This window comes from Phocoena sinus, chromosome 20 (genome assembly GCF_008692025.1).
Source record: "Phocoena sinus isolate mPhoSin1 chromosome 20, mPhoSin1.pri, whole genome shotgun sequence".
In the NCBI taxonomy this organism is placed as follows: Eukaryota; Metazoa; Chordata; class Mammalia; order Artiodactyla; family Phocoenidae; genus Phocoena; species Phocoena sinus.
This window is the reverse complement of record NC_045782.1, coordinates 37,787,318-37,853,556: the sequence shown is the minus strand read 5'-3', so window position 1 is coordinate 37,853,556 and position 66,239 is coordinate 37,787,318. Positions and strand designations below refer to the sequence as shown.

Sequence of the window (66,239 nt, the reverse complement as noted above, 5' to 3'; positions counted from 1 at the left end):
CTAAAAATGCCCTGGACATTATTGGGTCGCTGGGAAGCCTTGGCTAAGTCACTTCGTTTCTTTGAACTTCAGTTTCCTCATCTGTGCACCTACTTCACAGGACTGTCGCAGAGATGAAATGAAACTGTGATGGATGAGAACCAGGCAAATAGGAAGCACGCTGTACTTTTCTAAAAGTTAAGGCAAGAGAAGTTCATAGAGCAGGAGTCCGGGTAATTCCAAACCCAGAGAAAATTAACGGTGCTCTGTGTTTGACTTCGTAATACAATGTATTTTCTCTTTCGGCATTTGATCCTATCTTTCAATTATTTTTTTTTCTTGAATATTAAAATGAGGTTACTTTCCCTGAGTATAGCAAAAAGAAGGAGGCTGTTGGGAGAATCATTCAGGAATTAAACTATGAGCTCTGCAAGATGTGTTTGCTGCACTTCACAAAACCTTGACCTCTAAGAAAAGACAATCCCAACCCTCTGGGCCTTCCCCATCTCCCTTTCCCCCACATGCCTGCACCAGCCCTCAGCCCTGGCATATACCGGGCGTGCTAGAGGCAGCTGAGTGGGGCTCTGCCGTTTTAGCCATTCCCCTGCACAACACACCCAACACCTCTCTCTGCACCCAGCACTGCAGGCCGAGGGGTGAGGAAGACCTGAGAAGCTCCCTGTAGATGGCGGGAGAACCGACCCCTCAGATCCCAGCACTGCAACAACCCGGCCACCCTCCCCCTGGCCACCCTCCCCCTGCTCGACTCCCAGGCCCAGGTGAGGAGGGCTGCGGCTCAGCCTGACAGCCCAGCCTCGCCTGCCTCACCTCACGCTTCTCAGAAGGTCAGGGGTGAAGACGCCTGCCTGGGAAACAGGGAGGGAAAGGGGAGGTTCCTGGGAAAGAGGAGCCTCCTTCCTCAGAGAGAAGGCTGCGCGGGGGCACCTCCCGCTATTCACAGCAGCTCTTGAGGGAGTTCCTTGAGAGGGCAGAGTTCAGCAGGGAGACTGCCGTTTGGTCACACAAAGCCCAGACACACAAACACACAGACCACACAACTCAAGAACACCCTAGTATAGACATCCCTCAGATAACACAGCAGAGCTCTGACAGAGGGGGCCCTCGGGCAACACACAGACAGCCCGACACCCACCCCTTCTCCAGACTCCCTGATCCGTGAAGACCACCCACTACTCCTAGAACATTCTCATTTTGTCTTCTCCACAACCGGGCGATGTAGGGAGCAGCAGCGTCCCCCCAGCGTTCAGGGTAGATGAATATAGTGATTTTGAAGCTGTGGTTGGGGGTTGCACTGCCTGGGGTCCAATCTGGGACCCACCAATTACTTGCTGCTTACTTCACCTCTTGAAGCCCGGGTCTTCAAGCCTGGAAAATGGGCACGCTAGTTAGGACTTCTCTTACAGGGTTGTTCTGAGGATGAAAGCAGGGAACCCAGACAAAACACGCACAGCACCTGGTACACAGTGTATTTCCAGTACGCGTTAGCTTTCACCGTTATTGCACCCAGACGGACAGATGGGGCAAGACACACACTGCACCCCACCCCAGCACCCTTCCCCATACACAGCACAAAGGAAAAGGCAGGACAACCCGGCCCTCGGCATACCCGCATCTGGCCCCGTTCCTTAGCCTCCCCCTCCCTCCAAGTGCCCAGGAATCCCTCAGAACCCTCCCACTTTATGCACCAGACCAGGAAGCCCACCGCCACCCTCCGTGACCCACGCTCTCCAAGTCACAAAGCACAGAGTCCCTAAGTCGGCCCTAACGAGACTTGTTCAAAACAAACGTCTCCCCCTTCCCCCACGCCAGTCTCCGGCGTGAGGCAACTCTGCAGTCGGACTGGCCACCCTCTGCTCCCCGGCTCTGGCTGGACAGGTTGCTTTCCCCACCTCCCCCCTCCACACCCCGATCGTGCCAGAAGCTGGAGTAACTCAACCCAGTCGGTCGAAAGGGGGCGGGGAGGGGGCCGGGCAGAAGGGACCCCCAGGAATCCAGCCCAGTCCAGTCTGGAGGCGGAGGCTGCCAACTGGAAAGGCTTTGAGAGAGGCGCTTGAGGGGGCTCAAGAAAGGGGAAAAACACACACACACACACACACATACACCCTGCAACACACCCTTTGAGGGAAACTTTCTGAACAATTGCAGAGACCTCTTTTGACAAGTTCCGGAGCCGTCGCGGGGTCTGCAAAGCACAAGTCCCTCGAATGAGACGTCTAGAGCCGCTCCGGCGTAATCGCCCCCCTGCCCCACCTCCTCCGGTCCCTCCGAGCCCGAGGGCTGGCGGCTCTGAGCCCCCGGACTGTCCGAAACTTCGGGTCGGGAAGCTCCGATGGCCCCTCTGTTCCCGTCTGACCAGGGATTTAGACGGGGGTCCCAGGCTGCACGGGCCCGTCGCCGCTCCCTGCCCTCCCCACCCCAGACCCACCTTGGGTGCCCGCGGCTCCGGGGGACAGGAGGGCCAGGAGGAGCCCCCAGCGGCACCAGGCCGCCAGCTCCATGGTGCTCACTGCGGCTCCGTCCCCATGGCTCCGGCTAGACCAGGCGGCGGGGGCGCCGGGCGGGCGAGGGGAGGGGGCCGGGCGCTCGCGCCGGAAAGAGCACCCAGTGCAGGGGCGGCCGGCGGCCTCGGGGGGTCTTCTCGGCTCTGTGGGCACGATGGAAGAGGAATCTCAGCTCCACAACTTCATTCCTGTACTTCCTCAAGGCAGCCCTCCTCCTCCACCCCCTCCTCCTCCCGTGATTGGGAGCCAGCGCACTCGCAGCTCGTCCCCCCCCCCACCCCCTCCAACCGCATTCCAGCAAGTCCCTGGGAGTGGCAACTCCCAGCTTCACTTTCTCCCTCTCTCCGCGCAGGCCTGGGTGGCGTTGCTGCCAGCGCGCGGACTCCAGGGTTGCCCGCAGCAGTTCTCACCCGTTTCCATGGAGAACCCCCCCAAAGCAGAGGAGGGTGATGGCGCCCCTCCCCCGGGAGTCCGGGGCAAACGCTTTGGCCTGCCATTCTTAACTTTCTTTTAAGTCGCAGGTTTTATCTTAAACATTCCTGGCCGTTTGCATCCTACTCCATCCCATGCCTATTTGTTTTAATATCAAATAATGGTTTTCCTACCGCATCCTCAGGTAAAAATGTTAGTCAAGTCGGGGGATGTGTTGCGTTTAACCTGTGGCTTCCAGGACTCCCTGACATACCTTCTCGAATCTTCTAGATATCTCGAATCTTCTAGATATCTGAAAAGCATGCTTTTAAGGGGGTCTACAAGTTTGGGGAGAGAGTCAAATTGTAGAAACCTACATCTCAATCCTTCAAAGAACATCCTTGTTTCTTTACGGGGCACTCAGCACCCAATTCATCCAAGGTTCCTTCTCTGTCCCTGGCCTTTTATTAGTCTGCTTAATTCCACCTCCCCACCCTGCATTCCACCTTGAGCTCCTGACCCAGTTACTAAGACCCGGTCGGGGGTCTCGTGCGGGTGGGGATGGAAGGAAGGCGTGTTTTTGTTGGAAATGCCAACAAAATATTGCACGAGATACACTTATCCTAACAAATTATTTGTTGTTTATCTGAAATTCAAACTTAACTGGGCATCCTCGTTTTTATTTGCTAAATCTGGCAACTCTAGTTGGAATGCTCAGCCCTGAGCATGTCTGTGCTGGTCAAGAGGGGATCAGAGGCACCTACTGGGGGCTGCAGAATGAAGGACATTAGCATCTCTTAAACTGCTTCCTTATTCCTAGTGTGGTTCTAGGCAGGCACTTTCACAGTAGGGAACTTGAGAACACGGCACTCTGGGATCAGAATGACCTCGGTTCAAATCTCAACTCCACCACGGGTTAGCTGTGTGACCTTACACAAGCGACTGAGCCTCTCTGGGTCTCAGTTGGCTCACTTGTAAAACAGCATCTGGCACACTGTGCTAGGGGTTAAAGGAGATAATACTCCTGAAGCTCTAAGCACAGTACTTAGCACACAGTAATTGCTCGAAAAGTGGTCTCAGGTTTAGTGATACCGGGACAGATCCAGGTTTTGTGAGACCTGAAGCTTATGAAATTTGGGGGACTCTCTTTAAGAAAAGGAAAACAAAGTTATAAATACAAAATTAGACACATAAATGCAAGTGAGGGGCCTGAAGCTTACCCCTCTTTAACACCATGGTAAGCCCACCTCTGGCTCTAATCAGTGATGATCAAGCTGCAGGTCAGTATCCATTAGAAGGTTGGTTGTGAAACCAATTTCAATGATCAGGACAAGTCTGTCTTTCTTTTATTTATTTATTTAGTTCGGTTTTTAAAAATAAACTTATAAAAAATAAATAAATAAACTTATTTATTTTTATTTTTTATTTTTGTCTGTGTTGGGTCTTCGTTGCTGCACGCGGGCTTTCTCTAGTTGCGGTGAGCAGAGGCTACTGTTAGTTGCGGTGCACGGGCTCTAGGCGCGTGGGCTTCAGTAGTTGTGGCACGCGGGCTCAGTAGTTGTGGCTCTCAGTAGTATGGCACATGGGTTAGTTGCTCCGCGGTATGTGGGATCTTCCCGGACCAGGGCTCGAACCCGTGTCCCCTGCATTGGCAGGCGGATTCTTAACCACTGTGCCACCAGGGAAGTCCCAGTTAGTTTTTGAGAAATAGAATGGAATAGAAGATTGACTACAGGTAAGTGGGATAAGGGCATGTGTGTCCTGGGTGATGAGGTACAATGGATTTATTCTTTGGATTATAGTCATAAACGTTCAAGAAATACTGCTGTGTATGGGGACACAGTGGCCCTTCAGGATGGGCATCAATATCCCTACTTTCTCTAGGGTTAGAGTTAGGATGAGGGTGAGGGGCAAGGAAACGGAGGCTCAAACATGTTAAACAATTTGCCCAAGACATTCTCAGAGCTAATGAGGGAAATAGGTGAACAGCCGGCAAAGCCAGCCCCTCACCTTCACCCCGTCACCCAGCCCAGGACCCAGTCAAGGTGCTGCTCAGACGCGCAGCCTCTCAGCCCTTCAGGGAGAGGAGACGCGCTCTGGCTCCAAGAGTCACTTGCTGGTCGCACACTGAAGGACTTGCACTGGGCGCCCAAGCTTGAGGCTTCAAGAGACCATCAGGGTCTTAGAGTCAGGGTTAGAGATGTCCTGTCTCCCCTGGGCCCCATGTTCCCTGCCATTGTGTTGGGAGGGCTTGTCCTGTCAGGAAAGCTGCTGTGATGGCATCCTTTCCTGAGTCCCTTACTCGGTGCCACCGTCTGTCCTAGAGCCACACTCCTCATCTCACTGAGTCCTCTGGCGGGGTGTTATCTTTCCCCATCTTGCAGAAGAGGAACCCTTGGATCCCGAGGTAACTGAGCCATGAGACTTTGGCTTTATCCATTTGGCTCCAGAGCCCGGAATCAAGGGTGCATGAACCCACCCTCCCTGCGGGTCCCTGCACAGGAGTCAGAGGGGGGTCCTCCAAGAAATCCGGGCAACTACTGGTCCCTCCCTCCACAAAGATCCCGCCTCCCCACCCCCTACTCCTGCCTTGGCCAGACAAGCCCACCCTCTCCCGCATCCCAGATCCCAGCAGGCAACTTGGTCTGGAGACAATGCTCGGTCCTAGATGGCTGCTTAGGGAGGGCGGAGCCAGTGGGCGTGGGGGCTGGAGTGGGGATGGGGGAGGAGCGGGGTCAGAACTCACGCCCCTGGAGGAGGCTCCAGCGGGGCTGAGTTTCCCAAAGAGAATGAACCCATTCAGAGCCAGGAAGGAAGGGGAAAAAACCTTGTCTGGCATTTGACAAGAGGAGAGGAAGGGGGGCAGGGGTGGGAGCTGCTGATTCGCTTCTCCCCGCAACTGCCCCTCGAGCAGGGCCTGACAGGAGAAGCCAAGGAAAGGGGATATCTGAGGGACAAAGGCGGGGGGGTGGAGTGGGGGTGCCCTCAGGAGGAGAAGGGAGGGGGCCAGGGGACTGCCAGGGTTGCTGGAGGAGCCTAAGAGTTTGCCTGAAGGGTCCGGTGAGGGACCCAGGGAGACAGAGACAACTGCAGAGGAAAGGGGTGGCAGGACAGAGGGCAGCCCCCCAGAACTGCCTGAGACGGTCTTTGGGTGGCAGGTACTGGGTCTGCGGGCAGTGGAAGTGACTACTGGCACTGAAGAGGCAGGAAGGGGCTCTGGCTTAGGGAGGTGACCTCAAGGGGTCAACAGGCTGGGGTCTGGAACCAGCGACCTGTGAAATACCAGTCAATCATTGACCAGCCCCTGAGACTGGGGGCCCAGGAGGCTGTGTGTGTGTGTGTGTGTGTGTGTGTGTGTGTGTGTGTGTGTGTGTGTGTTGGCACCAGAGTCTCCTCCTCTCTGCCTACCTCACCAGCCAGCCTGCGGTCAGAGGATTGAAAACAAACAGAAAAAGGGAGGAGATGAGGTCCACAGTCCGAGGTCCAGGCCACAAACTGGGGCCTACCCCACAAGGCCTCTAGTCTGGGGCATAGTTTGTTGGGGAAGTGTCTGTATTAATTAGTTAGTTGGAAGGAATACCCTGAAAGTAGGCACAAGGCCTCTCTGGGGCCACCGTAGAGTAATCTAGAAGTTTCTGATAAGAAAATCTGTCCTTCCTAAAGGTGGCCTTTTCAGAACACTTGCAACCTAACCTCTGGGAGGCCCCTCTGTGGGCCCAGGATTAGCCCCAGTCCCCAGGTTAGCAAAGGAGCAGAGCCCAAAGGGCACACCAGACACGTTAGACCCTGAGCACGCTGGTTGCCCCCCTCAGCCCGTCACCCTCATCTCAGGAATGCAGGCCCAAGGCCTGCGTAGTTTGCCTTCCTCCTTCCCTAGGCCGCTTGTGCTCTTGCCTCACCTGGCTTTAATGCACGTGCATGAAGCACCGGGGCCGTCCATCCTGGCCTGTGCGCACACAGCTGTCACGGTTTGTGATCCCGTGTCCTGTGCTGTCGGTGTGTTTGTGCTGGCTGCTCACCATGTGTCCTTACTTTATCTGGGGGTCTGTCCTCAGACAGTAGCTGGGCCGTGTGGCCTTCAATAAGGCTTCACCTTGCCATCTGAAATATGAGAGAGTTGGACTGAATGGTCCCTGGTCACAGTGTTTTAGGATTTGGTGTGGGAGTCGTGACCCTTTCAACCCCTACGCTTGTCTCTTGAAAGCCCCATTGAGTCATCTGTTAGGCAGATTCCAGATTCCTTGTTTCACAAGCACTGGGTCTTCCTGCTCCATTCAAGCCTTCAGGACCCCAAGCTCACCCCACTTGCTGCTGTAGATACAGACCACTGGGGTGTGAATGAGGACACTCTTGCCTCTGGTTTTTGGTTTGGGGAAGAGGAGGCTAGGAAGCTTCCAGAAGCATAAAGCTAGGGCAATCATGAAATCCTGATTTGGGAGGACAATTTCAGCTTCAGATGATTTCATTCATGGAACCCACATTGTTTATGCCTCCCTTTCTTTGCCCTTTCCACCCAATCATCTTTAAGATCTATCAATTCCCGTTCTAATACATCTAAGCTTTTCCCACCACCAGTCTAAGCCTCTGTCAGTTCTCTAGGCGAAAGCGCTGGCCTTTGATCTTCGCTCTACAGCTCTTGCCCCCTTTCAACCTGCCCCCTTTCCCCCAACAATACCAAAGTAAAAGTTTTACTATAATTCAAAAAGACACATGCACCCCATGTTCATAGCAGCACTGTTCACAATAGCCAAGACATGGAAACAACCTAAATGTCCATCGACAGATGAATGGATAAAGCAGATGTGGTTGGGCATCCCTGGTGGCGCAGTGGTTGAGACTCTGCCTGCCAATGCAGGGGACATGGGTTCGAGCCCTGGTCTAGGAAGATCCCACATGCCGTGGAGCAACTACGCCCGTAAGCCACAACTACTGAGCCTGCGCGCCTGGAGCCTGTGCTCCGCAGCAAGAGAAGCCGCGATAGTGAGAGACCCGCGCACCGCGATGAAGAGTGGCCCCCGCTTGCCTCAAGTAGAGAAAGCCCTCGCACAGAAACGAAGACCCAACACAGCCAAAAATTAAATAAATAAATAAATAATAAAATAATTTTTAAAAAAGATGTGGTACGTATATACAATGGAATTCTACTCGGCCATAAAAAAGAACGAAATAATGTCATTTGCAGCGACATGGATGCAGCTACAGATGATCATGCTAAGTGAAGTAAGTCAGAAAGAGAACAAATACCATATGATATCACTTATATGTGGAATCTAAAATATGGCACAAATGAACCTACCTACAAAACAGACACAGACTCATAGACATAGAGATCAGACTTATGGTTGTCACGGGGGAGGGGGAGAGGAGGGAGAGGGATGGACGGGGAGTTTGGGGTTGGTAGATGCAAACTATTACATTTAGAATGGATAAACACCAAGGTCCTACTGTATAGCACAGGGAGCTATATTCAATATCCTGAGATAGACCATAATGGAAAAGAATAGTAAAAAAAGAATGTGTCTCTGTGTATAACTGAGTCACTTTGCTGTACAGCAGAGATTGCCACAACACTGTAAATCAACTACATTTCAATTAAAAATAAATAAATAAATAAATAAAAATAATTTTTTAAAAAAGTAAATGTTTTAATCATAAATCAGATCATTTCATTCGCTTTGGTGCTAAAACACCTCCTAATGGCTTCCCATTGCCTAAACTCTTCCCTGTGACCTGAGACCTTCTAGAATCTGGTCTCTGGCCTTTGTTTCAGTCTCACAGCCTTCCACCCATGCAGCCTTCTTTTCTATTTTTCAAAGATGACAAACTTGTTCCTGCCTTAGGGCCTTTGCACTGGCTGTTCCCTCAGCCTAGAACAATCTGCCCCCAGGTGTTAGCAGGGCTGGTTCCTTCTGGTCATGAGAGTTTCAGTTCAACTGTCACTTTCTCAAAAAGTCTCTGACCACCCAATCCAATGTAGCCTCCACCTCCCTCCCCACTCCCTTGCCCTCCCTCCCTCACTTATGTTATCCAATTATATAACTCAATGCTTGTGACTACATGAAATTTTTTTTTTTACATTTTCTCTTTCTTTTTAACTGATGACATACACAGATGGCACAAATTTTTCAAAGTAAAAGAATAAAAAATGTCCCTCACTTCCCTGTCACCCAGACACACAATTCCCCTTCTCTGCAGAGGCAACAATTATTTCCACTTTCTTATATATCTTTCTAGATACAGTCTCTAAAATAACAAACATAATATATACTCTTATTTTTCCTCACATGAGGTGATGTGTAAACACACACACACACACAAACACACACACTGTTCTTATACTTACCAAAACTATCATGAAGGCTTTTCTATGTCAGGACATTATAAATCTGCCCCATTCTTTTTTATTTTTTTTGCTATTGAAAATAATGAACAATGCTACTATGGACAGCTTTGTACTTACCCCATTCTGCACTTGCGTAGGTATACCTAGAGATTGTGTAGATATACCTAGGAGAGAAATCGCTGGTTAGAGAGTCTATGTAAATTACCGGGTTACAGGGTATGTATATTTAACACAGTGCTAAATGATCCTACATAGTGATCATACCAATGTGCTCTTACATTAGGAGTGAAATTATCTTAGTCTTTTATTTGGTACTCATTTGTTGTCTGTCTCCCTCCTCTGACCATGAGAAGGATGGCACCTAGTTCATCACTGTCCCCAGAGACTTGCACATGGTAAACTGCAATACATATTTGACGAATTAGGAACCCTCATTGTAGACTATCCTCCCATTTTTATTCTAAGAGTATGGTCAGTTTGTCTACGAGCCCTCAGCACACTATAATGTTTGCTTTGTCTTTCTCCTCCCTGGACTGGGAAGTATTTCTGATTCACCTATTTTTTTCCTAGTGCAATGGCTGACACCCAGTAGGGCTCAATAAGCCTGAGTTGAAGGAATGAATCAATGACTTTGCAGGCTGTGACTCACATAAGAAACCAAATGCAAGGTAGGAAGCAGATTAAGCTGAGGGGGCTCTGTGGGGAAGGAAAGGAGGGTCTCTGTGTTGAAAAGTGGGGAGATGGAGAAGCCTGGTAATTGTGTAGGGCTCTTCTGGCAGGCAAAACTCTCAAGAGATGTCCCAGAGAAACAACACCTCATCTCCCACCAGGACAACATGACAGATGTCTCCACCGCCCTCTCCACATTTAACATAGGATTGTTTTCTCCATCAGGTAGCCATGAGTTTTCAAGGACCTATGAAATGTTTGAGACATGAACAAATTTTCAATGTTAGCTCCAAAATACGATAAGAAAACTACAAAAAAATTAATATTTATTAAAAATGTACGAAATGTAACACTATGTCAACTATTTACAGCAACTCAATTCAACTATATATAGTTACTTATAAATTTCTTTAATGTGGGTGTTGCCACATTTTTACATGTTTGATATAATATAGGATGAGGCTTCCAAAATTGGAATCTTAAAAGTTTTAAAAGAGCTCTATTTCTACCTTGGTGTTCTCTCAAAGGGAGAATTCCTGCTTTGTCCATATTTCATCCTCTTTAATTCTAAATTTCCTCATCTTTAAATGGGGATCCTCATAAAAAGTTTCATCCAAGCGTTATAGTAAGGACAAAATAAAATAATGTATTATAAAAGGACTGATCTATCACACAAAATTGTAAATAAACTATACTTCAATTAAAAACAATAAAATTTTAAGATTAAAAAAAAAATGAAACGATCCATCGGATGCAAAGTAGCATTAGCACTCTATTGTTTTCCATCAGCTCCTGGAGGGCTGAGTGGTTGTTTTGTTCATTTCAGCTTCCCAGTCAGTATCAACTGGGTGCCCAACTCCAGGGGACACTATTCATGTTATATTTAACTGGAAGAGACACCATTCACAGAAAATATAATGTGAATGAAGCACCCCTGAGCGCCATTCACAGAACATACAATATGAATGGTGCCTCCTGGAGTTATGCCTGGCCACCTTGGTGCTAGGGCTAAGTGCTCAGGAAATGTTTGCCAAACGTGTGAATGAACAGAATCCAAATCCAGTTTTACTTCCAGCTCATTCCACCTCCCAAGATAAAAAGTTGACCAGGGGTGAAGAGAGTGGAGAGGAGGAAAGGCAGTCATTAATCTACACACACACTAATTATGCATCTAGCTACAAGGCGTCAATGCGCCAATGAGACGGGTGTGTGTGTTTGTGCTGGTGGTAGTGTGGGGAGGAGGGGTGATATTAAAGCGAGTGTTCTATTCCCAAAGATCCTCCTGTTAATTTTTCTTGAAACAGGACACCTCTCCTATCTCAGCGTGGTCTGAATCACACTGGTGATTTGACAGCCCTGGTTTGGCGCCCAAATTCTTACGATGAATTACGTTGTTCATTTACTTTAAAAAAAAAACAACAAACACAAAAACAAACAAAAAAACAACGCGTTCTTAGCGAGTGCCTACCCTGAGGTAAATTCTGTACTAGTGCTGGTAGTAGAGTGGTAAACAAGACAAAGAGACCACTGTATGTTATAGCACCCTCCAGGTGTTATCACCCCCAGAAGTAGTGTTTAAGTTGAGACTAAAAGAATCAGCAGGAGTGATAGCAAGAGTGATACAGACGAGGTAGAGCCACGGGGCTTGAGAGACATGACCCCTTGAGGGGAGCCTGGGGCAGACGAGTGAGGGAGACCAGTAGGCAGGGGCCGGATCGTGCAGGGCTTGTGGAGTTATGATTTTATCTTGAGGCAAGTGGGAGCCAGTATTTTATGAAGAAGGATGACATGGTCAAATTTGAATTTTTGGAAATAGAGCACGGGCTGGAGGGGTATAAGTAGAAGTAGGGGGATGTGTTAAGAGGCTAATGCGGCTGCCTCGGCGACAGACGATGGTGTCTTTAGGGTGGCGGTGCCAGTGAAGATGGAGATAAATGGACAGTTCCGGGTACCTTAGGGAGTGGAAACCCGACAGGGCTGGGGACAGAAAACTAGCCCTACCTGAAATAAAGAGGCCCTGGAAAAGAAAGAAGACGGATGTTGATAAGATACCACTTTATTTTGCTTCTTAACCCACCTGGTGTCTCCCCTCCCCTAACCCTGACGTCTGTTACATGCAGATAACATTAAGGCGAGGGGCGGGGCAGGCGCCCAAAAAATTCCGGGAACGTTTATTTAAACGGGGGTGGACTTCAGCGGAGAGTAGATGAAAGAACACAAGGCACTTCCGGTTACTCCGGAAGTGAAGACTCCTAAGCTCCTCCGCCGGCGGAGGGCCAGGGTGAAGGGATGGCTGGGCGAACGGTGCGGCTGGTGCTGCTGGTTGGGGCAGCCGTGCTAGCAAGCGGCTCCCAGGGCGATCGCGAGCCGGTGTACCGCGACTGCGTGCTGCGGTGCGAGGAGCGGAACTGTTCGGGGGGCGCACTGAAGCACTTCCGCTCCCGCCAGCCAATCTACATGAGCCTAGCAGGTAAGCCCCACCCCGCGATAGGCCCCGCCCATTGGACTTGCCCTGCCCCTTTCGCCCCCGAAGACCGCTCTGCAATCTGTACCTTAGTTCCTCCCCCGGGTCCCTTGAGAGTGTGAGTGAGTGGAACCCCGGAGTGATTATAGTCTGTCAACCAGGAGCTTCATTTACTTTTTATTTAGTCAGTCAAATGGGCATTTACTACCTCCTGGGTACAAAGACCTGGAAGGACACTGAAATCAGACCAGGGTCCTGACTTCGGGGCTCACAGTCCCCAAGGGGACTTTAGCCTTCTCAAGTGCAAGGGAGAGGATGATTTGAGCCCCAAAGGACTCTTAGATTAAGTAATAGGGAGGAAGGAATCGTTTCTGGCTTTGAGGAGGTGGGGGCAGTGATTATCTTGGAACATTCGAGAGGAAGGGCTTCTGGATGGATGCATTAAATCTAGGCCTGTGGCCATAGTGGGCACTTACTTTGTGGCAGGTGTCAAAATAGTTATTTTTCACAACAACCCTTTGAGGTCAATTCTCTTAACCTGATTTTTGCAGATGGGGAGACTCAGAGAGGTTAAGTGTCCTGCCCAAAATCATACAGCCAGTAAGTGGTAAAGTGGAGTTTTTAGTTCTGGCCTGTTTGACTACATGTTTCTTCTCTTTACTATCCCTTTGCATACCAGACAGAAAGAACAGAGAGTGGAGGCCCTGGACAGATATGGACACATCCAGCAGCTTGGTTTACTCAGCGAGCAGCGTGCATGAAAAGGAGTAGTGGGAAATAAAGTTAGAAAGGGAATATGGGGCCTTAAAAGTCAGACTGAAGAATCTGGGCTTCATTTTCATAGATGGGGTGTAAAACGGCAAGGGTTTCTCCCTGGTGAGCGAGAGAAAATCCTGTGTTCAGGAAAGGCAAACGTAAACCCAGGTATCCACAGATGAGTCCATCAGATGCCAAAGTCTCCGTCTTGGGTGAAAGGAAAAGAGAAGAAGCATCTCCACTTGCTCACTGTACACTCCTACCCACTAAAACACACACACACACGCACACACATGCCTTTCCCTTATGTATATTTTACACCATCTCTCATCCATCCAGGCGGGAAGCTAGAATTTTCCGATTTCTTCTGGTTCTCTCCAACCTGCAGGACCTCTTGGCCTGTGTTTGAGTTTGGGCCCCATTCGAGCTCTCTCTGTGCCTCCCTATGCTGGGGAGTTCACCAGGCCATATTTATCTGTTTCAGGCTGGACCTGTCAGGATGACTGTAAGTATGAGTGTATGTGGGTCACCGTTGGCCTCTACCTCCAGGAAGGTCACAAAGTGCCTCAGTTTCATGGCAAGGTGAGTTGGAGGGTCAGGGTTAGGTAGATGACGGGAGTAAGATGCCTCTAGTTGGACCACGCTGTCCAAGCAGGCCAGGGTGTGGGGTGATGAGTGTGTGTTTGGGCAGGTACCTGTTTTCTCAAAACATGCTGGTTATCATCAGATGGGAACAATGTGTCCTGCCTCTGGATTTGAGGTAACAGGATCTGGGAGGCTTTGGAGTCTCCCCAGGGAGTGGTCCTGGGCTGTTTAGGGTGGTTGAGATGCCCACCTTGCTACAAAGACAAATTCCCTGAGCATCCCCCTGGCACACTTTCTGTTGCTTCTTCAGTAGGAGTCTGGATTAAAATAATAATACCCCCTCAGATTGCCCAGCGAGACACAGCTTGCTGATGCCTTTTGATCCAATATGATCCTGTTCTAGAGTGTTGAGGTTGGCAAGAATTATTCTCCCCAGTTTGTCACAGAGTAAGCTGAGGCTCAGAGGGCTGTGGTTAGTGGTAGAGGAGGGATTAGGACCTGTGTCTTCTAGATGGCAGGTCTGTGCTATTTCCACCAGGCCATACTGAGCCATCCACACTGCCCAGCCTGGTCTTCCCAGTGCTGTGAGTGCTGGCCAGGATAGAGGGATAACGCTCAGCCAGGGACTGCAGGGGAGCTTGTTGATCTGAAGAGGGACTGCCCCTGAGGCTTTGGCCAAGGTCCAGAGCTGCGGAGCCAGCCGGGGGCCTGGTGATGCAGCAGGTCAAGCAGAGGTAGGTTGGACCAACTGGGCATTGCTTGCTCCTCAGGCCCCTCCGTGTGTTCCTTTTTCAGTGGCCCTTCTTCCGGTTCCTGTGCTTCCAAGAACCAGCTTCTGCTGTGGCCTCTTTCCTCAATGGCCTGGCCAGCCTGGTTATGCTCTGTCGCTACCGCACCTCCGTGCCAGCCTCATCCCCTATGTACCCTACCTGCGTGGCCTTCGCTTGGGTAGGTAACCTGGCAGGATTCCTGCTCAACACCCTCACCCAGGAATGAGGAACTCTTAGATCCCCATTATCACCCACCTAGCTTCCCCTCTGTTTTCCAGGGTTAAAGTTGCAGCTATGGGATGGTCGAGCCTGGGGAGAACATGGAAGGTACTGAATCAGGCCTTCCCTTTCTAGCAGAGTCCTAGGTCAGGCTGTTTGAGAGAGTGGGAGAGAGGAAAGAAACATTGTTCTTGTCCTGAAGTAGGAAGCTGCTGAAACACCCAGCAGGGCAATTTACAAACACAGAAGGGAGATGGGTGGTAGGGAGCAAGCGGGGACCACAGGTCTTTCCAAGGACCCCTCTGGAAGGTTCAGAGCACTGTCAACCCCAGCTGAGGCCTGGAGGCAGTAGCAGCCACAGCACTCCATCTAGAGTTCAGTCTGGTCTTAGACCATCCCTGGAGAAGCTGAAATATGTTCCATCTGAGTATCCAGAGAGGGCTGTGAGCTTCACAGAATGGCTGGTCAGAAGAGCCAGCATCCAGAGCGTGGAGCTGTGTGAGAAGCAGGGACTGTGGGGCAGGGGCCACAGCAACCTTGGGGGGAGGGTGTGGGAGGAGGAGGTGGCAGTGGATGTCTCTAGACCAGAGCTACCACTGGAAGCCTCAGGGAAACAGCCCACCCTCACTCACCTTCCGCCATCAAAGCAGCCTCTTGTTCATATATCGAGCGCCTGCTCTGTGCCAGGCACTTTGTTGGGTGCAGGAGATCCACAAGGATATAAAAACAGACGGGTCCCTGCCCTCTGGTACTAATCACATAAGCACACGATTGAAGGTAAAAGGACAGCTGTGAACAAGTGCAGTGGAGGATAGATTGTGTGCTGCTGTCGGGTGTGTGTGATGGGGTCTAGACCAGTACAGGGCAATCCAGGGAAGCCTTCCCTGAGGAAGGGGTGTGTGAGGTCAAATCAGAATGATGAGTGAATGTGCACTGGCAGGACAGACTGCAGGTTATATGAGGACCTGAAAGGCCAGGAGACCGACCAGGCAGGCAGCTGGGAGGGGGTGTGAGGCGGGTGGGCAGGTGGGCAGCAGGTGGAACCTGGGCATGGATGGGGATGGAGAGCCTGGAAGGCACAGTAACACTTTAGATCTCGCCGGTCAAAGCCTCATGAAGCAATGAGGGTTGGAGAGAAGGGGCTTCGTGAATAATCTGCTATTCTGGCTACTGTGTAGAGACCAGGCTGGAGCGGGCAGGAGTGGATGCGGGGCCTAGTTGGTAATTTTAGCATAGGGCACAGTAGTGAGACAAGAGAGGTGGCCTGGGTCTTGGGAAGGAAGGTATTAAAGAGAAGTATGTTTGAGCTATGTTTTGGAGGTGACATTAAAATTTTTTAAATGTATTTATTTTACAAACAACTACATAGCTGTTACTGTGTGCCAGGCACCGTTCTAAGCGTTTTATAAATGTTAACCTTGTTAATACCATAACAAGTTTATGAGGTAGGTAGTATTATTGTCCCCAGTTTACAGATGAGGAAACCAAGGACTGGAAAGGTTAAGTAATCTGCCCCGGAGCCGGGGTTTGAATCTAGGCATCTGGCTCCAGAGTCTACACTCTTACCTTCTTGGCTGTGTGGATAACCTAAGATGGGAAGAGAGGAATCAAGGATGACCCCTGTGCTTCTGCTTAGGAGACAGTGATAGAAACTGTGGATGCGGTCACCAGGGGGGAACCTGGTGAGAAGAGAAGGGGTCTAGGATGGAGCCTCGAGGAACCCGAAAACTTAATGGCTGAATAGAGGAGGATGAGTCAGCAACAGAGACAGAAGGAGTGGCCAGAGGGGGAGGTGGAAAATGATCCATCGTGTGCTTGGGGGAGCCCTGGGACAAGGACAGGAAGGAGAGAGTAGGCCATACTCCTGAATTCTGCTTCAGTCAAATAAAATGAGACTGAAGGCCGCCCCTAGATCTGGCGACCCTGAGATCTCTGAGGACCTCGGGGAAACTGATAGTGTTGGGGTGCTGGAAGTCCAGGCCAAACCTCAGACTTGAGGGATGGGGATCGGAAGCAGGGCAGCAAGGAGGCTGCTGAGCCTCTGGGTGATGTAGCTCCTCCCTAACACTTCCCATTCATTAGACGTTAATAATTTTTATCAGTTATGGAACACAGATTACGTGACGGGCATGGTCCTCAGTTCTGTACATACATTTTCTCACTTAATCCTTGTAATACCACTGTGAGCTTTGTGGAAGGCTCAGAGGGGGGAAAACCTGCCCCAAGTTAACAGCTAACAGGGTAGTGAATAGTGAAGACAGGCTGGCACCCAGGGCTGTCTGGCTCCAGGGCCTGAGCACCTAGTCCCCTCTCTGGGCTCTCTCCACGTGCTGTGCGAATGCTTATGGAGCATCTGCCGTGGGTGGAGAAAGAGGTTAGCACCTGTGGTAGCTGAAGTCCCCGCCCCAAGGAGCTAAGCCAAGTGGGAGTCCAGGTCCTGCCAATCTGGGCGGCAGGATGGAGGCAGAGGTGAGGAGGGCTCAGGGAGAGAGCTCTGGGAGCTGTGAGGTGGGGAGATCATATCGTCTGGGGGAGAAGTCTTTCAGGGAAGCCCAGAGAGGAGGGAGAGGCTTCATCCGGGATTCGTAGGCCTGGTCAGGCTTAGATGTGTGCACATGGAAGGAGAGGAGGTTAGATTCCAGCCTTCCAGGCTGGGGGCACAGCAGGAGCAAAGGTGCAGAAGCTGGTCGTGTGGGGCCTGGACAGGCAACCTTGGGAAGGTCAGCCTGACCACAGCGTGGCTGGGTGAAAGGGAGTCGAAGGGGGGTAAGATGAAACAGAGAGGGCCCCAAGTGCCAGGCTGAGAGGCAAGGACTCTTGTGTAGGCAAGGGCCTGGCATCAGCCCCAGCCTGTCACAGGCATGGGTGGGGATAGAGCCACCACTTCCTGTTTTAGGCCTCACACAGAGAAGGGAATTTGGTCCTGGCCAAGAAAGCAGGAAGGGTGGGGAAACTGAGGACAGTACACCCGTCCCCTTTCCCTTGGGGTTCTTCCAGGGACACTGCTGCCTGGCTCACCGCTTTACCGCCCCCTCGCCCCTGCCCCTGTTAGCACAGGACAGCCCCGCCTGATCTCTCCGAACTAAACCTCAGAGCCTCCCTGGGTGGACGTGCTGGTCTGAGGGTCCCAGCGTTTGTCTTCACGACACGCGCCAGAGGCCAGTGGTCACTTTACAGCTCTTGCCTTGATCTCCCTGTTTCCTTGGGTCTTTCATCTCACTGGCATGTGCCACTCAGCATCCTTCTTCGTGAGGATCATACCTCCCAGGTGTGCCCTGCAGTCCAGCGTGGCCAAGGACCCTTAGGGACAGATCAGGAGATGTTAGGTTGAGAGGGGACAGATACCTGGGGCCTGTGTCACAGGGCGCCCTATGGGATGTGGTGTCCTGGGACATGGGACCCCCTTCACGCCACCAATAGGCCCTTGAGGGACAGAGTCTCAGTGCCCACCACTCCCTTTGATGAATCCAGTTTGGATTTTACACTTGATCTTCAGTTCCTGTGTAATGTTTGCAAGCGCGAAGGATCCCAAGCTCTGTGGAGGGTGTGGCAGTGGACTTTGTCGTGGGCTGGGTTTTCTGGAACAAGTGGGGCTCCTGATTTCTGGTGGGGTGGGGTGGCAAGACCCCCCCCACCTGCTCCAGCTTAGGTCTCGGGGAGGGGAGTGGGTCTCAGTCTTTGTTCTCCGGGAATTAGCAGAGCTAATGAAGCTTTGCACAAGAATTCAACCCCTGCCTTGGCATTTAGACCTGGACTTAGGCTGGGCAGCAGCCAGGCTTTGGAGGAGCCTCCAAACTCTGCCCTCCACAGACCTTGACTTCGTGGAATCAGGGGCCCCTGCTCTCTGCCAAAGCTGCCAGGCCAGACCCGTGCTCTGCCCTTCGTCCAACAAGGAAAGGCCCTCAGGGGTAGAGGTGCGGCTGAGGGTGCCGGGAAATCCCAGACTGCCCCTGCAGGATGATTCAGGGAGGTGGGCACTAACTGTACCCTACCTCTGCTGAGGGAACTGTGAGAAGAGACAGGGAAGCCCACAGCAGAATGGTGGCTAGACTTCAGGAAGGACCTTCCCTACGGTCAGACAAGAGCCAATGGAACAGGCAATGGCAAGAAATCAAGGGATTTTTTTTTTTTTTTGCGGTACGTGGGCCTCTCACTGCTGCGGCCTCTCCCGCCGCGGAGCACAGGCTCCGGACGCGCAGGCTCAGCGGCCATGGCTCACGGGCCCAGCCGCTCTGCGGCATGTGGGATCTTGCCGGACCGGGGCACGAACCCGCGTCCCCTGCATCGGCAGGCGGAGTCCCAACCACTGTGCCACCAGGGAAGCCCAAGGGATCCTTTTTGATGGTGGAAAAAAGCCCCCCTTCTCTAGTCTCCATCCACTTCTTGCCCATTCCTTTCTCAGGAGTGAACTGGGGCCGGCTTGCCCTGCCTGAGGCCTCTGGGGGGGCCCAGGATGGCAGCAGGCATCATATTTAACATTCTGCCTCCCCCACTTCTGAGACACCGAGCTATTTAAAGACCCACTTGTCCCCACCTCAGTGGTGTCAATGACAGCCCCGAGCACTGGGGCTTAGTACTGGGGTCGAATTCCTGACAGATCTGGCTCACTTGGCATCCAACCAGTTTCACGGCTGTGATATTTTTGTCTCAGTTTTCCTATTTTCCAACAGACTGAAACAGCCTCCTGCTCTCCCTCTGCCCAGCCTTCCTTGTCCCCCACCAGTTCCACCCTCGTTGGCAACCTGCCTCGCCTCCCCCTTTCCTCAGTGTTTACACAAAGTTCTTGGCGTCCATCGCCCTCCTGGCCTGTCTGATTGACCAGTTATCCCCCCGGCCCCCTCATTCTACTCAGGCTTGGCTGAGGAGTCTGGGAGCAGCCGTACACTTGGGCTGTCCCTTCCTTCCACGGTCCTCTGTCCCTTCGCTTGAGTCTTGATGACAAACTCAAGTGAAGAGAAGTAGCATCTCTTCGGTGCATCCTGGTGGGGTAGTGGCTCAGGGGCAGGGAGGAGGGGCCTCTTCCTACAGCTGAGGCATCTGCGTTCTGGAATCAAGAGACCCTGGGGCCCTGTGGTTTGCCCTGGAACATTGTGACCTTTGCGGGGGTTGGGGGGGTGTCAGATGAAGGGAAGTGTTAGGGGGTCAGTCGCTGGACATGATGAAGGAAACTGACATTTCTGGGTCACCTAGCGTGTGCCAGGCCACAGTAACAGCCACCACTTACTGAATGGCTTCTTTGCGCCCCGTATTTTGCAGACATCGTCCTCACAGCCCTCTTACGCAGTGGATGCTATTATGAACCCCGTTTTGTAGGTGAGGCAGCTGAGGCTCAGAGAAGCTGTTATTTGTTCAAGATCACACAGCTCTTCAGGGGCCGAGGCAGAACTTGAACCCAGAGTCCATCTCCTTATGGAGGCTGCAGACATCCTGCCCCCAGCCTGGAACTATGGGATGAGCCTAGGCAGTTGTGGGGAGACCACCCCTTCTTGGCCTAGACCTCCCTGGCCGGCAGGGAGAATGGGAGGCAGACTTGGGCTCTTTGGCCTCAAGTCTGTGAAATGGTGTGAGGATCCCACACTGGTCCACTAGGTGGGGAGAAGTAACTCCTAACGTTTAACCCTGTTCCTGGGCGCTGTGCTGTACACTGTACTTGTATTGCTCATTAAATCCTTAGCGATACTATGATTATTCCCATTTTACAGATGAGAAAACTGAGGCACAGCAAGGCTAAATAACTTGCCCAAGGGCACACAGGAAATGCAGAGGCAGGATTTGAACCCTGGCAGTCTGGCCCTAGGGCCTGCATTGTTAATGACACTATCTCCCAAATCTGTGGAGAGGGTCAGAAGAGGAGCCCCCCATAATGGGAAACTCCCCAGGGGAGAGGGGACTTTTCAGGGGTGCAGAGTCCAGGCTTCAGGTGGGTCTCTGTAAGTGGAAGGCCCCCTGGGGAGGCAGTTGGACAGGGAACCAAGCCGCCCCCAGCCCCATCCCATAGAGCTAAGCCCTAGCCCTGTGCATCCCCCCCAACCCCCAGCCACCACTTAGTTCAGTCCTCCTGTCACCTCCCCCTTCCTGCCATGGGTGACAAGGAGGCCTGGCTGGCCGCCATTCCCTGCTGCCTTCCCCACCACCTCCCCCTCACGTTGGCTCCAGGGCTACTCTTCCCCAAGGGTGTCCCTGTTCCTCGCCTGCCCAGGAGACCTGGCCCATGTGATCGCCTGGGCCCTGTCTCCAGCCCCGGGCCTGCTTCTCTCCCCACGCTGACCCTGAGTACCACAGACTCTGCAGAAGCAGAGTCTGAGAAACGACTCTGCTCTGGAAAACGACCCGTTTTCCAGCCTCCGGACCGTGCCTCCATTGCTGTCTCTGGGGAAGGGGTAGCACCAGGGATGGGACAGGATGGCTGTCCTCAAAGGAGGAAGCAGCCTGACCTGGACTGATCACCTGACATCAGGGCTGGAAAGGGGACAAAGGATCACTTTGACCAGCCCCTGATTTGTCCCAGGGGGAAGCTCGGGCCCAGAAGGACAAAGCCTGTGCCCAGGTCATGAGAAGCGTAAGCAGCGAGAGTTAGCCCTGGACCCAGGCCGGACAGGCTTACACTGGATCCCCGAGCCTCCAGAGACTTCCAGCTTTGGCCTCCACCCCATTGCTCTTCCCGTTTCCTCATAAGCCCCCTCGAGCCTGCATTAGGGAACTCATCCTACCCTCTGACCTTCCTGCTGCATACCGGCTGGAGAGTGGCTTTTTACCCTGCTCCCTCTGTCCCCTGCCTGGCCAGTTTTCCTGGTATACTGGACCCCACTGAGCAGCTCCAGGCCTTTACCCATCTCTGGCAGGCCTGTACCACCCTAGTGCATCCGTCCCCACCTCCTGGGCGTTCCAGGCCAGACCTTGGCTGTTTCTCCCTTTGGCTGGTTTCCCAGCCCTCCAGTGTGTGTATCTCCACCCCAGCCCATCCTTCTTTCAGTACGTTGGGCTTCTGCTGTGGACACAGCAGTCCCTGAAAAAAATGTCAGCACCAGCTCCCACAAGAGGCAGGCCTCATTTGCAAGATGATCTGTGCACCCTCCTCGCAGTTAATTTCCAGGAGAAAGGCCTCCAGCGTTCCCTTGGGCCCTTGCCCACCGCTGCCCCTCCAGTCCTGCTCCTCTACTCCTCCCAGAGCTTGGAGCAGCAGCCACTGGCCTGGGCCTGGAGGGTTGGGCCGGCCCAGCCGGGAGGAGGTTGGGCTCCGTTGGCCAGGCTCCTCCTCAGAGACTTGGCCCCAGCGGGACCTACTTGATCTCCCTCCCTTGCTTGCTTGCTCTGGACACACCCCAAGCTGGCTCGAGCCCCTCCACCCCACCCACTTCATTCCCGCCACCAGAGGCTGAGGTCACTGGCTCACCTGGCCCGGGTGGGGCTGTCATCATCACCTGCCAGTTGGGGGAGGAGGTGAGGTTCCCCGGGGGCTGTTGTCTTAGCCACTGAGTAACCAGGGAACTTGACTCTGCTGGAACTGGTTCCCAGGCCAGGCCGGAACTTGTGGCGGCTGCAGCCCCCGTGGCCTTGGGGGTTCAGGGTGGTGGGAAGCTGAGCCTGACGGCCCCGGGCTGGGTGGGGGTGGAGGGACACGGGTTTGTCCAGTCCATGGGCTCCAGGGCCCAGGGGAAGCATGTTTCTCAGCTCTGTAGATCCCTTTCCCCAAAGTGAGATGGATGTGAGCCCTCTGGGGGGTCTTCCCCACCTTGGGGCACCACACTCACCAGCCACTTCCCTCCTCAGGTCTCCCTCAATGCTTGGTTCTGGTCCACAGTCTTCCACACCAGGGACACCGACGTCACAGAGGTGAGCGCCCTCCCACTCCCGTTTCTGCTGGAGACAGTCCCCAGCGGAGCCAGGAGCGGTGGGGCAGAGCTGAGGAGCCAGGAGCGGTGGGGCAGAGCTGGCTCTTAGTTCTCTCTTAGTTCTCGTACTGACTCGGTTTGTGGAGCACTTGCTCTGTGCTGGGCGTTTTAAACCTATTCGTGCACTTGAGCCTCAGTTGACCCTTGGGAGGCAGGTGTGATTATTGGCTCTTCTTAACCGATGCGGCAGCTGAGCCTTGGATGGGGTGAAATCACTTGTCCAGCATCATGCAGCCAGTGAAGGGGTGCAGTCCAGACTTGAGCCCACAGCTGCTGAACTCCAGACCACACTCTGAATTCTGCCCATGCTCTTACGTTCTGGAGTCTTGGCGGGCACCCTCTACCAATACCTCTAAAGCCTCGCTGCTGAGCACACGTTTTTTAAAAAATTGTATGTGAATACAAGGGTCAGTCTATTGAATTCAGGCATAAAACAGCAATAGACAAAAGGAGCACGAGACGCGTCCCCACCAGCCGTAGGCCTAGGACTCCCACGTTAGACTCTGGCTGGGCCTCTGCCACCCCTCCCTGCCCCCACCCCTAGTGGGTCCCCCCTGGAGCCTGCCCTCCATGAAGCCTTGTCCACCACCTCTTGCCCACACACTGGTCCTTCATCGAGCTCTCCTTGTCCTCAGAAAATGGACTACTTCTGTGCCTCCACTGTCATCCTACACTCGGTCTATCTGTGCTGTGTCAGGTGAGCCCGCCTTGGCTGCTGTGGGAGCAAAATCGGACCCTGGGGGCAGAAAGGGGTCGCCAGTCTCTCCGCTGGGGGTGCTGTCCCAGGGCTTTCATCTCGCACGTGCATACGCTCCAGACAGCTCTGGATAGGGACTCTGTGGTGGGACCAGGGGCCCTGGCTCTTTCCAAGGAGGTTGGCAAAGGCCCCCAGGCATTGGAGGCTTGCCCTGCTAGCCTGTTTTGATGGGGGTGGGGGCAGTGGCTCCCCTACGCTGCTGCTGCTGCGGGGACGGGTCACCCTGCATCTGAGCGGCTCTGGGTGGCGGGGCAGGACCGTGGGGCTGCAGCGCCCGGCCGTGGCCAGTGCCTTCCGGGCCCTCCTTCTGCTAATGCTGACGGCGCACGTCTCCTACCTGAGCCTCGTCCGCTTCGACTATGGCTACAACCTGGCGGCCAATGTGGCTATCGGTGAGGTGGGACAGGGTCTCTGGGGGGGCTGGACCATCTGCAGAGCTGCTGGCTTGGGGTGGAGGTGGGCATTGGTGCTGTTCCCAGAGAAGGAGCTTCTAGAGAGACCCTTAGGGGGAGGGAAGGGAAAAGAATTGGGGGTGGGAGAGGGGGGAGGTTGGGAGGAGCCCCTGAGGGGGGCCCTGGGGTCACAGAGCATGGGGGCTAGGAGAGACTTTGGGAGGAGAGAAGGAGGTCGGGGAATGAGTCTCTCCCCGCCCCCATCCACACCCAGGCCTGGTGAACGCGGCGTGGTGGCTGACCTGGTGCCTGCGGAATCGGCAGCGGCTGCCCCATGTGCACAAGTGCATCGTGGTGGTCCTGCTGCTGCAGGGGCTGTCCCTGCTCGAGCTGCTAGACTTCCCGCCTCTCTTCTGGGTCCTGGATGCCCACGCCATCTGGCACGTCAGCACCATCCCTGTCCACGTCCTCTTCTTCAGGTGGGTACTCCTCCCTGCCCGTCCTTGCCTGCTTCTTAGAGGCCTCTGTGCACTGGTCACCCACTGCCCGCTCGCCTGCAACACCCCACCCTGCCCCCAGGGGACGCTCTCAGAGCTGTGCCTCAGTGGGCTCCTCCCTTGGCCCACAGCTTTCTGGAAGATGACAGCCTCTACCTGCTGAAGGAATCAGAGGCCAAGTTCAAACTGGACTGAAGGCCCTGGAAGCGGGTCTGCCCTCTTGGGGACTCTGTCCCTCCCTGCTGGCTCCCCTTCTTCCCCCCGTCCCCGCCCCAATCCTTGAGATGCCTTTTTTTCCTTTTAGCATCTTGTACTTGGACATGGAGGGTGTGGGACCAGAATCGTGTAACCTGCCCACCCCCTTGCTCACCCCCACACGGCCCTCACAGTTTTTGGCGTCAGTTCAGACCTGGCCTCATAACATCTGGGGCTGGAAAATGGGCAACCCCTCTGGTCCCTGGAGCTGAACAGGGCTGGAACTGTGTTCTTAGCTCCACCGAGAGGAGGGCTGCCTCTCCCTCCCTATCACCTTCCTCCTCCCATCCCCTCACTGCCTGGGTGGTTCCCAGAGCCATCTGTCTAGCTGGGAGACCAGGTACCACAGGCCTTTGGGGATACGGTGGGGTCCCCTTCTGTTACCCCCATGCCCTCCTCCGGGGCACCACTAGGTGGCACTAGATGCTTGCTCTTTGCCCAAGTTTCAAGGCAGGTCTCATTCTCCCCATGGGATCTAGAGGGACCAAGCTGTTGGGATTGGGGAGCAGCCTCACCCAGACTATTGTCCCAGTCAGACCCCCAGGAGGCCTCCCCACACTCCCTCTTCGGGGCCAGGACCCCAGAGAACCCAGGACAGGAATCCCTCTGGCCCCTGTGCTGCTCTTCTGGTTGGGAGCCCGCACGTGAGTGCGTAAGGGAGACCAAGTGTGTAGGTGACGGGCTGGTGGGCACGGGCCTGGGGTGTCTGGGATGCTGGGGGGGACAGTGTGTGTGAGCATTGGCTTTGTGCAGTGTGGAGAGCGGGGATGTATGTGAGTGGTTCTGAAGTGTGGTGTTGGGGGGAAGGCGGGTTAGTGTGGGTTAGGGGAACGTGTAGAGACTGAGTGGAGGTGCAGGGCAGTGTGAATGCCACACAGTGGGCGGGGGGGGATCAAATCATGTCCACAGCCATTTACTGAGCACCAACCCTATACACAGCCCCAGGCCAGGCAGAAAGCCAGGGTGTCCCCAAGATCTGGCAGGGGTAAGGGTGTCCAGGCTGCATGTGTGTATATGTGTTCCTTTCTTTTGCCGCCCTCTTTATGAACCTCATTGGGCTTCTGCACAACCCAAGATCTCCCCCAGAATCAGCCCCTTGGGAGGCAGAGGGAGGAAGAAAACTGGGGATCCTCCTTGCCTAGACATGGTTGGCCAGCCCCTACCCCAGTGTCCTGCCTGCTAAGCCCCTTTGCCACTGCCTGACCCAGGGGAGGGAGGGGGCAATCTGAGGGAGGAGGGGAGAAGGCTTTGGCTGGGTCTGGTTTCTGGTCTTCCCAGAGGCAGGCAGGGGCCGTGCTGTACTTACACCCTGGTAAAGGTGACCCCTGCCAGTTGCCAGCAGCCATAGCACATTCCTGCTCCACAAGGACAGAATATGGAGCTGCAGAAACTTTCCATCCGAAGGCAGTGTCTGTGACTGGAGCAAGGAGTCGGGGTTCTCTGCCCTCTTGCCTGTCCCTGGGGGTAAGGGCGCTGAGCTAAGACTCCAACCTCAGGGACTTGGGTGACCTGTAACTTCTTTTGATACTGAGAACTATTTTAAGGTAGGAGGGTGGCAAGGGACATTCTTAATAAACCAATTCTCAGACTCACCTACCCTTTTCTGGCTCATTCGTGTGAGTAGGGTGGGCTGGAGGGAAGAAGACAGAGCTGGCTGGAGGCAACAGGCAGATGGCGTCTCTACCTAGGCCCATGGGAGTGGGGATGGCAAGGACCAGATTCAGGGCAACAGCAGATCTTGATGGAGCTCCCGTCCCGCTTGTAGTGGGGGCTGGGAGAGGGAGCTGGTGCCTGTTCTTCCCCTCTGACTTCCCTTGGCCTTTGTGCCTGGGTTGTAGCACCACCGCCTGCAAGTTCTCCTAATTATCCCCCTTCACCTCCCCTTCTGGGCTCCGCTAAGCTCCTCTATTATTTATTTGTTCCTAACCTTTCTGAGCTTCACCTGCAAACAGGGTAACAGGACCTGCTGCCGAGGGTGAGGACTGAATGGACCTGGCAGGTGCCTGGCACACGGCAGATGCTGAACGAGTTTCCTCTGACCCTGGCTTTCCTTAGTTTGGGAAGAATGAGTGTACGGAAGCCTTCCTTCATGGAAGCTTCTGGGAAAAAGGCCAGGGTTGATGCCTCCCATATGCCCACAACACGAGAGAGAGCTCTGGGCCCTTGTTGCTTCCCAGGAGAGCCGCAGACTGCACTTAACACCAGCCAGCATGGACCTATTTCTTTATTAGGTGCCACCTCAGATAACAGGGAATCTAGGTGGGTGAGGGCCGCCGACACTGTGTGCACTGGGGCCTCACACCCCCACCTTCTTCTGGGCCCAGGCGAAGAAGATGCCCTTGACATCATCTACGCCTGTCCGAAGGTGGGAAGGCATGATGTAGGTGCGCAGATCCCTCACCTCATAGCCGCTACGCACCAGGGCCTCCCTCACCTCCTCCTCACGCACTGGCACCACTGCCAGCCTGGCCTCCCCAGCCAGGTACCATGACTCCTCCAGGGCCCCGATGAGGAGCAGGTGCCCCCCAGGCCTCAGCAGTGTGGTGATGTGGTCCAGGGCCCGCTGGAAGCTGGCAAGGTCCGGACTCACAGCCTCTAGGCAGAAGGCGGAGACCAGGGCATCGGCAGGCAGGGGCGCCAGGCTCCCAGCGCCCAGGGGCTGGGGCTGGTGCACGTCGATGGGCAGGATCCGCTTCACCCTGGCTCGCAGCTGGCACTCCTTCTCTTGGCAGGATTCACTGTTTGACTCAGAAGGCAGAGTCAGGACCAGGGCTCTGGACTGCCCACACCCAGTTCTCTGTTGCCTCCCACCAGCCACTCCGTGGGAAACCCCCTGCCCAACCCGTACCCCCCAGCCCTTACCCCTTGCCCTCGATGAGACAGACATGCTGGCTGTACACGCTCCAGTCGAAGGCCCCAGGCTCGTCTCGCAGCCAGAGCCCCAGCTCCTGGCGGTTCACCTCCAAGAAATCTGTCATCGTGATGTCCTCAAAGTGGGCGCAGGCACTGAGCAGCTGGTAGATAGTGGGACCTGAACCAATGTCAATGAGGGTGCGTCCAGACACCTCACCTGGGTGGGGCAGAGGAAGCAGGTCCTGGTGCTAGGCCTGTGCCTGCAGCCCCCAGCCTCAGTCACGGCCTCCCTTACCTGGGGCTTCTTCCCCCTCTCTCTGTTCCTTCTCCCCCTGGAAGTGTGTCTCTGTCTGAAAGAAGCATTAGCTCTGGAGTTAGACTAACCAGGGTCTGAGTCTGGCTCTAACGTCCGCTGACTTTTACCTTGGGAAATGGACCTAACCTCTCTGTGACTCAGGTTCCGCAACTATAAACTCTAGTCACCTACCAGTGAGGATTAAGTGGGGGAACTCTCAGGTGCCTGGCAGCTTCTCTCCTCCGCCTTTGCCCCTCATTCCGCATTCCCCACCTCCCTTCTCAATTCTGAGTGCTCTCCCTCCCGACCCCCCCCCCCCCCCCCCCCCCGCCTCACGTAAAGGATGCTTGCCCCTCTTCTGTTTTCACCCCTTAACTACCTATCCCCATCTGGCTGTCGCGTGCGCGCCCCTTTGGCTCCCTGATGACTCCTTGTCCTGTTTCCCAGCGCTCACCGGTGGCGAAGGTCTGCGCCAAGCAGCGCAGCTTCCAAGGCCCGACGCCGTCGGGGCCGCTCAGATCCCCCCGAGGGGGCGCGTAGTTGTTGCGGAGGTAGGCGCGGGGCTCGAAGCGCTGGTAGGCCGAGGCGACTGCCGCCAGGCCCGGGCCTGAGTCGGGGGCCGCGCCCGCAGCGTGACTCAGGTCTGTCCCGCTCATGCTGCTGCCGCGGCCGCCCTTGTCCCCCGCTCGCCTTTATCTGCGGCCGGACCCCCGCCCCGACCTCTCCGCTGCGGGGGCGGTGGCTGAGCGATGGGCCGCCCGGGGCCGCGCGCGCTGCGTTTCCCCTACCCCATCCATCTCCTTTAGTGTCGGAGCAGCAGACACACGGGGGGAGCATCCGTCCCCGCCCCTGCTCCACGGTTGCTCCCGTCTGCCCTCCACCCTTTGCCTCACCTGCCCTGGTCCAAGGCCAGCTCCCGCGCCCTGCCCCTCAGCTTCGTGCCCCCAGACTCCTTAGACCCCTGCGTCCGCCAGCCCCAGCTCCTCCCTGTAGCTCTTCTCCATTCACCCCTTTTGCCTGGCATCCCTTCCCTTCTTTTTTGCCAGGGTTCAAGCTAGCCCTTTCCCCCATTCCCAGCTCCCAGCGCCAGTGACATCTCTGGGACACCCTGTCCAACATCCACCCCCCCTTCCTTAGTGAGGTCACCCCAACTCCCCTTCTCCGCCTCTCCCCTAGGCCTCTTTCGTCCCTGTCCTCCAGCGTTCCCCCCGCCCCCCGCCCCGACTCCAGAAAGGACAGTCCGTTCTGGCCTCCGCCACTGTCGCCCCGGGGCCCCAGAGCGGAGCTCCGGCCCCTCCCGTCAGATGGTAGCGACGATAGGGCAGGCGAGCAGGGATAAAGCACTTAGCGGACGGAACAGCCCGGGCCTCCCCTGCGGGCCCTGCAGGCTCCCAGACGCGTATCTGGGGGCTGCTGAGGGCGGAAGGCTCGGGACGTTCCCGTCACGTCCGGGGCGAGGGACCCAGGTGAGGACGGAAGGGCGCGGGGCGCATTCTCCAGGCTGCCAGGGGTACCAGCAGACGCGATCCGAGCCTTCGGGTGCCAAGGGATTAGGTGTGTCGCCTGGTCTGGAGTCTGACCCCTCTCATCTCCCAGCCCACACTCCAGCCCCCTCTGGGGGAGCAGGGCCAGGCCAGCCCTGCAGATTGCTTGGCACTCCAGGTACCAGGCTGTCAAGATGCCAGGGTCCCCCTTCCTATCCTCCCAAATGGGAAGTGGATTCTGCGGGGCCATCTCCGTGGTCTTCCTGGAGTGGGACCCTCCTCTGGCTAAGTCCAGTGCCTCTCGGCCCTGGGTAGGCTACCAGCCCCTGGCCTCCTGTACCACACCCTTACCCTCACCTTGTCCCAAAGGGAAAGTGTCTTCTTGTTGGACCAGGCAGCCAGGTTGGGACATGAGTCATCACAACAGCTGCAGGGGTCACACACAGGAACCTGACCACCCCCCTACACACCCTACCCCCAAGAACCCACCTTGGGCTCCCAGGGCAGGGAGGGTAGAACACCTGACCCCAGCCAAGGATTGATTCTGTCCGGATTCAGAACCAAGAAAGAGGTCAGCCTTGGGGTCACTGACCCCATCCACACCCTGAGGCACAGCTGAGGACAGTCCCGGTGCCAGCCCCTTCCATATTCTTCATGAGGTCATTTAAACAAACCCTGGATGCCAACTGGCCTCCCGGGCACTGCCCAGTGCCAGGGGACTCACACAGAGGCCAGGACTGCAGAGCAGAGTCAGGGGGACTGGACGGACAGCCACCCTGTTTATAGCTCTGTCCCTGCAACCTTCCCCCACCCCCCGCCCGGGAGCATGGGGTGACCCACTAACTCTGCCATATTTAGCTCAGATGCAGGGCCTGTTCCCAGAAGTGAGCATGGGGGGGGACGCCAACGGGTGGGCCCCTCAACCACCAGGAAAGAGACGAAACTCTGGCATGTGACTGAGCATTTATTGCAGCGCTAACAGAGGGTGCTGGGGGCTCCACCCTGCCTCGGCCCTCTTCACGTCCCCCTCCCTCCGGTCTTCTCCAGGCCTCCTTCCCTGAGCATTCCTTATGCTTTTTCTTCATCCTTCTCTGAAGCTGAAATCTGGACTGGGGTCACTCCTCTCAGGGACCTCTTACCCTCACCAGCATTTTCTGCCTTTCCTCCTGGGGGTACTCGGCTGTGCTGGCCCCCAGCACTCCACCCTTAGTGCCCACCGTCTTTGCTCCCTCCCTGTGGGAACTCAGGAGACCCAGGCATCCTGGCCTCTGGCTCCCACCTCCCCTAGCCCCCAATTCTGGGCAAACTACGAAGCTTCCATGGCCAGCAGCTCCCCTCCATGGTCCTAGCCAGGAAGGGCCCAGCCCAGGGCAGGCACTGTGGAGCCCAAGTCACCGTCCCTCTCAGCCTCTCTGTGCTTCCTGGGACATGGAGCGCGACAGGGTGCGACACAGGGTGCCGGGCTTGCTGACAGGCACCACAGGGGGCAGCTGCTTGGTGATCTCGGCCACGTCCTGGCGGTCCACACACTGGCCACCCAGGGCTGCTTCCAGTGCCAGCAGCTCCTGCAGCTGGATGGGGGTGTCCTCGTGCTCCTCCTTGGTGGCGCCCACCTTGGCAGGGGTGAAGATGGGCAGCGGCAGCATCCGCTGGTAGGGCAGCTGGTACTCCTGCAGCCTGCGGCCCAGGATGCCCATCCGCATCACCAGCCAGGGGGAACGCTGCACCAGCGCCTGGCACCGCCCCTGCCGGTGGTAGGTCTCCCGCCGCTGGGCATCCTCCTCGTGCAGGGAGCAACTGGGAAGGAGAGGGGAAGGGGACACTGAGCTCCTGCGAGCTGCTGCCCTCCAGTCACACGCTGAGGACCCGGGGTGCCAGGACCACTTTGCTCCCCGCAGCGGGAACTCTCCTGGCCCCCACCCCCCGAAACTTCTCCTGGCCTTTGCGCTCTGGCTTCATAAGGCTCAGGAAGGGTGCTCTAGGGGAGGGGAGGAGGGACCCCCAGCTGGCCAGCACTCACCCCTCCTCAGGCCGTGTGGACAGCGTCAGATCCTTCCACTCAGCCCAGAAGGCCTCTCGGCGCTCACAGTTCTGCTCGGACACCTGGCAGCTCAGCTCTGAAGTGGCCATGATGACCGCTCACTCCCTCTGGGCTCTGTTCCTCCCATGCCCTTTAAATAGCCCCATCCTCCCCCTCCTCCAGGGGCTATTTTCAGGCCCTCTGGCGTCAGATGCTACAAGCAGAGCCAAGACTCACTGCTGGGGGATTCTGGGCCCAGGGTGGGGCTTGGGGTACCTGGACTCTGGCCGCCCCCAGGTCAGAGGTCAGCTTCTGAAGAGCTCAAGGTGCTCCTGTGGGGGCAGGGGTCCTCAGCGTGACACCTCCAGGTGTCTGACACTCTTCAGACACCTTGTGGGACCAGGCACGTGCCCAGCCTCGTGCCACCTTGGCACTTGCCCTCTGCCCCACCCCTTCCCCTAACCCAGGGAGGAGAGCGGCTTGTCTGTAAACAGAGCAGGAAACAGCAGGAACCGAGGCCCCCTCTGGGCTCTGTACCAGGCCATCGTGTCCTTCCCCGCTGCCTGGGCTCAAGGGCACATCCCCTGACTGTCCCCTCAGCAAGAAGGGACAGTGCCGCCACGCCCTCGGGCATTCGCCCCTGAAGGCCTGGCTCCCGACCACCACCTCACCAGCAAGGGCAACGGAAGTTAATTCCACACATGGGATCCTGGACGCCAACCTTTGCCAGGTGTCTTCCTTTCCCGTCGGGCCAGTAGGGTGGGGGGAGCAGATGTGGGAGGTGGCCCCAGCTCTACCCCAACACCTCAGGTGGGGTGAGGTGGGAACCCAGGGGCTCCAGGGAGTGGCAGCCAGATCTGGCTCTAGCCCTAAAGCAGCCATAAATAGGCTATGTAACTATGGGTCAGCTTCTACCCCTCTCTGGGCCTCATTTTGCCCCCTTTCTGTTCACAGTGGCCGTACCAGAAGAGTTCTGGGTCCTGCCAGCTCCAGGGTGCCACTGGGCAGGACCTGGCTGTCATCCCCAGGGAGAAGGCCAGTAGGAGGGCTGCCAGGATGGCCCAGCACTGAGAGCAGTGGCGCTGCTGCTGGAAGCTGGCACACAGGGTGGAGGGCACGGGGGAGGAGGAGTGAGGGCGTCACTGAGTGGACAAAGCAGAGGGCACCAAGAGAGGCAGGGACAGGAGCTGAGATGAGAACTTAGTGGTAAGGCCTGTGGGCACTCACCCGGGGCAGAACTGCATCCTCTTGATTACTGAGCACTACACCCGATTCTTGGTATCTTCTAACCTTACAAAAGCTTTTATAAAGTAGGAAATGGAGGCTCAGAGAGGTAGATTTGCCCAGGGTCGCACACCTAGCCAGGACCAAGAGGAGACCCCGCCCCCACCCCTGGCTCTAAGTCAGTCAGCTCCTCGGAAGCCTGAAGGCAGGGAGGGGGGAGGGCAGGTTTTCTGGTGGCCCCAGTGTGATGGGGCAGAGACGGGAGGTTAAGTGGAGCCCAGAGGCCCAGATCCCGGAGGTGCATCAGTGACCTGGAAGGCCAGGCCCCACCTCCAGGCTCCCCACCGGACCCCAGCCTTGGGACCCCAGTGGCAACCAAGGCCTGCTGTGGGTACTGCCAGGTCTCTCCCTACCTCCCTCCTCCCAATCCTGGGCTGGAGACCTTAATCTGACCTTCCCTCACCGGAGACCCAGAGACCTGGCAGGGAGGCGGGGAATTTTTCTCTGACCAGTCATGTGCCCAGCTGAACCATTCAAGAAAGTTGGGGGTGGTTCCAGGAACTGGGTCTCCACTGGCTCCATCCCGGCTCTGCGAGGCTCTGAGAGGGTGTGTCATGTGGTGGCTGCAGCAGTGGCTCCTTTCCCGCCTCCACGGTGCTGCCCTTCTCTTCCCTCAAGAGGCCAGGCTGGAAGGACTGCTTTTTTTTTTTTTTTTTTTTTTTTTTTTGAGTTCATGTTTTTAATTGGCTCAAATTACAAAGGTCCCCAACGAGGCCCTGGGCGGGAGGGAGGCGACCTGAAGAGAACCTGGGAGAGGCAGGCTCCCTGCCAGCACCCACCACTCCCACCTGCAACCTACACCCCCACAGGTGCAAGTGGAAAAAGGTCCCAGACCCTTTAAGTAATCCTAAAACACCGTGATGAGAGAGCAGGCGGAAGAAGGGGGTCCTGCGCCTTCACACTGGTGACAAGGCTGCCCTGACTTCTGTCCTGCCCAGGGTCCTCCCCAGCCAAGTCCGAGGTTCCCATTCCAGACCCCGGCCTGGCCAGGTGGGGACAGCGGATCTCCTCTTCCAGGAGGCAGGGACGCCATGTAAACGTCGGCAGGATGGACCCCACTGGCCTCAGCGGCAGAGTCAGACGCTTGAGCTCTCGACCTGCCCACGGCCAGGGCTTCCAGGCACAGTGAAGCGCGTGGAGGGTGGCAGCTGGGGGCCGAGGGGCTGCTGTGGGAGGAAGCCCCTTCCTCCCCACTGTTTGAGGCCAGGCCCTCTGTGGGCAGTGGGAAGCCCAACCAGCCCCTCCTCTGGCTCTGGAGGCCGTGGCGACAGGACCCTGGCCCGCAGGGTGGTGAGGGGGCATGCTTATGCCTGTGCACCCAGCTCTCCGACGCGTTGCCGCAGATGGAAGGCAAATTCAAACATGGTGGCTGCGAGGCTCTGGTGGATGAGGTACCGGGGCAGGCGGCCCTGGGGGAGGCGAGAAGTTCCAGGAAGGCTTGCCCTGGGCAGGGGCACCCCCTCAACAACTGGCGCCAGCAGGGGCTGCTCTGGGCCAGAACACAGGTGCAGCTCTGGAATGCACCCTAGGCCGCCTTCCCCCCTCCCCCCTCCCCCCTGGCAGGAAGAACATGCCTTGCCCCGGGCCTGGCGTGAGTCACACAGAAAGACCTGGGAGGGGCTGGGCTGGCAGCCAGCCACCCTTCCTGGGGGCCTCGGGAGTCAGAGGTAAAAAGGGGAGGCACAAGCCCGCCAGCAACTCAGGGTGAGAAGACCACCTGGACCCTGCCCCCAGTATTAGAGTAAGAAAGGAGGCGGAGAGTAGGGGAGGCTCTGAGCAGAGCAGGGAGCGCCCAAGGTCACACAGCAGAGGCCCCTCCACTCCACAGAACCTGCCTCGCAGCCCCGGCACGCCCACCTTCAGATCTGCATTAAGGATCCAGATGAAGGTGCAGACTCCAGGGTTACTGGCTGACTTGAGCACAATGAAGCCCCCAGGACCATTCTCCCCCCTGAGGAGAGAGGTACCAGTGGGGACCTTGGAGCCAGGCAGCATCCCTGACTCCCCCCGCCACCGCCCCATTCTTGGCCCACCCTGGACTGGGGTGGGAGAGGGAAGGGAGCTGCTGGTCCAGCAACCCCCTCGCTGCCTGAGCAGGGCCCTGGACGGGTGTCCCAGAGGCCACAGCATACAGCCCTCCACCCCCACCTGCCATGTGACGCTCGAATCCTCCTACAACCGCCTGCCGATGTTTGCATACCCCCAGTGGCAGGGAAGCCCCAGCCCACCACCTTCCCAGCCCTCATCTAGTCGGTCCAGGGATTCTAGGTCCGCTCTAGTCCTGAGGAGGTGGGCTGGGCGGGCACTTCTCACCAGGGCCCAGCTCTGGGAGCGGTGCAGTGCCACTGGGCTCCAGGAGGGGGCGCCTTCTCAGGCGGCGTCAGGCCTGAGCTTGTATGGTGCACATCCCATCTCCATTTAATTCGCCTACAGCTCCCCTGACTCCATATAAGGAAGCTGGCACCCAGAGGGGAAATGAGCTTGCCCAACACCCAGCAAGTCTGCGGTGGTGGCGAGACCAGAGCCCCAAGCTGACACTCAAAGAACAGTGCTCTCTGAGGAACCCCAGGACAGAAGGGGAAGAGTGGGGTATCTGGGAGGAGGTCACCTGCAGGGCTAGGATTAGACAGCAGGAGAATTGGAGGAGGCCCTGGAACAGGCCGCAGAGAGTAAGGCCTCTCCTTTGGAGGTACTTCCAAGCGCTGCAGGAGGAAGGCAAGGCCGCGGGGCAGGCAGAGGGGATGAAAGGGGCCCGAGTCTCCTCAGGCAGGAAGTTCATGGTTCAGAACACAGAGGCCTCCTGCTCAGGTCCCCCAGACCAGTGCAACCTCATGGCTCCCAGCCCCCTCCCCCGGGCTGGTCCCTATTCATCCCCATTCACGGTCTATCCTGGAGCTGCCCTCCAGCCTGGCGGTGGGTCCAGCCTCCAGCAGATAAGTAGGATTAGGGGCAGCAGGACGGGGGACAGGAAGGCAGCCTCGGCAGGAGAAAGTGCCCAAACGTACACACCGACATTGCCCGGTCCCCACAGCTACCAGGGGAGGGGCCGGCGCACACGACCCCAGGCAAGGCTCAGCTCACCTGACATATTTGTGTGTCGGGGGCTTGGCGCAGTGGGTGGTGGCGATGCCCGATGACAGGTATCGGTCTCTGCGCCGCTCGATGCGTCGGACGTTCACGAAGTCCCTGGAGGGGGTAGGGTTAGGTCATGGGGTGCCGAGAAGGTCCAAGGACAGGCGGCCTGGCTGAGAGGAGGGAGCTTGGGGGCCACTCACCTGGGGGAGACCACACCGCCCGCGGCCCCCGAAGACACATCGTAGGAGATGAGGGTGTTGTCTTCTACTCGCTGCAGGATCTGCGGGCGTCAGGGCAGACGTGAGGTGTATCCACCCCAGGAAAACCCCAGGGAAGGGTCCCAGCATCTCAGGAAAGCCCCAGGCCAGCCTGCTCTCCACTCAGGTCCCTTAATTAAGAGCCATTCCCATTCATGGGCACTGGCTGGGCCAGGTGCTTTGAGCATTTCCTCTTTCCATCTTCCCCAGCCTCTCCAGGAGGCACTAGTACCACCATCCCCATTTTACAGATGGGGAAGCTGAGGCACAGGGCAGTCCAATGACATGACCTGGATCCCCTGGGGGTCAATGGTCATGCTGGGGTACAACTGTGCCCTCATCTGCCATGTTGCTCTGCCTCTGCCCTGAGGGGTGACCAGGCCTGGCCCCCTGGCTCGGCTCACCTGGCAGGCTGTCACCGTCTTGTTCCACAGCACCATCCTCTCGGGCTGCAGGATCACCTCCTGGTACACCAGCTCCGCGGGGCAGGGCAGGAAGGTCTGGAGCAGGGCGGGCAGAGGGCTGCGTGGTGCCAGATGTACTCGGGCACACCAGCCCTTCCCTCCTGGTTGGGAGAAACCTGCCGGAGGGTCCCCCTACCCTTGGGCTCTTTCCTCGAGTCCCAGGCAGAGCAGGAGGCTCCAGAACACCTCTTCCCTCACTCACCTTCAGGATGAAGGTCTTGCCATGAAAGGGAACCTCGATGGTGTACACAGTGTCCCCATATTCCTGTGGCAGGGACAGAAGGGTGGCAGGGAGGTAAGCATAGGGCAGAGGGGAGCCTGGGGGGCAGGAATGGGTGACAGGCAGGGCAGGTTTTTAACAGCTCAGGGTAGAAAACTCCAGGAGTTTTGGGATATCTGAGGAGCCATTAAAGAACAGTGGTTCTGGGACCTCCCTGGTGGCACAGTGATTAAGAATCCGCCTGCCAATGCAAGGGACACGGGTTTGATCCCTGGTCCGGGAAGATCCCACATGCTGCAGAGCCACTAAGCCTGCGAGCCACAACTACTGAGCCCACACGTCACAACTACTGAAGCCCACATGCCCACACGCCTAGGGCCCATGCTCCACAACAAGAGAAGCCACCGCAATGAGAAGCCCATGCACTGCAACGAAGAGTAGCCCCCGCTCGCCGCAACTAGAGAGCCTGCGCGAAGCTATCTACAAAGACCCAACGCAGCCAAAAAATAAAAAAGTGGTTCTGCCTCCTTGCCTCCTTCACTGCTGGTGAGAATGTAAGTTGGTGCAGCCACTATGGAAAACAGTATGGAGATTCCTCAGAAAACTAAAATTAGAATTACCATATGATCCAGCAATCCCACTCCTGGGAATATACCTGGACAAAACTGTAATTCAAAAAGAATTCAAAAAGTCCCTATGTTCATAGCAGCACTGTTCACAGTAGTCAAGACATGGAAACAACCTAAATGTCCATCAACAGATGAATGGATAAAGAAGATGTGGTCCATATATACAATGGAATACTACTCTGCCATAAAAAAGAACGAAATAATGCCATTTGCAGCGACATGGATGCAACTAGAGATTATCATATAAGTGAAGTAAGTCAGAAAGAGAAAGACAAATACCATATGACATCGCTTATACGTGGAATCTAAAATATGGCACAGATAAACCTATCTACAAAACAGAAACAGACTCACAGACATAGAGAACAGACTTGTGGTTGCCAAGGGGGGTAGGGGGAGGGAGAGGGATGGACGGGGAGTTTGGGGTTGGTAGATACAAACTATTACATTTAGAATGGATAAACACCAAGGTCCTACTGTATAGCACAGGGAGCTATCTCCAATATCCTGAGATAAACCATAATGGAAAAGAATATAAAAAAAGAATGTGCATATGTGTATAACTGAGTCACCCTGCTGTACAGCAGAGATTAACAGTTGTGTTGTAAATCAACTACACTTCAATAAAAAAAAAAAACAGTGGTTCCGACAAATGTTCTGCAATGAGGAGAGAAAGGCTTTTGATATCAAGTTTAAAGGCAGGAGCACAGCTGCAGCTGCAACCACGAAGGACCGTGTCTCCAGGCTGACAAGGGCTGCCAGAGGAACTGGCCAGAAAAAGGGATGACGATGTTTTCCCTCTGTTTTCCAAGCTCTCTGCCATCTTTTTAGATAATACTGTTTTGACCCTGAAACAAAACACCAGACACAGGGCCGAAGCCTGGCTTCCCCTTCAAAGCTGGAGCCGAGCAGCAGGCGGGGGGGGGGGGGGGGCGGTGGCGGGAAGCAGGGAGAGGGGCGGTGGGAATGTCCAATGCAGCCCAACCAAGTGGCTGACCCCAGGGCTCAGCCCCCTCTCCCGGGGTTAGGAATATGGTTCCAGCCCGTGCAATCTTTGGGCTTATTTCTCAGGCCTCAGACAAGGGAGGGAAAACTCCCCACAGGAAAACCCTCAGGATCAGGTGGGAGACAGGTTTCTTACATTATTCTTCTCAAACTTCCAGTTCTCCTCCTGGGCCAAGATCTGGTCCACCACCGCCATAGCCTCCTTCCCCTGGAGGATGTACTCCCGTTCCTGGCCAGGGATGGGAGTCAGGAAGGGGTCAGCCTGGGGTCTGCACCCCACCTGCTCTTTCTGCACCGGGCTGGGTGGGAAGCCTGACTCAGCCAGATGTCCAGATGCCGGGTCTGGGTTGGTCTCCTGGGCCCTGCAGGCTTCCTGGGACCAGGTGCCGTGGCTGCGGCTGCTACCCTCGGGCCCCAGGCAGGAAGCAGACCGGTGGGCCTGACCGGCAGTGGGGCACACACCCAGATGGACACGGACTGGCATTCAGGCTGCCTAAGGTCTACCCTCCGCTGGGAAGCCCCTGCCCACCTGGCTGAGCGCACCACTGGCCCCTCCTCCAGGGTGCCCACCCGGGGCGGGGTAGGCAGCCAGATACCTGGGCAGAGAAGCCTTTCTTCCCAACAACTTCTTCATCTGATTCATTGTCAGACCCTGCAGAAAACAAGCAGAGGACAATGGGAAGAGGCGGAGAGAGCGGGGCGGCGGGGTCCGGGGGGTGGTGGTCGGGGTACAAGGGCAATGGTGTAGGGGTATGAAAGCGGGTGTGGCAGAGAGCTGCTCGCTTTCCCCGGGGAGCTGACACGAACAGAAAGAACAGACCCAGCCAAGGCCCCTCCCCGAAGGCAGTTCTCCCACCCACCAGCCCGCACCTGCAAAGGATTCTGGGGGTGAATAGAACTGGCCCTCGGACAGGGCGCTGGAGAAGAGCAAGGGTCCTCGAGCGACAGCAGCCTGGGCAGCGAGATACCCTGGGGGAGCAGACGTGGGCAGCCATTGCCCCAGACCAAGGACAGTCAGCCTGGGGTCCCCTAGCCCAGGCTCATCCTAAGGGTCCTAGAGGCAGAGCTGGCAAGAGAGCTCAGAACTGGCTCTCAGGCCCGAAACTCTCCTCTGCTGGGTGGGGCCGACCCTCACTGCACCCCCTCACCCCCCAGCACTCACATCGCTCCTCCTCAGCCTCCTGGGGTAGGACTTTGAAGTCGAGGAACCAGGTCTCCAACCAGGCGAGGACGAAGGAGACGATAGGGAGCAAGTAGCCAAAGGCCCCTTTGCTGAGCAGCTGTGGAGGGAGGGGGCTGGGCTCCACGGCAGGGAGTCACCTCAAACCCAGAGCCCCACCCTGGGGCTACCAACTCTGGCCTACACCCCACTCCTGGTACCAGCTGTGGGGACCCCCTGTGGCACACGCCTTTGAGGCGGATGGATTAACGGGTTCTGCAGCAGATAGACTCAGGCTAGGCTAGAGGAGGAACTTTCCGTCCCTGGGGCTGAAGCAGGGCGAGTGCGGAAAGCCAGTGGAGATGACCCCTTAGAAATCTCAAAGGACAGGATTCCCCCTCACCCCAACCCCGACAACAGGGTCAGACACCCCAAATCAGAGGAGCGGCCCCTTCTTGGGAGAAGCCCATCCCTCAGGCCAGATGCCCACCAGACCAGCCAGACCCTGAGCCACTGACCTCAGAGAGGATGACCTTGACAATGAGGAATGCACTGGACACCAGCGTGGTGACCTGCCCAGGGGAGGGAAGGAGGAAGAGAGCAAACACAGAGGCTGGGGAGTGAGGCCTCCTCCATCCCATCTCTTGCGCCAGCCCCGCCAGGGCCCGAGAGCTGCCAGGAAAGTGGCATCTTACCGCAATCACCCACCAGTGCCGGAGCCGCAGCACAGCATAGCCCAGGAGCAGTCCGGAGAAGCGGAAGAAGGCCAGGACCTGGTGTGGGGGGCCGGGGAAGCATCACGGGCAAGCCAATGGCCCCACCCCTGCTGAAGGCTGGCCTCCCCCTCCAGTCCTGCTGCCTGAGGTTCCCTCCACATGGTGTGCACACCCCAGGAGAGGATGGCCGAGGCCAAGTCAGTGTTTCTTTGGGGACGATCTGGATGTGACCTTCTTGGATAGGGGTCTCTCGTCTTCCCCTCCCACTTGGGGCTCTCTGAAGGTGGGGCCTCATTTAGGAACCCGTTTGAATACTGAGGGTTCCCTGAAGATAGGAGCAAGTCTCCCTGATCAGATGAGGATGTGTGTTGCGAGAAGAGAATCCAGCGAGAGTTGCGTTCCTATGCCCTCTGTCCCCAGGATCTCCAAGGCCGCTCACCAAGATGTCAAAGAAGGAAGTTTCAAAGCTGTAGTGGATGATCTCCTGCTCCAGGTTCTTCTGGATGCCTGTGTTGGTCTGAAGAGAGAGATGTGGACAGCTCTGCAAGCAGAACCAAGTCCCCAGGGCTGCCCCTTGTTCTCCCAGAGGGGGAGGGGGCGGGAGGGGGAGAAAGTAGAACCAGGAGGAGAGGCTGTAAATGCTCAGCTACCACCCAAGAAGCCCCTGAGGCAGCAGGGGAGCTCAGCCAGGGACCTGAGACCCCAGCACTATTACCGTTTCTCTAAGGATCCAGGCAGCCCAGACAGGCGGGGCTAAGCTGAGGCTCAGACACTCGCGGGCACACTGCCCAGGAAGAGGCAGGCCTGGAGGGCCCTGGGGCTGTGCAGGAGAGGCGATGAGCCCTATGCAGGGAGGCAGCGCTGGCACACAGGGTGCTGGGAGCATGCCTCTCACATAATTTCATCTCCCTCCCACCACTGCGGTGCTCTATCTTCCCAGCCAAGCATCCATCTGGGGTGATGGGGGCCAGGGGTGGGCAGTGGTGTCAGACGGAGCCCCAGGTGGCAAATCAATCGATTAGGCTTGTGCTTAATGGGCGAAATCCATCATGCTGCTAGAGGGGATGGCATTCAGAGCGAGCAGACTGGTCCTTGCCCCTGCCCCTGCCCTAGCCACCCACACATTTTCAATGGGACCCCTGAGACCCTGGCTGGGGAGTGAGGGGTCTGGATGGACACTGAGAGCTAGAGCAGCCTGAGGCTTCAGGAGGAATGGGGTGGCAGCCCCCGGAGAAGGGGGGCACAAGGGGACTCTCAGGAATGGGGCCTGGGAGCCCTGAAGGGGAAGACCCTTCACACCTAGACCGGGGCTTCTGATCTCCGGCAGATGATATGAACTGGGGCAGTGGGGCTTGAGGGGGCTTGTTAAAGATACAGATGTTCAGACACTGGGTCTGAATCTCAGGCTGAGCTGAGCATCTAGAATGGTTATAAAACTCCCAGGAGATTCTGATGCTCGGGGCAGGAGCCAGCAATGTGGACAGCCCCTCACTGAACTTCGAGCCCCGGCACATCCCCACTGAATGCCTCAACCTCAAGACCGCTCTGAGCCCCGTGGAGTCTGACGCCTTGCTGCCCCTGGTCTGACACCCCACTCCGCCCCAGCTCGGTCCACCTCTTCCTCCTGACTGCTCCCTCTTGGGCTCCACGGCCCCTCCCACCCCTAACAGCCCCTGTCCCTCAAGCTCTGTCTTCCACCATTTTTCTCTTTACAGAGAACTCTCCCTCTGCCTGGGTACCCGCCTGCCCACTGCATGAGGACCCAGGACAGTGGAGTTCCAGCCCCTGCTTTGCCACGGGCTACAAGACTTTGGCACAGGTCTTATAACCCGGCCAGGGTCGTTGCATCCACTGGGCAACACACAGTCTGTTAGAAAATTTTAAAAATATATGCTCCAAAATATGAAAATAAGATGACAGTACTGAAAATTAATAAAATTTCAATTAAGTGTCTACTGAGTGAAACATTATGTTGATTCTATGAACTATTAAATCCAGCACTCTGAAATTTTTCATCACATTTGAAAACAATTTGGAGGTTAGATTTTCGCACTTTGCAAGAATTCCCAAGTCTGCATGATGACTGCTAAGCTATTAGAGCCAATACAGCCAGAGAGTTTCAAAAGTAAAATTATCAAAAAATTTTTTCAGCTCTTTTCTGGCAAGTAAATATATATACTGAATGAAGGATGTGGGTGAATTTTAGTGCCTGCTTTGAGATGCTGCACGGGACCTTCAAAAGCAAGAATGTCTAAGACCTCGGAAGCTCTTCAAGCGGCCCTGAACCTTGCTGGACCTCAGCTCTCTCATCGGTAAGATGGTCCCAAAGGCCCCGTGGCTGTGGCTCCTCGCTGAAGGTGCCAGCTCATCCCTGTGCACAAAGGACAGTCACCCTCAGAGCCCTGCCTTGCTTTCCAGCTCAACACGCCTGGAATCAAACTTACCCTCTTCACCCCTAAACCAGTCCCTTCTCCAAATTCATTTCTAGCACCAGTCATTCTCCTGACACCTGAGCTTGCGATCTGGAAGAAGGGCACCTGCCATGCAGAACTCTGACCCACTCTGCACAAGGAGAACAGGGGGTCTCAAAGAGGCTGAGTCCCTTGCTGAGGTCACACAGTTACTACAGAGGAGAAGCTGACACGAGACCAAGCCTGGGATGCCCTGTTCCACAGCTCCTGCCTCTATATCAGGTCTTGCTCTGCCCTGTTAGCATCCGGGGATTAGGCCCCACCACCAGCTGGCCAAGCACTGCACAGGGGGAGAAGGGGGCAGACCCTGACCCGACAGGCAGCTCCGCCTCCAGACTGCTAGGTGGCATCTCACCAAACCCAAGAGGCCAAACTGGGGGGCACTGGAAGAATGCCCCAAGTGGGGAAGGAGAGCTGGGCGCCACGGGGAACTGGGAGTTTTTACTGGTTGTTCCCCACTGTCCCCTCTGCTTTTAGCACAGTATCTGGGACACAGCAGGGGCTCAAAAATGTTTGTTGAATGAATGAATGAATGAATTGAGCCAGAGAGTAATGTAGAGCAGAAAGAGACAAAGGTTTCAACAGCTCAACCAAGTCCTCTGGGCTCCCTCCTCCTTTCTCAAGCGTGTCCGCTAGGGGGCAGTATGGCGCAGAGGTCAAGACTGCAAGCTCTGGAGCCAGAGAGTCTGGGGTTCAAACCCTGCCGCCTTCACATACTTGCTGAGAGACTTCAGATAAACGACTCAGCCTCTCTGAGTTTCTTTCTCTGGAAGATGAGAACAGCTATTCTTATCATCTCATTCTTCCTTTTACCTGGAAATCAACAGTCCCCTCCCCACCCCCCGCCGCCGGAGGCAACCCTCCCATACCGCAGATGGAATAACTGAGGCCCAGGCAACCCCCACAGTGCGGCTTGTGCCTCCAGCCTTGCCCCACTCACGTTCAGCTCAATGATCCAGAGCAGGGAGATGAAAAGCAGGTCGAAGGTGACAAAGAGGCAGAAGGTGCGGCGGACGTCGGAGATGGACCGGCGCTTCTCGCGAGGCGGCGGGAGGAAATGCGAGGAGAGACTCTGGCTGTGGGACAGCGACAAGCCGAGGGAGGCCACGGCTGGCAGGCTGCGCTCCAGGTCACGGGGCCGGCTCCCCAGACAGCTTGCTCATCTGGCGGCCCCCACCTTCAGGCAGAGAGGGCTGGGCCTCAGCGGCACGGCTGCAGAAAGACAGGGCGGCTGGCTCAGGTCCTGCATGTCAGGGTCCTGGAGGTCCTGGTCACCTCCCTCATCCTTCCCACGCAGCCCCCCGGGGACCCTGTTTGCTCCCAAACACATCTGCCCCTCAGCCCCAGCCTAACCCGGTGGCCCAGGGACCTCTCTGCCTAATTTCCCACTGTGGCCTGCCGTTCAGGCTGGAGGGGTCTGAGTATCCCTCTCACTCTGTCGTGCTTCTACAACCCGCCATCCCCGGCAAAGTCTTGCAAGCCCCACGGTCACCCCTGGAGGCCTCTGGGATCCTCCCCGATGTCTGGGGGCACAGCCTGCTCCTGCCAAGCGCTGCCCTGTGGTTCAGCCTCTGGGCCTGCCCCCACCCCCAGGAGAAGTCAGTCCCAAGCTCTGTTCTTTGTTTTCCAAGCACAAAGCCACATTCCCTCCCAGCAGCCAGCCCTACCCTCCCACCCCCCTAATCCATGGCGACTGGGAGGGACTTCCTAGAGCAGACTGCTCTGTGCTGGGGGCGGGATGGCGGGATGACATCTTCATCTCCAGCTATGTCCCCACCACTGCCACCTCAGGCCCACCCAGCACGGCTCTCTCCCAGCGCTCCAACTTGCTCCTAATGGGCACGTCTCCAGGCTTCCTCTCCTCCCCCCCCCCCCCGCCCCCCGCAGCAACCACCTCTCCACACAACAGCCAGAGAAAGCTTCTCAGAACATGAATCAGATCCTGCCGTTCCCCACTTACAGCCCTTTAAGGGCGCCCCCCAGGTCTGAGCATAACAGCACCCTCCTCGTGATGCCCTCGCAGGACGTGGCTCTGCCTGGCTCCTTGCACCACTCCTCGCACAAGGCACGGGCCCCGTCTCACTACGACGGCCACCCGGGCCTTCTAGGTCCCTACACGTGGCAGCCCGGTCCTGCCTCGGGGGCCTTAGACCCAGCTCTCTGGGCTGGGTGGAATGTTCTCCCCAGTCCTTTCAACGGGCAGCTCCAAAGCCCTCTCCTCAGAGCCTCCCACCCTCCTGTCCCCAGTCCCAGTTAATTTACGGGGCTTTACCTTCTTCAGTGAACTCTCACCATCTGAAACCATCTTACTGATTGTTCTGCAAACGCCACGGTGCAGGCCTTTACCTGACTTGGTCCCTGCTGTCTCCTAGGACCTAGCACGATGCTGGCACTTAACAGGCGCTGCGTAACTGACTGTTGAATAAATGGATGACCCAGAGGGTCTCCTGGCCCTCAGCTCCATGCTACATGGTAGAGAGGACCAGGGCAAACCCAGCCACTACCCAAGGCTCACCCAGAGCTCCAGTGCCCACAGAACACTGCGCCCATGGCCGTGTTTCAGGCCCACACAGGGCAGGATGGTTCCTCCTATTCTTCAGATAAGACGGCCAAGGCTCTGAAAGGGTGAATGGACTTACCCATCCCTTACCTGCCTGTGCAATCACGAGGCTGAAATCCTCACGAACCCTAGAGACAAAAGGGGCCCTGGAGCACCCCCTCCCTGCCGTGCAGGCCCCAGGCCTAAGGTCTCTGCTCTACCAGTTTGCTAGCGGGGGCCCTCAGAGGCCCTGTCCCCTGCGCGGGGGGAGGAAAGGTTTAGTCTAGAGCCAGAGAAGAGCTGATGCAGTGTAGTGGGGCCTGAGTTTCTGGGAGCCCATCAAGGGTCTCCCTGAGTGTTCTCACATGCCAGCACCAGGGGGCAGGTTTGGGGGGCCAGTGGAAGGGGAGCCCTAGATCTTTGTGTTTGATCCTGGGAAGGCAAGATCTAACCAGTCTCCCCTCCAGATTCGCCGTCCCCTCCATACCTTTGCTATGTCTGCTACCTTCCATGCCCCACCCCATCTACTAAGTCCAAAACAAGCCCCCCATATGTGGCCAGCAGGGGGTTCTGAGCAAGCCGGGTCACCCATCCCTCTGCCTCTGTGCCAGTGGACACAGAGCTGACTGTTCTCAGCAGAGGCACCAGCCCAAGGCCATCCCCCCACTACCACACTCTTGGGATCCCTGTGACAAGCTCACCTGGAGGGTATTGAAGGAAGGCTGGGCCCAGCTCTGGAAGGCGGCAGTCAGAGGAGGGGATGTGACAGGCCGCAGGCAATGGGACCCCCCAACGTCCATCAGCTGGATCTCGTGCCAGACTGCACATTCAGCGCATCCCTCACCGAGACAGGGCCGCAGCCCCAGGGCAGGTGACATTCGCTCGTCTCTAATAGCCCTCTTGTCTCCTGCCAGACCTGTCTCCATCTCTCCTCCCCCTTTCTGTCTCTCTCACAAGCTACCTCTCTACCTTTCTTTAGAAGTGTCTCTGTACCCTCTCCCACGTCCATCTTTATTTCGCCCCCTCTCTGGGTCTTCCTCTCCATCTCTCTCCCATCTGTGAGTCTCTCTCCACCCCCATCGGATCAGTCTCTCTCATGTTTCCCTCTCTCTCCTCTTTTCTACCTGCCTTCCGCCTCTCCCTCTTCCCTATCTCATGGCAGGGCGCTGTGACTTCCCCACTCCCAGTCTGCTCCAGGGTCTGTCTGTCTTTCCCCCTGGCTTTCCCCTTCCTTTCCGGGGACAGGACTTGGGTGGCAACAGCTTGGGTGTGAGACACACTCAGCGTGGCAATAGCACTGACACACACCTAGATATCCCTGTGGAAGCGAGAGACAGACAGGGGCTGAGAGCAGAGGTGTTGGGGGAGCCCGGGTGAGCTGTGGACGCAGGGATGTGAGGGAGCCGACCCCGGGAGCTCTGAAGCAGGGGTGGGGGCGCCTGGCCAAGAGGCAGAGAGAGAAGGGTTCTACATTACCCTCCCCCAGGAAAGAAACTCTGGGTCCAAATAAGCAAGAGCTGGTAGGGCACTACCAGGAGTGGAATGGGCACTGGTCAGGAGTTAAGACCTGAGCCCCAGTTTGAGGGAAGCCACTAACCCTGAATAACTTTGGGCAAGTCCTTCTTAGCAAACCTCCGTTTCTCTATGTGGGAAAAAGGTCCATGGTTTAACTTAAAACGAAACAGCAACAAGAAAACCTTACTTAGAATCTCAATATACGGGAATTCCCTGGTGGTCCAGTGGTTAGGACTCTGTGCTTTCACTGCAGAGGGCCTGGGTTCAATCCCTGGGCGCAGCCGAAAAAAAGAACCTCAATATAGAAAACAGATAAAAGCAGGACTGTATGGATCCTGCCACAAGACGCGACCACAGAGAGCCCCACCGGTCAGCCTTTCCTCAGACTCCATCCATGGTCACCCCTGAGGCGCCTCCTTGGGTGTGGTTTGAAAATAACTCAAAAGGCTTTTGAGCTCCCTCCGACCACCTGCCAGTCTAAGAGGTGAAAGCCACCTTGGCCTGGAACGGCCCTGACCCTGGAGGATGGAAGGTGGCAGCTGCCAGCAGAGCAGCTTGCCCTGGCCTCTGCCCACCGCCCCCGCCAGGGCTGCCACCCAGCCCCCTGGGAGCAGCGCCCCCTGCCAAGCCCACCACCTGCTGTCACCGGCCCTTCCCAAGCGCCTTCAGAGGCGTCGGGAGTGGAGCAGCACGTGTGGCAGCGTGAAGGAGTCCGCCTGGGCTGCCTGCAGACTTGACCCTTGATGTGTTTGCGGAAGCTGAGCGGCTGAGGCTTGGGGAGAGTGGCGGGGAGGGAGGGGAGACTGGAGGTTTTATCGTCCTCCGTCTGAAGGGAAAGAGGCATGGGGAGGAGTGGGCAAGGCAGGTCTCTGGGCCCAGGGAAAGCTCAGTGGGCAAAGGGGAGGGGTGGGCCCTCACGCCCCCGCCCAGGCCTTCTCTTACTCGCCCCAGGAAACACTAGCCCAGCCCGAGCGCAGCAGGAGCTCTGGGTGGGGCCCGGCTCAGCGGACAGCAGCAGGCAGCTGTACTGTGCAAAGAGAACTGGGCTCTGTGGCCAGGGCTCAAGTCTCCGTCTGCCCTTACCAGTCGTGCGAGCCACGGCAAAGAGGACCGTTCTGAGACTCGGTTTCTTCAGCTGCATTAAGTAAAGGGAACGCTAATATACTTAATGCCATAGAACTGTCCACCTGAAAATGGCTGAAACGGTAAATGTTACGCTGTGTATGCTTTACCACAATAAAAAAGGCAGCAATAATTGCTACCGCCTCAGGCTGGCATTTATGTGCGGGTCGGGAGAAGGACGGCAGGTGCTTGGTTGGTAGGGGTGGAAATGGAACCAGCAACTGGTAAGGCCGTCCAGGTGAGTGGGAGATTAAGTGGGGTGTGGGAGGGGGTGGGGCTTACATACCACAGTAGTAAAATCACCTCCAAAGGCCTGAGTTCAAATCTGAGCTCCACAGTTCACCTGCCTGGTGGCCCACAGCAAGCTGCCCAAGCCTTCAGCCCAGGTTCCCTCACCTTGTGCACTAAGGGCCCAGCTACTGCAGCTCCAGGCGAATGTGTCTCCCCAGGGAGGGGCTGGGGCGGGAGGTTGGGGGCTGCCCTGGCTCCCGGCACAGGCTCTGGAGCGTGGGGCCTGGGACTGATCTCTGATACTACCCCTTCCCACTGGTGCCTGCTCCCCCCACCCCCACCTCCCCCGGGTCCAATCTCCACGGTTCTTAGGTGGCAGGGGCACAGACAGGGTCCTTCCCAGGCCTCAGTCACACCCGAGGCCAGAAGCTCCCGGCCGCGTTTCCTGGCCAAGGCAAGTCTGCAATGTGAGCAATGTCCCTCCCTCACTCACTCAGCAAGCCTCCAAGGCTGCACCTGGAAACGAGGGATACCTGTATTGAGCCTGGGCCACCTGGCGGATCAGAGGAGACAGCGGTGCGTGGGGAGTGCGTAGGACAGCAGCTGGCACCACAGAGTAAGCGCGCCATAGACGTCAACCACGGCCACCAGGCCACCACGGCTCCCTCTGAGGTCCTCTCACCCTCTCCTCTGCCCAGCTTCCCACAGAGGGCTGGGCCGAGCCGCACAAGTTCCAGCTAGTGTTCCCTCCACCAGCTGCGCTCTGTGACCCCGAGGGGACGCAACAAGTCTCATCTATATCCAGAAATGATTCTCACTTCGGAGCAGCGCGGCTCCTCCAAACCCTCTCCCCAGGCTGAGGGGACAGGAGACACGGGCTCAAAACACATCCCCCACGCTGCATTGCTCAGGAAATGCTGGCACTAGCCACGGGGGCTTCCCTGACGGGTCCCTAACTCAGCACAAATCAGGAGGAATCGGTGAAGCCAAGGACTGGATGTCAAGCCAGGAGAAGATTCAAACCCTGGATTCCCACCTTACTAGTCATTGAACCTCTCTGTGCCTCAGTTTTCTCCCTGTAAAATGGGGGTAACAGTAGTATCTACTTCTTGCAGGTATTGTAAGGATTAAGTGACTTATTACACATAATGGCCCCGAACAGTCCCTGACGCAGAGCGATCGCTGTGGAACAGTGAGCTAACATGACACCCCTGCCTCTTCTTTGGCGGAAACACAGCCTCGAGCTCTGACTGCCTCTGGGAGACAGCTTCAGGCCAGGGCTGGGGTTGCTGTGGATCAAGCCCCTGTTAACGCCCAGGTTAATGGAGAATCCACAGCGGGGCAGGAGGCAGAGGCCCTGCGTGCAGAAGAGGTCGGCCTTGGCTGTGTTCTGCTGCTGGCCGGTCTGGGTGGAAGCCGGCTCGGGGACGGAGGACAGCAGACCAAACAGGCCTGCAGACCATCCACAAGAAACAAATCTGGGCTGGCAGTGGCCCACGCTGGCCCCCTGCAGACATCCTCTCCTTTACTCACTGCACCCGCTACCAGGAGCTGTGGAGATGAGAGGACTGAAGCTCAGAGAGGCCTGCCTACAGCCCCCCGGCCTGGATGCGGCAGAGCTGACCCCAGGGACACGCGGGCTTCCCTCGGTGCCGGGCTGGGACCCGGTGAACCCAAACGTGGCTGCCCCCAGAGCCTGTGCTGGCTGGGGAGTGAGGTGTCAAAAGACCCCAAAGAGCTTAACAGCCACCCAGGCAGGGCCTGTGGAGAGCCCAGTGCCCTCCACTCCACATCTGAGCGACCAACAAATCCTTCAAAATCCAGCCAGCAGCTGCCACTGTTCACCACCACCTGCCCGAGCCACATCTCTCACCTGCGACAGCTTCCTGACCGCCTCCTGTCCTCGTCCCAAGTCTGTTCTCAACGCAGCAGTCACAGGGATCCCAGTAAAAGTCAGACCACACCTCCCAATGCCCCAAACCTCCAAGAGCTTCCAGCGGCCCCAGAGTAAAGGCCCAAGTCCCCACCCTGGCCTGTAAGCCTCCTCTTCCCCTGGCCTCCTCCCCTGGAACCCTCTGCTCCAGACACACCAGTCCCTCACTGTTCCCTGGACACATCAAGCATGTTCCCAGCCCTGGACCCTTGTTCCTGCTGTCCTGCCTGTTCCTCCCCTGGGTCTCTGTAATGTCCCCTCCCTCCATTCTGGCCCCTTTGGAGAGGCCTTCCCTGAACACCCTATTCAGCCCCAACCTCCACTCCCTTCCCCGCCTTTATTTGTCTTCACAGCACACATCAGCCCAGACATATTGTATGTTCGCTGGGCTGTTTCCTGCCTGCCTTCTTCCACTGGAGCAGGGACTCCCATGCTCTGCTCACTGCTGCGTGCCCAGTTCCCGGAACGGTACCAGGCTCACAGTAAGTATTCACGAAACGCGCTGAACGGCTACTTCCACCCTCTCCTGCAGCGCCACATGTACAGGTGCACGTTCACACCCAGCCCTGGAGGAGCGGCCCCACCTGTCCAGCCTCTCCTGGAGCTGGACTCGACCCTCTCTTGGTGTTTCGTGCTGCCCAGAGCCCCGGCACCTCCGCTGCCAACGGGCAAGGGGGACTGGTTTCCTGGGCACCCTCAGGCAGGGTGGCAGCTCCCCTTTTCCCTGAGCCCCAACTCACAGAGAGAAGACCTGGTGAGCAGTTAAATTCCTCAGATAGCAAAAGGGTCCCCAGCACTCTTCTCTTGCTGTGGGGTTGATACCCCTCCTCCAATACTCTCCAGATCACTGGCTGCTCCCAGGACACACCATGGCCAGCTGGTCTCCCTTCTGTGCCTCCAGTGCCTCTGTTTCCCCATTTTGGAATGACCTCCTCCCCCTGGGGGGAGCTCCAACTCTTCAGAGACCAGTTCACAAGGCACCTCCTGGGCAAACCTCACCCTCAGCCTCACGCTTCCCCAAGCCCAGGTCTCGGGACTCTGCCTCAGCACTTCCCTCCCAACACGCTAGACTTGAGCCTCAAAGTCATCTCTCCTTAAGCCCCTGAGGCCCAGTCACAGTGTCTGGCCATACATGGCACATATCTAGTAGGTTCACTGGCCTGTGGATCTGTAATGCCTACCCTGGAACAAGGGAAAGGGTGTGGGTTTGGGGGTTGGTCAGCAGACCTGGAGTTGAAAGCCCAAGGCCATTCTTTATTAGGCTGTGTGCCCTTGACCAAATCACTGAGTCTCTCACCTGTAAAATGGGGATGGTAGAGTGCTCACTTCACAGAACTATTGAAAGGATTAGAAATAACACCTGCAATGTGCCTGTGTTTAAATAACAGTAGCTATTACTAATATTAGGGGCCACAGTTAGAGGCAGGGCCCTGGCTGAGGGTCCATCAGTACTGCTAGATGGTAGGATGGGCCCTGACCTCAGGGAGCTGCTCGCCCCGGACGGTACACATTAGGCTCTCCTGTAGTTCAGGGCTCAGTGGCCCATGCCATCAGCCTCGACAAAGTTGGCTTACTGGCACCTACTCTGCCCCACCCAGAGGGCTTGGGAAGTTCCCTGGAGAGGTAGGAATTTAAGGAGAGGAGGAAACGGCAGCAGTGACAAATAAGGTATCAAAGCCCAAGCCAGGCTCTGTTTCTCCCTTCCTTTGGGGGAAGTGGAGAGGGTACAGTCAAGCCAAGAAACCACATTCATCACTGTACACTCCCTACCCCTCCCCAGCCCAGAAGGCTCTGACGGTACAGTTTATTGGAAAATCCTAACAAACTGAGATCTACTCGGCCCTCCAGTTCCCTCTACATGCCAGGCCCTGTTAATGTTGGAGATGCCCCCTGCTCTGTGATTCTCTGACCCCTGGCCTACTCAAGGGCTGGTGAGTCAGGCCCCACCCGGCCCCTTGGTGCTGTTGGATAAAAATGGGGGCTAATGAGGTCAAGTTCTCAAGGTCAGTCTGGAAACAGCCTGTCACGTTCCAGGGCGATCTCAGTCCTATCAGCCTACTTGAGGGAAGGGCTCTGCAGGGGTGGGGGTGATTCAGCACAGACTCCTCCCAGCACCAGCTCTGACCAGACAAAAGCCAGGGTCAGCCTCTTCCCAGGCAGGAAAAGTTCAGAGGGACACACAACGGCCGGATGGGATGCCTTCCTTGTCCCTTATCCCACTGATGTGGCAGCTGCCCCTTTGAGGGCTGGGAGTCCGAGGCAGTTTCTGGGAGACAGCTGTGGACCTGGAGTCAGAGGATGGTTCCTTAAGTTCCTGCTGAGACACCACCCAAGTCTCAGCTTCCTTGTCTGTAAAATGGGGCCAACCATCTCTACTGTTCAATGCAATAAGTGTGAGCTGTCAAATGTACAGGACTTTTGGTCTCACCCACGTCCCCCTCCTCCAAACAAGTCTAGGTGTGGGAGAGCTCAGTTTACCGCAGCATGAGAACTGAGAGCGTACGGTGTGCCAGACACTGTGCTGCTCCCTGGGGATATTCAGGGGCTCCGGGTCGGCTGAGGGAGGCTGACAGATAAATGTACAGTGCCATGCTGTGATCAGCACTTTCGGGGAGGAACGAACAAAGGACTGTGGGCTCCCAGAGAAGGGAGCATCTGACCCAGGCTAGAGTGGGTGAGGTCAGGAAAGCCACAGGGAGGAGAAGCCATTTGACTCGGGCCTCCACATCTACCAGCTGGATGCAAGGAAGATGGGCATTCCAGGCACTAACAAAAGCCCAGATTCAGGTTTAAAGCACAGGCCCAGCCCACAGGAGTGCATGCTGACCTTACCCCAGGGACCTGTCCCCAAACACGGGTACCAGGCCTCCAGACCTCCCCAGGGCATGGTCCCTGCAGGGGACACTTCTTCATGGCTAGGTGAGGAAAAGAATCCCCAGCCTTGACAGCGGAGACTGCCTCTGCCCTCCTGCCCACCTCAGCCCCCTCCCCTGCAAGAGCTCTCTATTCAGAGGACCCAGCACTCCATTCTCTGAGCCCACCCTGGTCTCTACCTCCTTCTGGTAAACTCATTTTCTCGCTCTAAGGCCCCTCACTAATTGTCAGCTCCTCTGGAAAGCCATCCTTGGCCTTTTTCTTGCTTGGCTTCCCAGAGCTCTGTGTACATTTCTCTAGAATTAATGCTTGCCATGTAACATTTATTCATTTCCAGATTCATTTCTTGAGCAGAAATGACAAAGAGTCATTGAGAAATGACAAAGAGTCATATTCATTGACAAAGAGTCAGGCTTTGGGGCTCTGGGACAGAATGAGAAGCCACGTCAACTGTCCTCAAGCACTTTATAAAATTAAAAGTTATAGGCTTCCCTGGTGGCGCAGTCCACCTGCCGATGCACGGGACACAGGTTCGTGCCCTGGTCCAGGAAGATCCCACATGCCGCGGAGCGGCTGGGCCCATGAGCCATGGCCGCCGAGCCTGCGCGTCCAGAGCCTGTGCTCCGCAATGGGAGAGGCCACAACAGTGAGAGGCTCGCGTACCGCAAAAAAAAAAAAAAAAAAAAAAAGTTATACCCATTGGGACTTCCCTGGTGGCACAGTGGTTAAAACTCCACGCTCCCAAGGCAGGGGGCCGGAATTCGATCCCTGGTCAGGGAACTAGATCCCACATGCATGCTGCACCTAGGAGTTCGCATGCTGCAACTAAGGAGCCCACCTCCCACAACTAAGACGGGGCCCAACCAAATAAAATAAATAAATAAAATACTTTAAAAAGTTATACCCACTGTTCTATATTATTCTTATGTAAAGAGTAATAGCTGGGCTTCCGTGGTGGCGCAGTGGTTGAGATTCTGCCTGCCGATGCAGGGGACGCGGGTTTGCACCCCGGTCCGGGAAGATCCCACATGCCGCGGAGCGGCTGGGCCCGTGAGCCGTGGCCGCTGAGCCTGCGCATCCGGAGCCTGTGCTCCGCAACGGGAGAGGCCACGACAGTGAGGGACCCGGGTACCGCAAAAAAAAAAAAAAAAAAAGAGTAATAGCTAACACTTATTTATTCAGCACTCACGCGCTCACTGTTTTAAGCCCTAAACATACACTATTTCATTTAATACTCACAATAACTGTCAGGTAGGCACATGACTATCTCCATTTGACAAATGAGGAAACCGAGGCAGTGACTTCATCAAGATCACAAAACAGTATGAGAACGCAGGAAGTCTGATTCAGGAGTCTGTATTGTCAGTCATCATGCTATTACGGACAGGTGCTGCAGGGACTCGGGGCAATACTGAGCCTTGGGAGTGGCGGGGGGAAGGTGGTCCAGAGGTGATGCTGCCTGAGGACCAGCAGAAGGTAGCCCAGCAGCTAAGAGGAGAAGGGGCTTTCAGGCAACGGGGCTGGTGCATGCAAAGGCATGGAGACACAAAAGGTGTGGACAAGCGCATCCCGCAATGCCATATTATTGGACCTTAGGGTACACACAAGGGTAGGGAAGAGGTAAGGTCATTGAGAGCTCTGTAAATTGTGCTAAAGATTCAGTCTTTCCCATAGGCAATGGGAAACCATCAAAGGGTTTTAAGCAAGGAAGTGACATTATGAGATGTGTTTCTAAAGGATCATAAGAGGCACTTCCTTGTGGCGCAGTGGTCGAGAATTTGCCTCCCAATGCAGGGGACACGGGTTTGATCCCTGGTCCGGGAAGATCCCACATACTGTGGAGGAGCTGAGCCGGTGCACCACAACTACTAGGCCTGCGCTCTAGAGCCTGTGCGCCTAGAGCCGGTGCTCTGCAACAAGAGAAGCCACGGCAATGCGAAGCCCTCGTACCGCAACGAAGAGTAGCCCCCACTCACCGCAGCTAGAGAAGGCCCGCGTGCAGCAACAAAGACCCAACGCAGCCATAAATAAATTAATTAATTAATTTTTAAAAAAATAAAAGGATCACAAGCGTTACAGTTTGGAGGCTGGGTTGCAGGCAGCCATGACTGGAAGTTGCTGGGAAGTCACTGCAGTCATCCTGGTGAGAAACACATCAACAAGGGTGGTAACAAAAGAGAGGCACAGGACCGGGTGTGAAGCATGTTCAGGTCGCCTCTTAGATATGGGAATTGAGAAAGAAGAGGAAGTATAATTCTCAGGTTTCTGGCTGGGATGGGGTGGTAGCGAAAGAATGAAGCTGCAGGGGAGAAGAGCAGCAGTTCAAGTTCAGACGAAGTGAGTGGCAGCTGGAGTGGAGCCGTACAACTGGTAGCTGGATGGCCAAGTCTGAGGCTCCAGGGAGGGGCACTCCGCTGAAGATGTAGATCTGGGCGCGTTTCGAGAACTTACGTGGTGTAAAGCTGAAGCCATGAGAGTTGACGAGACCACCCAAATTCAATGTACAGAGTAAGGGACTGGGCGAGAGAGGAGAGTGTGAAACGGTATTTCTACAGTCAGAGAAGTAGGAAGAAAATAAGGGGATGCTGACGCGGAGGAAGCCAAAAAAGGGGGAGAGAGGCACGTATCAACGACTTCAGTTACGAGTTAGTATGCACCTCTAAGAACTCAAGAAAGATACTAAAGGGCCCTTCTGATGTCAATTAGGAAGTCATTCACTGCCATTTCCAAAGGAAGTTGAGGGAGATCGGATGACAGTGAGACGCAGACCTACAGTAACTTGTAGATATATTCCTCCTCATTCTCAGGCCCTGACCCCTCCCCATATCCAACTCCTGCCCTTTAATACCCAGATACCGCCCCCTCGCTTCTCCGCTCACAAAGAAGAAATAGGCTTTGGAGGCCGATCCGGGACGCCCTTCCCGGGCTCTCTCGAGTGGGCGGGGCCGCGGACGGTCAGCGCCCGAGACCCTCGAACCCGGCGCGGGGTGGAGCAAGGCCAAGCAGAGGAAGGGGGAGGAACCTGGGGCGCAGGGGGTGTGGGAAGGGTCGGACGGAACTACGAACGGACACCGGCTAGAGAGGCGGGATCTGCTGGCAAGACGTAGCCCTCGTACCACCACCCGGTCCCACTGACCTCTCGCGGACCCACCTGCTCCATGTCAGCCACGGCCCCAGTTCTTCTTAGCCCCTGCCGCAGCCCGTCTCCGCGGCCCCAGCAGCGCCTCGGAGAGGAAGGGGATCTCCCGGCGGCGCCACTTCCGCCACTGAGTCCGCCCCCGAGAGCGAACGTGCGTAGGGCTGCAGCCCCGCCCCCAAGCCCTCGGGCCCCACCCCCAAGGGGCGGAAGTGGGGGCTGCAGCTAAAGTTAGGCCTGAAAGGATATTCCTAACGGTAGGGGTGTTGGAAAGAAGCCCAGGGGCATCATCCTTATTGGGCCACACAGGCCTGGCACTGTGGAGAAAAAAGGGGATCTTCCTGAGGGGAGGCCTGTGGGGCTGAGGGACAGGCCCTTTGGAGGAATCCAGTTACTCTTGAAGGACTCTTCTTTCCCCCTCTGCCTCTTTCAGCCATCCTCAGCAGGATCTAGAACTCCTGTGGTCCTTCCCAAGAGGGCTCGGAGCTTGTCAGCAGTCAAGTCTCCAAACTAGAGGACTGGACACTAGGGTCGAGGACCTGACCCTTGGATGACCACCACAGGGTAACAGGGAAACCTGTTACCTCCTCCCTCTCCTTTCCCCCTGAAAGAGAAGTCTCAGCAGTTATTTACAAAGATTTATTGCAGCATGGGAGCGGTTCAGTCCTGGAGTCAGGGAAGGAGGGAAGGGGGCAGAGCAGCTGGAGGACAAGGAGAGCCTGGCTCCCCCACCATGTGCCCCCCTAAGGACTTATATACTAGGCGGCATTCCTGGCATCAAAGCACAAACAAAATGCAACAAAGCAGCCTCTGCCAGTCCATCTTCCAGGCACCCAGGCTGGGGAGCAGTTGATAAGGGGAAGAGTTCCAAAATGTTGAGGCTGTGGAAAGGATGCCTGAATCCTGGGCCCTGGTAGAAGCCAGTGAGAGGGGTGGTGACTTGGAATTCCCCAGGGGATGGAGAAGGATCTGTGGGCACTTAAAGTTCTCGGTACCCTCTTTCCCCAGATCTTAGGGTCCTGCCCTGTGGGTTTCCTGTGCCCAGGGGAGAGGGTCTGGGGAGTAGACTTGTGAAGGATGAACCTTTGTCCCCCATTTACTGGATTTCCCAATGCAAGCTCTCTCACATCCCACCACCCACTGGGTGAATGGGGGAATGACTGGCAGGGGTAGGCATCAGGCAGCAAGTGCCCAGGGACTCTGGGCATCAGCCAAAGGTGGGCAGACAAGCAAACACAGACCAGCCCTAGTCTTCTAAGTCAGAAGCCGCAGCCCTAGCAAGTGAGGGGAAGGGTACAAAATAGGGTGGGGACAGAGTGGGTTTCTGGGGAACAGCAATGCCCTCGCCACTTCTGGGAGATGCAGGGCTGGTGCCTATGAGCCAGGTTCAGGGTGAGCAGGGCGCTGTGGCTCCTCCCCAGGTTCTGCAAGGCAAGCAGATGGACTTAGGGTCTGGCCACGCCCACCAATATCCCAGCCCCGCTTCCCCAGCCCCACCCACCCCCAAACCTCACCATTTAATGCCGGATCTTCCACTTGGTCCTCAGAGCTTCCGTCTCTCTGGGGCTCATCCAGGGGAGGCGGACGCTCCCAGGGACCCTCCAGACCTTGACCAAAAGTAGTCTTCTGCCCAGCTGGGGACGGGAAAGAAGGGATAAAAGCACAGGCTCTGAGTATCCGTCTGGCTGTCCTGGAACAGGAGCCGAGTCTCTCAGCCGGCTGTGGCCAAGCCTTTGGAGGGTATCGTGGTATAGTGGAGAGAGCACTGGACTAAGACAGCTCTTGCAATGACTAGCCATATGACTTAGATAGGTCCGTTGTTACCTCTTTGAAGGGGATGGTAAGAGGGAAATTGTGTAGACTGCCTTACATAAGATAATAGTTAATACCCTGCAGCCCAGCGCCGGCACTTAGGAGCTGCTCCAAGATTGGTCATCCTGTCATTTGACCCACTGCCCTGCTGCTTTCCTTAAGGGAACAGTCTCCTCTCACCTCCTCTTCACCTGTTCCAGCTGGAGATTTTGCTCCCATGACCGAAGCCCCCACTGCCAAGGCAGAGAGGAGGCCCACGCCATTTTGGGGGGAGGTGCAAGGGATGGACACTTCAAGCAGGAGTGGTTGGCTAGTTTTCATCTCCATAAATAATGGCACCAAAACGTTTAAGGTGCACTGGGAGGGATAGATGTGGATGGCCTGGGCCAACAGTCCTGGGAGGGCTGAGATCTTCCTGCCTAGGAATTCTCTGGGCCTTGGGACTCCCCGTGGAGATTTGGGGATTTGGGGTCTCTAGCTTTGAGGCCTTCTGTGTAGGTTTCATGCCCCTCCCTGGCCCCTCTCTTCCCAGGCAGCTGGGGTTGGAGCTGCAGCCAACGCAGTTGGTTCTTGAATCCTACATTCTCCATCTAGACACTAGAGGGCACCCTCTCACCTCCAGCCTAGGAAATACAAAAGGGGAAAAGAGCCACAGGTTCCTGGAGAGGACTTATCGACCAGCCCTGTGCCCCCTAGCAGAGACCACATCCTGTGTTCAGAAATGCAGGCGATGGGGCACTGGATACTCTTAGCCCACTATCCCCCATCTCCTTGCACCTCCCAACTGCCGTGGATGGGAAGTCCTTTCTTGGGTCTAGCCTCAAACCTCAGGTGGCCTTGCCTTAATTCTTAGGGAAGAGAGGAATTATTGGAGGAAACTGGATTGGGAGAAGGACTGAGTCAAGGATGGGAACAGCCCAGGTGTCAGGTAAGGCTGAGTGCAAGGCATCCTGTGGGATGAGAGAGTGGGGAGGCCCTTGACATGTGTGAGAAACTGTGAACCGGGAGGGGGTGTTCCAGGACACTCAGGGAGGATCCCACCTAATCTGTGGTGGTGGAACCCAGGCTTCACAGCCCGTTCAGCTTACCAGACCCCCTGCCGCCCTTCAGGATTTCAGCCTGGCTGTCCTCGTCCTCCTCCTCTTCTTCGTCCTCCTCCTCCTCGTCCTCCTCTCTTGGGTAGCCCAGCTCCCGCAGCTCCCCCAGCTCATCCTCCTCCTCTGAGGCCTGGTTCTCACCCAGGTTGCTGATGGACTGCAGGTGAGACTCAGCAATGCGCTGCACAGCTGGCACAGGGGGACCGGGAAGGCAGGGCTCAGCCAGGCCCGAGAAGCGGGAGAGGCATGTGGCCCAGTCCCCAGCCTCCTTCCTGTGGGCCTGGGGCAGAGCTAATCCCCCACAGGGGTCTAGTTCAAAAGCTAAAAGCTGCAGGTCAGCCTGCTGGGGGCCCAGACCAGGGCAGAAGCAGCAGGGGGTAGCCTCTTGATCACGTCTGGCTCCTAAGCTGTCCAAAGGTGCTGCTCTCCCAGAGGCCAGCACCAGGCAGCTCCTGCCAAGCCGGACAAGACCAGGCGGGTACAGCAACAGCTTAACATTCCCTGGCTGGGGAGCTTGTCCACCAGCTACAGCCCCTGGAGAAGGCACAGGGCCCATGGGCCAGGCCCTGGGGGATGTGTCCCTTTCAATTTCTAGGGGAGTGCCCAGCCTGCTTAGGGCTCACTGCTACCCCGATCCTGCCCACCACCCCATGCTGGGCTTGGTCCCCACTCCCCGGCACTGCCCCATCGTAGATGCTACTCCACACACCCCTGCCCTAGGCTCTAAGAGGTAGGAACAGTTCTGAGGCTGAGGACATAATAGTCTGCAGCCAGTGAAGTCCGTGCCTGGGGATGCGGCGTGCTCAGACGCGGCCCCCACAATCTTGACCCACATCCCCAAGCTTCAGCTCCCTCTGCGGTGACCTAGAAAGCAGTGAACACCACCCACCCCCCCAACGCCACCAAGGCCTGCTGGGATAGGACCTAGCAAGGGAACAGTGTGGGCAGCTGGAGAGAAGTTTCCAAAAGATGGAAAGGACTAGGGGGTTAGGAGAAAGGGGCCAGGGCTGGGGGACTCTGGGAGAACGGCAGGGGTTGAGGGGACCCTGGGAGGAGTGGCTGGGACAGAGGCAGCAGGGGGCCCAGGAGCTGGTGGGATTTTAGAGCATTTGGCTCACTAAAGTCAAGGCCCAGAGACCAGGTGCTGACGAGCTGGGCCCTGCAGTTGCTGCAGCTCCTCCTTGCTCCGCAGGCAGCCCCTCCCCTCAGAAAGCCCAGAGGGGGCAGATCCAGGCTGGAAACCTCCAGTGTAGGGAGCAGGGCACGGCTCTCCTGCCAACTCAGGGCCAGGCACAGAGGGTGCATTGTGCCTGCCCGCTGCCCTGCCTTGCCCCGAGCTCCACCCGGTGCCTCCTGCTGGCTCTAGGCAAGCTACCCAGGCAATAAAAGTGCGATAAATTACCCCGCCCTGTCCTTGGGGAAAGCTTCACCTTGAGGCAAGTGTGAGAGCTCGGCCTTGAAGACCCCCCTCAAGCCAAGACTCAGTGTCCACCCTTCCTTGGGGGCCCTGAGCTTCTCCACCTACAAGTCCCCCACCCTGCCAGATGCTTTCCCTGCTCAGAAAGGAGCCAAAGCCTATCACACAGTGCCCTGCAGGTTCAGAAGGGTCCTCTGAGCGTTGGGGAAGGGAGGAAGGGAGGAGAGGAGGTGGCAGCTCGAGCAGCCGGGGGTGGAGAGTTCAGTTCTTCAGTTCGTGAGCCACAGCATCAACAATAGGTGTGCGCAGCCCTGTGCTGGCGCCCCGTGAGCCTCCCGCGTGCCTCGCCTGCCTCGTGCCTCGCAGGGCTCTCTGGGGTCTCCCCCTCATCCTCCCAACTGTCTCCTAATCCCTCTGTCTCCAGCTCTGGGAACCTGAGTTCCCCCGACCCAAGTGGCCCTTTTTAAGCTCCAAGGTCCCCAGCACAGCCCCCGCACCCCTCTCCTGGCCCCTTTCCACCGCCCTGCCTTTCCCCACTCAGACCCTCCTTAAGTTGCAGCCCAAAGGGGCCACGGGGGCAGGGGCACATTTCTGGCATCTTTTTCACCCCAGCCCTCTGCCCCTCGCTCACAATCAAGAGTCCAAGGGTGGTTCTTCCCTCTCACACGCACTTGCCCCCGGCCCAGCCCAGGATGGGGAGGAGAGAGATTTCTCATATTCTCTCCTGAGAAGATGCCACCTCCTCCCTCATGCCTGCTTCAGGGGCTGGCCTTCCCCACATCCCAACAGGTAGGAAGGCCTTCCAAAAGCTGAACCCACTGCCCGCTTGCTGTCCCTGCCTCGTCCTGTCCTTGAGGAAGAGAAAGGGCTCCTGCCCTTCTGGACTCTCCTCCCAGTCTCTCTGCTCCCAACCTTGGCCGGCAGGCTGACAGGTGCACCTGTTGACTTGGCCTTTCACTGGGAACTCATTAAACCCACCCCAGAGGGAGCTCTCCGCACACCCTTCTGGTTCCCTCCCTCCCAGCCTCCGTGGGAGGAGGGGCTGGCCAGGCAGGAAGAGCCTCAGGTGGGAGCTGAGGTGGTGTAGGAAGGCATCCTAGGGCTTAGTTAGGAAGAGACCCTCCTCACACCCCCACCTGTGCCACCTTCTCCTCCAGGTGTATCTCCCCCAGCTCCCCCCTGGAAGCCAAGTCTCCAGGCCGGCCCTGAAGACCCCTGTGATTTCACACCAGCTTCCCTTTGCACACCTTCCTCCCTCTCCCTGGAATGCCCCTCCATGCCTGGCCTGCCTGTTGAATTCTTATTCAGCCTTCCCATCCAAGCTTAAACACCCTCTCCTCTGTAACTCTCCCTGACCCTTTGAGGTGAAGGGCCCCAGGAGGGCTGAGGCCAAATCTTACTCTTATTTTTGCCCAGCACCCACCAGGGGGGCCTGGCATACACTAGGTGTTTGATAAGTGAGTGCTATAGGAATGACTTGCCTTTTGGTATAGAAAGGAGAAGCAGGAACATCGGTGTGCAGACCTGTGCAAATGGCACGGGGATGGGAGAGGAGAGCAAGGGGTGCAGCCCAAAGAAGGTGCCCTTCGGGGAGAAGGAGGGGGAGGTGGTCCAGTGCATGCTTGCAAAGGAGGTGCAGAGCCGATGCCTACTTGTTACGTACCTCTTTTCTTTCAACCCCACAACCTAATTTTAAGACCCATGCCACCCTTTTCAGCCCCTGGGCTGCTTCTTTTTACAAGGCCAAATTAAGAAAGAATTGGTCTCTAAGTAGGGCTTGGGGTGGGTACACAAGACTATCCGTCCCCACCAACAAAAGCTCAACATGTCACACACACACCCAATGTCAGCCCAGTTGCAGGGGTCAAGGGGACAGCCCAACTGATGGGTGGGAGACAGTACCTTTCAGCGAGGGGGGTGTGTAGGCACAGGGGTTGGGTCTCTTCGACTTGAGGTGGTGCCCCTCTCCTGAGGCTCTCTGCTGGGGAAGTGCCAGGTTAAATGGGCTTACAGAGGCCCCTTTCCTTCACCCTCCCTCCATTCTATCCCACCAAGGCAACCCAGGCAGACTGGTCTAGCCTCTGTTCTCAGGTCCAGGCCCAGGCACTGCTGCCCCTCGGGTCCTGCACCTCCTGCACCGAGGCTGAGGCTAACTGGTGGCTTTGGGAGGGGCTCCATAGCCATGGCCTGGCTCAGATCAGGACCCTGCGTTCTGGAGGCCCAGCCTGAGTCTGAGCAGAGGAAAGACAAGGGCAGAGGAAAGACAAGGGCAGGGTGTTGGCGGCACCCTGGCACCAGGCACTCTCACTGAGGTGCCAATTGATATGCTAATGTCCTCCTGGGTGGCACCGTGTGTTAGCTGGGAAGTAATCCCCTCCAGCCCATCACAAAGGGCCCTGGCATCCCTCCTTCCAGCTGCCCCTGGAAACTCACCTGGTGGGGTGAGGCCTCCTCCTCTGAGGGAGGCCACCAGTGAACCGAGCCAGGAAGAAGAGAGAAGAGGGAGAGACAGAAGAGAGAAAGAATCTGAATTACTTTCCCCAAAGGCTCAGTCTCTGTGCCCTTTCCCTCCTGGTGTTGGGAAGTGCCTGGTCAATAAATGAACCCAATGGAGTTGGGCTCCCAGACCTTAACCCCCCCATCTTCTGCTCAGTCTCCTACTCATGGGACTTTGGCAGGGGCCCCAAGAAGGCATCAGGGTTAGGATGGGGCCAGCACTAGGGGGCAGGGTAGGGGCCCACCTGGCGAGGAGTGCTCTGAGAGCCGGAACAGCATGGCAGGGGTTGGTCTCCTGCGCCGGATCTAAGAAGATAGAGAAAGAGATGGGGAGGAGGAGGGGCAGGACAGACACCTGCAGCCCACTCCCCACCCCCTACCCAGGCAGCAGGGAACAAACAGTGCTTTGGAGTCCCCAGGGAACCTTTGAATCAAAGCCTGTCAGAGCTGTAAGGAACTCCATAGCTCACCCAACCCCCTCATTTTACCAAGGTGAAACCCAAGGCTCAGAGAGGTTCAGCAAAGAGCTCAAAGTCACACAGCATGCCAAGGCAGGGAAGGGACAAGAAAAATGCATCACTGGCTCCCAGCTGATGCCCATCCCACTCCATGGCTACTCCAGAACTGCCACCTCCCTTTCTGCCTTCCCCTACCAAGGCCCTTCCTCTCTCATTTTTGAGGACATCAGACCTCAGAACCTGAAGCTGGCTGTGGAAGATGCCCCATGGGCCATGGCACCCACATGGCCCTGCCTACCTAAGGTCAGCTCAAGGGCTCCAGGGAAAGTGGATCCAGTTGCAGAGGGAGGCTGAGCCTGGTACTGCAGGCACCTCCAACCTCACACTGAGGCGCAGGTGTGGGTCTGACCCTCAGACCCACAGGGGCCTGGGTGTGGTCTCTGGGGGCCTGGCTCTGGGTCCCTCTAGCAGTATCTCTCAGGCTGCAGAACTCTTCACCCAGTCCTCATAAAAAACAAAAAGTTGCCCTCCTTGGTACATGAGCCAAGCTGCACCGGGGGGTGGGGGGCGCACTGAGCACTCCTAGTGACTCCCCCGCCTTCCCCCCAGCTTGGCAATCAGACCAACTGTCAGTTAATTAGGTCCCCTCTGAGCTCCAGGGAAATGCACAAAGAGAACCAGGTGAATTAAGCTGAAACCGCCACCTCCCTCTGCCAAGCTCCCAACGCTGCCCTCCAGACCAAAAGCTGCTTGGGCCGGGGACCCAACCCGCCCCCATGGCCGCCTAGCTCTCCTCAAAATGACTTGGCTCCACTCTCACTGCGCTGTGGGGTGCCAGCTGCATCTCAGCAACAAGTGAATGGCTAAGTTGCGGGGTGGGGGGCAGAACCCTCTTCTCTCCCTCCATCACATCCCACCCCCCACCCCCACCACAAGCCGTTGGAGGCCTCCAGTCCCCAGAAAGGCTGTCCAGAGAACTCAGTTGTCTGTGGGAGGACTTCTGGCTTCTGTGATGACTGGTCATCATCCCCCCCACCCTTGTTGCCATGTTGTGGCTCTGTCTAGAGGTCAGAACAAGGTTCTGGCGACCCCAGCCCAGGCACGCAGGGTGGAACTAGACAGAAAGCCAGAGCGTGGGGCAGCTGGGCGGAGGCCTGCTCTGTGTAATAGGTCAGTGTACCATGTTTCTCACATCTGAGCGGCACCAGTGGTCCGCGTGGGAGTTTAGGGAAGGAGGACACTGTGCAGGGTCCGGAGGACCGTCTGCCCTCCCTGGGGCCGCCCGGGATTCTCCCGCCCCGGGATCAGGACCGAGGCCCCGGGGGGAAAAGTTGCACGAGTCTCCAGCGAACTTCACGCGCTGCCCCACGTCCCCGCCGCGTCCGAGGCGGGCCCGGGACTCCTTCGCCCCCGTCTCCCAGGCCAGTTCAGACCCCGGAGCGCAGAGGAGCCCGGGTGTTTAGCGGGGGTGAGGGGGGCGCCGCCGGGGCTGGGGCGCAGCCCCCTTACCATCTCCACCTGGCGGGGGTCGAGCTGGCTGGGGGGCGCGGGCACGGAGAACTGGATCTTCTTGCGGTCCTTGGGGTCCATGGCGGGCGGGTGGTCGGTGGGCGGGGGGCGCGCCGCGGGGTCCGGGGCTGCGGTCCAGGCGCGCTGCTCAGGGCGCCGCGGCGACAGCGGGCCGAGTGCGGCGGGGAGGAGCAGGAGGGCTGTTCACGCACAGATAAAAATACCGCGCCGGCGAGGGGAGGGGGCGCGGGGGCGCGGGGGCGGGGGGCGGCCGCCTCTGCTCGCCTACCCCGCCGGGCTCCGGGGCTCGCCCGTGCCTCGGTGCCTTCGCGCCCGCACCCCGGGCTCCCCGGCTCGCGGGTCTGGGTCCCTGTCTCTCCCCTCCTTCCCTCGCTCTCTCTCAGTGTCTCTCCGCCCTTCCTCTATCTCCCTTGCTCCCTCTCCGCATGTCTGTCTCTGTCTCTGTCTCTGCCTCTGCCTTGCTCCGTCTCTCCGGGTCTCACCCTCCGGCCCCAGCCTTAGGGTGCCCAGCCCGTCCCCTCAGCCTGGCGCTGGCGCCCGGGAGCTTGGTGGGAGGACTCAGGAGACAGGGGCCAATGAGCGCCGAGGAGCGTGTTCTCCCGGGGCCGGGAGGAGGGCGGGGAGTGTGAGCCAGGACGCGGGGAGCGGGCTGGGGGCCCCCTGCCGTCTCCCCAGAACTTGAAGCTGCATTATTGATGGAGTCCAGCAGGGAGGATAATGCGGGCAGGCCGAGGGGAGAGCAGCAGCGGGGACTCTGGCTTTAACCCCTTCCTGGTGTGGATACTTGGAGTTTCACGGGGAGGCCTGTGAGGTCGTGGAGAGAATACCACCAGCCTGCCACGCTGTGAATGGGGGTGTCCTAGAAAGCGAGTGAGCGTGGAGCGGGTTGTGCGTGGGAGGACACGTGTCAGTCATCATGGCAGGGAGTGTGTGAAAGTGAGTGCCAGGGGCCCTGTAGTGCCTATAGCTAGGGAGTGTGTGGGGGGGGGTGTCGGTGTGGTGAGAGTGTGTGCGAGTCTACGTGAGTAAGTGTGTCAGAGTGTCAAGGATGCGGGTGTGAGTGGCAGGGTGTGGGAAGACTGTGTGTGTGCGGGGGAGGGGGTGAGGTGGGGGAGGATGTCAGGGGCTGTCAAGGTGATGGGCAGGCAGTGCCAGCTTGCGGGGGCGTGGCGGTGGGTGGGTACTGTATCCACAGCTCCAGCCTGTACAGTAGAAGGGGATGAGGCTGTGATCCTGGGAGCACTCCCGTGGGGGGCGGGGAATGTGTCCCTGCCGAGAAGTATCCTGGATTCAAGTGCCTCCCCAGGTCTAACGTGGGGGAGACAGAACCAGCCTGGGGGAGATAGAGTTGGGGGTGTTGGGGGCCAGCCTGTACCAGTCCACGTGCCATCACGTGTGTGAGTTTGGTGCAGGAATAGAGCCGGGGGAGAGGTGTGTGTGTGCTCGTTTCTGAGGTGTGAACCTCTCTCTCCCTGCAGAGGCGCTTGTGTGTGTCTCTGGAGGGGAGAAAGGGGAGGAGACGGCCCTGTGGTTTGGAGTGCCCCTGTTTATCTGTCCAGGTCCTGGGTATCTTTGCAGGAACGGTGTTTCCCTCTGTGGGCCTAGGGGCGAGGGACCGAATGCCCCTCTGCGGTGA

The 66,239-nt window shown here is 56.8% G+C and overlaps 6 protein-coding genes across 15 annotated transcripts in view; 1 reads left to right on the top strand and 5 right to left on the bottom strand.

Moving 5' to 3' along the window:
- The window catches only part of ERBB2 (erb-b2 receptor tyrosine kinase 2), a 22,558-nt gene extending 19,849 nt beyond the window's left edge, over positions 1–2,709 (bottom strand). The window contains exon 1 of the mRNA XM_032616282.1: positions 2,426–2,709. Within this exon, the coding sequence (XP_032472173.1) occupies positions 2,426–2,498 (73 nt within the window). The 5' untranslated portion in view covers positions 2,499–2,709. The remainder of the gene's footprint in view (positions 1–2,425) is intronic.
- Positions 2,710–12,162: 9,453 nt separating this feature from the next.
- Positions 12,163–26,104, top strand: PGAP3 (post-GPI attachment to proteins phospholipase 3). Of its 4 annotated transcripts, none has more exons than XM_032617628.1 (9): positions 12,305–12,394; positions 12,940–12,988; positions 13,629–13,726; positions 14,525–14,677; positions 22,489–22,551; positions 23,246–23,307; positions 23,623–23,759; positions 24,034–24,238; positions 24,388–26,097. In XM_032617628.1, exons 2-9 carry the CDS (start codon positions 12,940–12,942, stop codon positions 24,449–24,451), a joined length of 831 nt encoding a protein of 276 aa, XP_032473519.1. In that variant the 5' UTR covers positions 12,305–12,394; the 3' UTR covers positions 24,452–26,097. The 4 variants fall into 4 exon arrangements, with proteins under 4 accessions (XP_032473522.1, XP_032473518.1, XP_032473519.1 ...); XM_032617630.1 differs by lacking the exon at positions 12,305–12,394 and adding an exon at positions 12,464–12,506; XM_032617627.1 differs by lacking the exon at positions 12,940–12,988 and having other exon boundaries at positions 12,176–12,394; positions 24,388–26,103.
- Positions 26,105–26,719: 615 nt separating this feature from the next.
- PNMT (phenylethanolamine N-methyltransferase) lies at positions 26,720–28,411 on the bottom strand. 2 transcript variants are annotated; one of them, XM_032617008.1, is made up of 3 exons: positions 28,114–28,411; positions 27,374–27,581; positions 26,720–27,249 (listed from the first exon to the last, which is right to left on the bottom strand). In XM_032617008.1, the coding sequence occupies exons 1-3, from the start codon at positions 28,313–28,315 to the stop codon at positions 26,808–26,810; spliced, it is 852 nt and encodes a 283-aa protein (XP_032472899.1). In that variant the 5' UTR covers positions 28,316–28,411; the 3' UTR covers positions 26,720–26,807. The 2 variants fall into 2 exon arrangements, with proteins under 2 accessions (XP_032472899.1, XP_032472900.1); XM_032617009.1 differs by having other exon boundaries at positions 26,750–27,249; positions 27,374–27,542; positions 28,114–28,331.
- A 1,676-nt stretch (positions 28,412–30,087) lies between these two features.
- On the bottom strand, positions 30,088–33,022 carry TCAP (titin-cap). Of its 3 annotated transcripts, XM_032616497.1 has the most exons (3): positions 32,897–33,022; positions 32,391–32,463; positions 30,090–30,940 (listed from the first exon to the last, which is right to left on the bottom strand). In XM_032616497.1, the coding sequence occupies exons 2-3, from the start codon at positions 32,405–32,407 to the stop codon at positions 30,547–30,549; spliced, it is 411 nt and encodes a 136-aa protein (XP_032472388.1). In that variant the 5' UTR covers positions 32,408–32,463; positions 32,897–33,022; the 3' UTR covers positions 30,090–30,546. The 3 variants fall into 3 exon arrangements, with proteins under 3 accessions (XP_032472386.1, XP_032472388.1, XP_032472387.1); XM_032616495.1 differs by lacking the exons at positions 32,391–32,463; positions 32,897–33,022 and adding an exon at positions 31,164–32,191 and having other exon boundaries at positions 30,088–30,940; XM_032616496.1 differs by lacking the exon at positions 32,897–33,022 and having other exon boundaries at positions 32,391–32,480.
- STARD3 (StAR related lipid transfer domain containing 3) lies at positions 30,095–43,606 on the bottom strand. The gene is given in 15 exon segments (XM_032616494.1): positions 30,095–33,856; positions 34,305–34,398; positions 35,529–35,633; positions 35,723–35,802; positions 36,184–36,279; positions 36,446–36,508; positions 38,234–38,326; positions 38,694–38,749; positions 38,968–39,066; positions 39,260–39,377; positions 39,775–39,828; positions 39,952–40,029; positions 40,412–40,489; positions 43,384–43,585; positions 43,587–43,606. Coding segments are annotated over 15 exon segments (1,341 nt in total). The 3' UTR covers positions 30,095–33,751.
- Positions 43,607–56,417: 12,811 nt separating this feature from the next.
- On the bottom strand, positions 56,418–65,128 carry PPP1R1B (protein phosphatase 1 regulatory inhibitor subunit 1B). 4 transcript variants are annotated; one of them, XM_032615010.1, is made up of 7 exons: positions 64,583–65,125; positions 62,861–62,921; positions 62,553–62,575; positions 62,022–62,097; positions 58,694–58,891; positions 57,308–57,427; positions 56,418–57,217 (listed from the first exon to the last, which is right to left on the bottom strand). In XM_032615010.1, the coding sequence occupies exons 1-7, from the start codon at positions 64,661–64,663 to the stop codon at positions 57,168–57,170; spliced, it is 609 nt and encodes a 202-aa protein (XP_032470901.1). In that variant the 5' UTR covers positions 64,664–65,125; the 3' UTR covers positions 56,418–57,167. The 4 variants fall into 4 exon arrangements, with proteins under 4 accessions (XP_032470901.1, XP_032470900.1, XP_032470903.1 ...); XM_032615009.1 differs by having other exon boundaries at positions 56,419–57,217; positions 62,022–62,100; positions 64,583–65,126; XM_032615012.1 differs by lacking the exon at positions 64,583–65,125 and adding an exon at positions 63,372–63,560 and having other exon boundaries at positions 56,419–57,217; positions 62,022–62,100.
- Positions 65,129–66,239: the final 1,111 nt, after the last annotated feature.

Coding starts and splice junctions, on each gene's coding strand:
- PGAP3 (XM_032617627.1), top strand. CDS start 12,214: ATGGCTGGGCGAACGGTGCGGCTGGTGCTGCTGGTTGGGGCAGCCGTG. Junction 12,395..13,628: donor AATCTACATGAGCCTAGCAG/GTAAGCCCCACC, acceptor TATCTGTTTCAG/GCTGGACCTGTCAGGATGAC. Junction 22,552..23,245: donor GGGACACCGACGTCACAGAG/GTGAGCGCCCTC, acceptor CCTTGTCCTCAG/AAAATGGACTACTTCTGTGC.
- PNMT (XM_032617008.1), bottom strand. CDS start 28,315: ATGAGCGGGACAGACCTGAGTCACGCTGCGGGCGCGGCCCCCGACTCA. Junction 27,582..28,113: donor GGCGCAGACCTTCGCCACCG/GTGAGCGCTGGG, acceptor TGCCCCACCCAG/GTGAGGTGTCTGGACGCACC. Junction 27,250..27,373: donor TGTCTCATCGAGGGCAAGGG/GTAAGGGCTGGG, acceptor TGAGTCAAACAG/TGAATCCTGCCAAGAGAAGG.
- TCAP (XM_032616495.1), bottom strand. CDS start 31,273: ATGGCCACTTCAGAGCTGAGCTGCCAGGTGTCCGAGCAGAACTGTGAG. Junction 30,941..31,163: donor TCCACACGGCCTGAGGAGGG/GTGAGTGCTGGC, acceptor TCTCCTTCCCAG/TTGCTCCCTGCACGAGGAGG.
- PPP1R1B (XM_032615009.1), bottom strand. CDS start 64,663: ATGGACCCCAAGGACCGCAAGAAGATCCAGTTCTCCGTGCCCGCGCCC. Junction 62,576..62,860: donor CTCAGAGCACTCCTCGCCAG/GTGGGCCCCTAC, acceptor GGCCTCCCTCAG/AGGAGGAGGCCTCACCCCAC. Junction 57,218..57,307: donor GGAAGATCCGGCATTAAATG/GTGAGGTTTGGG, acceptor CTTGCCTTGCAG/AACCTGGGGAGGAGCCACAG.